General features: G+C 39.1%; 1 protein-coding gene and 1 pseudogene across 3 annotated transcripts in view; one reads left to right on the plus strand and one right to left on the minus strand.

Annotated features, from left to right (window-relative positions):
* ATP23 (ATP23 metallopeptidase and ATP synthase assembly factor homolog) overlaps window positions 1-13,034 on the plus strand; it is a 15,795-nt gene extending 2,761 nt beyond the window's left edge. The window contains exons 2-6 of one of the 2 annotated variants that reach the window (XM_082742006.1): window positions 1,121-1,166; window positions 1,839-1,920; window positions 5,509-5,646; window positions 8,470-8,553; window positions 12,592-13,034. In XM_082742006.1, the coding sequence (XP_082598132.1) occupies window positions 1,121-1,166; window positions 1,839-1,920; window positions 5,509-5,646; window positions 8,470-8,553; window positions 12,592-12,795 (554 nt within the window). In that variant the 3' untranslated portion in view covers window positions 12,796-13,034. The remainder of the gene's footprint in view (window positions 1-1,120; window positions 1,167-1,838; window positions 1,921-5,508; window positions 5,647-8,469; window positions 8,554-12,591) is intronic. The other variant, XM_082742005.1, reaches the window with a different exon arrangement.
* Window positions 13,035-35,675: 22,641 nt separating this feature from the next.
* On the minus strand, window positions 35,676-36,422 carry LOC309869492 (large ribosomal subunit protein bL17m pseudogene; annotated as a pseudogene). The gene has a single exon. The product of its transcript is annotated as a large ribosomal subunit protein bL17m pseudogene (transcript).
* Window positions 36,423-62,376: the final 25,954 nt, after the last annotated feature.

Below are 62,376 nucleotides of genomic sequence, written 5' to 3' on the forward strand. Positions count from 1 at the left end.
AGTACTAGTAGTACTCTTAAGAGGGGGGCAGGTTACTAAAGTAGTAACCTATGCCTTTTTCATCTCTCATTACTTTTTTTACTCACTTGTTTTTGCTTTCAACCCTTAAAAAAAAGCCAACCTTGATTTCTTTTCTTTTTTAATTTTTTCGCTTACTTCATATAATACTCTGCCCATTTGTACACTCAGTCGAGACCCCTATATGAGAAGTTAATATTAGAGGCATTTGGGTTTGTTGTACTTTCCTGCAATTATTACAGGCTTATGGCTGCGTAGAAGGGCCCTCGGGAGTCATCTAGGCCTTTCCACCCCATATAGGAAAACCTCTGAGCCATCACTGACCAGAGAGCTTATAGACCTCTGCTGGAACAGGTTACCAATTCTTTGAGGCTCGTTGAGGCCACTTGTATTTTTATTAACAGCTTTAATTGTTGGAAAAATCCTTTCTCATACTGTAACTTCTGCTCTTTGGTCCTTGTTCTGCCCTCTGGAGAACTATTGATGGGATCTATTTCCACGTGGCACTCATTCAAAACCTGAAGCCACTGTGGTCCTAGTTCAGTTTTGTATTCTTTCCAAATCCAAAACTACTTTCTTGCTTCTTACTGAACAAAGTCCTGTACTGTTCTGGCTGCCTTCTCTCGTGGAGAGCTTCAGTTGGCAGGTCCTGATTAGAGTGTGGTACTCAGAATGGGATTGTTAGCCTGTGGTCTGACCAGGAAAGATGCCAGTGGGGCTCTGTAACTACCTTCTAATCTGGATACTGTGCTACTGTTCCTTTCTATGGATGTGGTCCCCAAACTCCCTCATTCTTTTGGTATGTGCTGTATGTAGTATGCTGTTTTTGATCATGTAACTAAAAAAGAGCTTTCAAATCATTTTTGGTATTATTGAAGATGTTCAGTAGTACCCATCTTGCTATTTGTATCAGTGTTTTAGCTCATTGAAGATTTGTTTTTATGTTAATTTAAGCTTGTATTTTCATATCCATTTTTACCACTTTTAAGATAGTATTACTTCATTAAGATTTGTGAGTTATTTTTTGATAATTGACTGCTTTTTGGATAATTGGTGCTATTTTTTCCAATTAGCATGCTTAATTGAATCAATATCTTTTTAGATCCATATGTCAAACTTCTTCTTGATGCCATGAAGCACTCAGGTTGGTAAGTAAATCTTTTTAAAGTGCTGGTCTCTATTCAGGCTGCTAAAAACATAAAAACCCCATACTAGAACTACTTATAGGTTTTTACTTCAGGCCACAAAACCTTTTCCATGTGGTAGGTGGTGGGGATGGGCTGTATTCTTTCCAGGTAGGTCTTGATCTCTGCATATACCTTCTGTCCTAACTGTACATCTCTGGCTTTACCATTCATCTCCGTTGTTTAGTAAAGACCACACATAAAGTCGTGTAAGTAATTGCCAAACCTGGCTTTTCCTCTCTTCCAGCCCCAGCATTGTCCTTCGTGGAGAAGAAATCTCAGCTTGTTATGCAGGAGCCTTCCAGGGGTTGTTTAACTTGGAGGAGATTAGGGAGGTGACTTTCTGGCCCGAGGGGAGCAACTCCAGGGTATTCCCAATATGGTCTTAATCAGTGGACCAAATGCTTTATGGAACCATGTCATGGAATTTGAACTAGGGTAGATTTTGCAGGGATGATTTCCTTATATCATAGGTGAGACAGTTTAGTCCTGAAGGCTTCCCAGGGTTTCCTGTGTGTTAGTGGTAGAGGAGATTTATGACAAGGGGCTCCTGACTCCTTGCCCAGGGCTCTTTACCCTGCACTGAGTGCACACTGCTTTTGGACATTTTATCTTTAATGCTTTCTTGCCTTTTAGTGCTGTTAACAGAGAAAGACACTTTTCTTGTGAAGATTGTAATGGCAATGTCAGCGGAGGCTTTGATGCGTCAACATCTCAGGTAGGCATTATTGCCAAGTTGTTCTCTTTCCTGATATTTGCTAAGGACCTTGGCATGCTGGCCATTCTGTAGGCTTTATGTAAGATTGAAAAAGTGAATAGTTATGGTTCTTACTCTTCAGGAGCTTATGCTCTCATAGGGGAGATAAGACAATGATAAAGTTAGGCAGGTTAAACTATTTTAGGGGGGTGTTATTACCACCATGGGATGGTAAGGTGATTGCAAGACACCTACAGATTCAGCTAGTGTGTATACAGCTGCTTCTGTGGCAAAGAAGATGAAGACTCTTACCCAAAGAAGGGGTAGCATGAGCAAAGGTGGTGTGTTGGGAAAGGACAAGGTGTATTTGGAGAGTGGCATGTTGTCTAACATAGCTGGGGGACAGGAATGTGTGGAGAATACGGGGAAATAGGATTGGCAGAAAAGGAAAGCCATATGGTGGGAGGCTTTGAATGCTGAGCTGATACATCTTAGAACATTTGCGACTAGGGGAGTAAGTTTTCTCATCTGGAAAATATGGGTAGTGATTGTATCTATCTTATAGTATAGTTATGAGAATTAAATGAGATACCTTGTGTAAGGTGCTTATCATAGTAGGCATAGAGAGCATTCAATAAAAGTTTTAAGTAATCAGAGGGTTTTGACAGCATCTTGGAGATGGTAGAAGAATTAGGGCATGTGATGAGGGTAGATCAAGTTTTTATAAGTAACACCTTCCATCTTGAAGATACAACCCTGTTTGATAACACTTAGTTGTTTCCCCCTGGGGAATTTTATATGTATTTTGGTTATTTATAGGTATTTTGTAGTAATCATGAGAAAAAGAAACATAACATAAGTGTGAAAGGTCTGGGTTTTGGAGTCTGGTAGAGTTGAGTTCAAATCTACTTCCCCTGCTTATTAGCTGTGGGGCTTGGGCAAGTTATTTGCCTTATTCTCAGTTTCCTCATGTGTAAAATGATAATAACAATACTTGCAGCTCTCAAAATGGGTCTTGGTGAATTCATTTCTCCCTTGGGGCTAAATAGAGTGGACATTTCGAACTTTTAGCTTCTCAGCAGTGTTGAGCATAATTGGGTACTTTCTCCTTTTATTTTTTTTTAAATTCTAATTTGTATCATGAACTGTCTCATTCATACAGAAGAGTAAGAAACCTGTGTGCATGCTTTTGGTCGTAGTAATAAAATGAGTACCTTTGTATCTGCCACCCAGACTTGAGAAATAGGACATTGCCAGGACTTCAGAAGAATGTGCCCCACTCTTGGATCACATTTCCTCTCCCTTTCTTATTCTGACTCTTGTGATAGTCATTTCCTGCTTTTCTCAATGGTTTTATCATAGACATGTACAGTCAAACAATATGTTATTTAGTTGCCTGGCTTTTAAGTTTTATGCATGGAATACTTTGTATGAAATCATACAACACAGAGTCTTCTGTAACCATTATTTTGTTGAGATTCTTTCATGTTGTACACAGCTCTCTTTTCCTTAGTTGGACTGTTACATAGTCCTCCACTGTATCTGTATACAGCAGTTAGCCATACTTAATATTGTTTCTGAATTTGTTATTATGAACAATGCTGCTGTGAATATTTCTTACCTTTTCTCCTGGGGCACATGTGCAGAAGTGACTCCTAGGTATTTGTCTAGAAGCAGAATTGCTGGGTCATATAGCATGCGTACCCTTGGCTTTAGCGGGTAATGCCAGACGCTTTCGTGGGTAATGCCAGACACTCTCTTCCCCTGGTTCCTGGTATGTGACACTCTTCTGGTTGCTCTTTTGCTAGCTCACCTTCCTCTATCAGCTGCTAAATGTTGAAGTCTCTTAATCCTTGATGTTAGACTCCCTTCTTTTCTTCCTCTACAGTTTGCCAAGGGGATCTCATTTATTTCCCTAGATCAGAGCTCTCTTTTGAACTTAACATCTAAATGGCACTTCACTCCTACACTTGGATGTCTTAAAAGCACCTGAGACCTCACAGATTTGCCCAAGTCCAAATTGATGGTTTTTACCATCCTCTGTCCCCATCCAACTTTGTGTTGTAATTTTGCATATCTCAGTGTTGTAATTTTGCATATCTCAGTGAATTTTACCACCTTCCAACCTCTTACCCAAGCCAGAAATATAGAGATCATCTTTGTATCTCTAATTCCTTTTCCATATTTTACATCCATCACCAACTTTTTGTCCTATTTATCTCCTAAGTATTTTTTGGGGAGGCATCTCACTATCCCTGCTCAAATACCATTACCTGTTGCCTAGAATACCTCTTTAACCTTCAGAAAGTCTCTCTGCATCCAGTTTTGATCATCTTCTGCTTATTTTCCCCACTGTAGTCAAAAGGATAAACAAAAGCACCACCCTGTTTCACTCCTCCCTTTCTGTGACTTCCACTGTTCTCAGGATAAAGAGTGATTTGGCTCTAGCCAACCTCACCAGGCTTATCCTGTGCCTATCCCCTATAGCTCTGTGCTACAGCAGTATAGGCCTGCTTTTCAGCTTCTCAGACCTTCTAGAACTTCAGCGCTCCTTGCCTTTGCACAGGTTGCTCTGTCTGGAATGCTCCCCTCCCCACCTCTCAAATTTAACTCCTGTTCATCCATGAGATCCCAGTTTAAAAATTCCTTCTGCAGAGATCCCTTTCCCAATCCTCTAGACCAGGTCAGGCATTCTTATTGTATGTCCTCATGACATCCTGGATTCTTCTTCATGACAGCTGTCATGTCATATATTTAAAGATTTTGGTAAATAGTTGATTAATTTCTAGCACCATTTATAGATTATACATTAGAAATTATAATTATAGATTATAAATTCTAAGTAGATTATAAATCTAGTAGGTCTCAAGAAATATTAGTTGAAAGATGAGTGTTGGATGAATGTATATAAAATAGTGGGCACGTATCCTTGTGTCTGGCTCATAGGAAGTACATAATAAATGGTAACTGTCGTTATTAGGATCCCTCTCATGTCTTTATTACTCTTATAGGGTCCTGCTCTGTGTGCTGTTGGCTTTTTGCACTTCTTTCTGAAGGTCTTTCTGAGGATTTTCCCTGGCAATTCTAGTAGAATGAGACAGTGGTGGTCATTCATTGTTGATTCATTGCTCATTCAGAAACTTCGTAAGAAGCAGTTTACATGTATTCTCATTTAATTCTCACAATTCTATGAGGTAGGTGCTCTAATTATCTCCTTTTTTATAGTTGAGGAAACTGAGGTGCATAGAGGTTAAAAAACTTGCCCAAGGTCACCAAGTTAGTAAGGAGTGGGGCTGGTGTTTGAATTTGCTTCATTCCAAAGCCCACTCCTAGTATGATGCTGTGGAGTCCAGTAGCCCACCAAGGATGGCATTTAAGTGCTACTGTAGTTCAGAGAGAACAGGGAGAAGTTGGTTACTGGGAGCGCTAAGTGGAGCATGTACGTTAGGACCAGATCTTGATGGATGGGTAGGTGTGGGGTTGAGGGAGGATACTGGGTGGAGGCTCTCTAAGCTGCCGAGCCATCTCATACCAGAGAGAAGATGGGAGTTACAGAAGGTGAGTAGGTGTTAGACATAATGGAACTTCTCTTATTTTGGTCCCTCCTAGATTGTTTTGTGCCAGAACAACATCCGTAATCAGGCCCATATGAACAGAGTGGTCACCCATGAGCTCATTCATGCCTTTGATCACTGTCGCGCTCATGTCAACTGGTTCACTGACGTCAGACATTTGGCCTGCTCTGAAGTGAGTTTTATTATAAAAAGATACTTTCTCCCCCTGAAACATCTGGGTTTGAACATTTAATTGAAGTATAATGTTTAAGACTCTGTCTTCTTCTGCTCCTCACTCCCCCCTCAAATAAATAAATCTTAAAACAAATAAACAAACTAGTTGAAGTATAATTTACTTAAACATACTCCTTTTTCTCCCGTCATGGTTCCATGTCACTCTTAGATGTCCAGTTTTAATTCCCGAACACAGCTTTGAGACACAACAAGATATATTTTAAGTATCTTCTTTGAATTATCTTTTTTTTCTTTTTTTTTAAGATTTTATTTATTTGACAGACAGAGATCACAAGGAGGCAGAGAGGCAGGCAGAGAGAGAGGAGGAAGCAGGCTCCCTGCCGAGCAGAGAGCCCGATGCGGGGCTCCATCCCAGGACCCTGGGATCATGACCCAAGCCAAAGGCAGAGGCTTTAACCCACTGAGCCACCCAGGCGCCCCTTCTTTGAATTATCTTAATGATAACTTTTAAGTCCTAGTGATAGTAATGACTCTATATAATAACCATTTTTAGTATATAATACATATATTTCATATACATTAGTATATAATATATGTAAATTTTTATAGGCGAGATAAACATGACGCCAGGTGAAGTGGGTGCAAGGCAAGGTTTATTTTTTTTTAATTAATTAATTTTATTTTTATTTTTTTTCTTTCTTTTAAAATTTTTTATTTATTTTTAAAATTTCTTCTTTTAAAATTTCTTTTTTATTTTCAGCATAACAGTATTCATTATCTTTTCACCACACCCAGTGCTCCATGCAGTCCATGCCCTCTATAATACCCACCACCTGGTACCCCGACCCCCACCCCCTTCAAAACCCTCAGATTGTTTTTCAGAGTCCATGGTCACTCATGGTTCACCTTCCCTTCCAATTTCCCCCAACTCCCTTCTCCTCTCTATCTCCCCATGTCTTCCATGCTATTTGTTTTGCTCCACAAATAAGTGAAACCATATGATCAAGGCAAGGTTTATTAAAGGCACTCTTCGGTGAAGTTTCAGGGCTCAGGAGACAGGGAGCCAAGAAAGTTGCACCGGGAGGAGGTGGGCACTCCCGGGGGAGGTTCCACGACTCTGGAAAGCAGTGGTGGAAGTTGCGCTGGGAGGGAGTTGGTGGGGGTCTTTTATCTGTCTCCTGCATAGGTATAGGGTTACCTATGGAGACGTGATCTGGGCATATATCCTTTTGGCGGGAGGGTCAAGGGTTAAGGAGGCAGGGGTAGGCTAGAAGACAGCGGTGAGACCCCGCGGGGGTCTGGTGGCGACACCGTGGCGGTCATTTCCATTGCTCTTCCTGCACGGAGCCTCCGGAGCCGACGGTCATTTCTATTGTTCCTCCTGCACTCCCGGAGCCCACATATATATATGGGCTTACATATATATATATATTACATATATAATAATATATGACATATATTATTATATGTGGTATATAATAATAATTTTTAACCACTTAACCAAATAACCATTTTCCCCTGTGGAATCAACTCTATAATATAAAAACTAATGCTAGTTAACTCTGGCTGAAGACTGTGTGCCAAACACTGTTCCTTTTGTGCATTCTCCCTGAGTCTACTGAACAGTCCATCCAGGTAGATGCTATGATCAGCATGTCACACGTGTCGAAAGGGAGGCATTGATTGAGATTCGTGGTTAGTACATGGCAGAGACAGGATTACAACCAGGGTTCTTAACTGGCCTATTGTGCTGCCTTCCATAGGCGGAGTGCCTTCCTTGCACTCGAGTAAAACATTTAGTCTCAAAAATACGACATTAAAAAGTTTTTTTACTGCTAAACACTTTGGGTTGCTCTCAGAAGTGCAATATATTTATGCTCTTAGAGAGACATATGTATTTAATACTTGCATTTCAGTAATTGAAGAGTGCAATGTGCTGAGAAGTAAAAAAAAAAAAAAAATATATATATATATATATATATATATATATATATATATATATATAAATGTAAGTGTACACTTTGTAACTTAGATTATTTTATTTTTCCTTTGAAATTAGTAAGCAGCCCCACTGCACCTAATTACACCTCCTACTCTTTGGAGAGTAGAGGTGAAACCCGAGTTTTTAAATAAGGTCTCTCCCTTGGGTGCTAGGGGAATGAAGGCCTGTCAGCTAGCTCCAGTGTGTTCTTGTGCTTGGAATGTTTTTGCTTCAGTTTCAACAACTTAAGTTTTCAAAGGACAGTTGAGGCCCTGGAGGAAGGCATGAGTTTATACAGGTTTAAGGGAGGTTCCAAGAGAGTTTCATTGTTTTGGGCCAAGGGCAGGAGGTTCCTATTCTCAAAGTATCTTAGATGCTGATGCATTTAAGTTTAAGCTTACATTGAAATTCAGTTTGTAGATCTTTGAAAGAATGCAATTTTGCAGTCCTTTTGGTAATTTCTAGAAATGTTGTTTTTTGTGGAGAGCATGGACTTTAACTCTGAGGTCCAACTTTCTGGCTTCTGGTTTCCGAAGAAATTAGTTCTTTCAATAAGGTTATGGTGTGAAGTTTTGAAAATTTCCTTTGATAAATGATTGGCCTTCCCCCAACCCCCAGTTTATTTTGCATTGTCTAGCCCAGCTCATGGATATCTGCTCTTTTTCTTAATGTAAGAATAACTTAAAATAGTCTTATGTCAGAGTTCAAGACATTCTTGAAAAAGGTCCAATGGATACTCTAGTCTCAGAAAGACATGCTAATTTTAAATTCTTTTATAAAACTTTTTATAGAGCAGGAGAACTTACTTTCTTTCTGTTTGCCTTTCTGTCTCTTTGTTAGGTTCGAGCTGCTAACCTTAGTGGAGACTGCTCACTTATAAATGAAATATTCAGGTTGCATTTTGGATTGAAACAACACCATCAGGTAAAACTAACATATGAATCACTTAACCCTCCAGAGTGCTAGGAGTGGAAATAACGCACAAAGAAATGAGAAGTACATTTTGCATTTGAAATGTGAAAGAACTACTTCTGTGGGGAGAATACAGAATGTGTCCCGTGGAAGCCAAATGGATGGAATTGAGTTCCACTTTTTATTTTATTTTATTTTATTTTATTTTATTTTATTTATTTATTTTAGAGAGAGAGAGACAGTGAGAGAGAGCATGAGAGGGGAGAAGGTCAGAGGGAGAAACAGACTCTCCGTGGAGCTGGGAACCCAATGCACTACTCGATTCCAGGACTCTGGGATCAAAACCTGAGCCAGAGGCAGTTGCTTAACCAACTGAGCCACCCAGGCACCCGAATTCTACTTTTTAATGATGGGAAGCTGTGTGACTCAGTGAGAGATTTTAATAGTGAAAAGAACCATACAGTCTTGTTCTTGGGATCCTTTTGGAAGCAGGTAGATGAAGAATGGATGCAAAATCACAGTCTATTGGACTGTGCTCTCCACAGTCTGGGACTTGTATTCTGGAGATAAAACAGTCATACCTTTCGGAACAGAGGCTGCCCCACAACACAGGTTAGGGCTGAGTAGTAGGGCATCTTTACAGGCTGTGGGCCATGATAGCAAAGCTTTGAATCAGCACAGCCCTGACAATGCTCTCTCTCCTCTTTTTCCCTTGGGTAGTGGTCGCTGAAAATGAATAAACTAGCAACAGGAGGGAAAGTTCAGGGAGGTAGTGGGAGCCTGGTTGAGGGAGAGCAATCTTAGAGAGTGGAGTCCCTGTGTTTGTACAGCATGTACCCAAGAGACACTGACATTGATGACAGTAACCGATGGCAAAATATGGTAGTATCAGCCAGTTTTAACAGGAATGCATTAATTTGGAAAGATAAACCTGAACTGTGGTCTATACATGTGCCTCCCAAACCTTTAACTCTAGGAGACAAATTTTTGCTATCTTTTTTTCCCCTGGAAGGGAGAAATGTCTTCTTCTGGCAGTTGCTGTCATAGCTCCATATGGTTCATCCTTTCTTTCTTCTTCCTTTATGCCTGGGGTTTATTTTTAAATCAGTGTTTAGTGTAACTTAGGTCGAGAAGCACTGGTTTATATTCTGATGCTAGTGAGCATCTCCAGCTCAGGCATACTGACCAGGGTGAAGTAAAACAGGGAATAAACACAGAAGATGAATGATTGACAGATTGCACAGCTGTAAGGACCAGTATTTTTTTTTTTTTTAAAGATTTTATTTATTTGAGAGAGAGAAAGAAAGAGAAAAAAAGAGAGTGAGTAAAAGCAGGGGAAGTGGCAGGCAGAGGGAGAGGGAAAAGCAAGCCCCCAACAAATAGGGAGTCCAATATGGGACTCCATTCCAGGACCCTGGGATCATGACCTGAGCTGAAGGCAGATGCTTAACCGACTGAGCCACCCAGGCGTCCCTGGTTATTTTTCATGAAGTGTGCCATTCTTTTGAACTTTAGTTTGTGCTTGTGGAGAAATAAATGGATTTAAAGTGCTCCAAGAATTGGAATGGCAGGACCTTCTGTTTCTTTTTTCTTTTAAGATTTTATTTATTTATTTGACGGAGAGATAGAAAGCACAAGTAGGCAGAGCGGCAGGCAGAGGGAGAGGGAGAAGCAGACTCTCCGCTGAACAGGGAGTCCAACGAGGGGCTCGATCCCAGGACCTTGGGATCATGACCTGAGCCAAAGCAGACACTTAAGCGACTGAGCCACCCAGGCGCCCCAGGACTGTCTGTTTTGTAACATATTTAGAATACTGAGAGAATCTAGCCTATTACTATGTATTAGATAATTTGTTGTCTTAAGTAGAGAATTTAAAACTCATGCAAAGAACGCTCAGGAAAAAAAAAGTTGTTTGATTTTTTTCTCCTGAAAAATTGAGACACCTTCAAATTTTGTGTATATATATATGTGTGTAGCTTCCTATTGCCTCCATGGGAGATGCCCCTCTTGAAGGAAAGATTATCTAGTATTAGTCAACTGGAAAGTAGAGAAAGAGAAAGACATAGAAGTAAAGTATATCTTAAATCTATTGAAATTTTACCAAAAATCCAGCCAGAACCTTATTTATAGATTTTTTTTGTTTGTTTGTTAGTTTTTTTGATTTTTGCAAATTGGGAGTTACTGTTTGTTGGACTGCAGAGAATGACATCTGGTTGTATTATTGGAAAAGATGAAAAAATAGAGGAGGTCTTATTTATACCTAAATAATTTTAGATCAAGCTAAACATATTCCATAATTTAAGAGTTATGTTTCTACTTTAGAATGATAGAAATGAATAAAATAATATGAAAGGGGATTAATTCTTCTTTTTCCATGAATTTTTAAAACTTAAATTCAAGTAATTAACACATAATGTATTATTAGTTTCAGAGGGAGAGGTCAGTGATTCATCAGTCTTATATAATACCCAGTGCTCATTACATCATGTGCCCTCCTTAATGTCCTTCACCCAGTAACCACATCCCCCCACTGACATCCCCTCCAGCAACCCTCAGTTTGTTTCCTGTGATTACGAGTCTCTTATGGTGGGGCGCCTGAGAGGCTCAGTTGGTTAAGCCTCTCCCTTCCGCTGAGGTCATGATCCCAGGGTCATGAGACTGAGTCCCGCCTTGGGCTCCCTGCTCAGCAGGGGGTCCGCTGTTCCTTTTTCCTCTGCCCCTCCTCCCTGCTTGTGTTCTTTCTCCCTTTCTGAAATCAATCAATCAATCGTTAAAAAAACAACAAAAAAGAAGTCTCTTATGATTTGTTTCCCTCTCTGATTTTGTCTTTTATTTTTCCCTCCCTTCCCCTATGATCCCGTTTTTTTCTTAAATTCCACATATGAGTAATTATCTTTGTCTGATTGACCTATTTTACTTAGCATAAGTGTCCGGCCAGCGCGACAAGAGGGAGCAGGGTTGAAGGAGAGGAGAATGAAGAAAGGGAGTGTGGGGAACAGGAGGGACACAGGCGAACGTGTCAAGCAAGTGCCAAAGTTTATTTTGCAGAGTTCTGATTTATACCACACAGTAAGAGAATTGCCTTCTGTACATCTACTTTCTCTTTTGGCCTGAGAGTAGCTGGCCATGCAGAGATACCAGACAGCCTTGACCTTCGTGGTTTGGACACTTAGGCCATAATTCAATATTCTCAAAACACAGGAGCCTTATTAGCTTGGTCTTGAGACAGCAGGTGCAATGGCAACAAGCCAAACCTTACAATGTTCTCATAACAATCACCAGGGAGACACAGTGGCACTCTAGCTCGCTACCTGTGGAAGTCCTTGGTTGAAGAGGTTCCCAAGAACTGTTGCTCTATTGGGTTAACCCCTTCTAGGCACGAGGCTCCCAACACATAAGATCCTTTAGTTCCATCCATGTCCTTGCAAATGGCAAGATTTCTTTTTTTTTTTTTTTAATGGCTGAGCAGTATTCCATTGTATATGAATACCACATCTTCTTTGTCCATTCATCTATTAATGGACATTTGGGCTCTTTCCATAGTTTGGCTATTGTAGACATTGTTGCTATAAACATTGGGGTGCAGGTGGCCCTTCAGATCACATTTGTATCAATGTGGTAAATACCTATTAGTGCAATTGCTGGGTTGTAGGATAGCTCTATTTTCAACTTTTTTTTTTTTTTTCTAAAGATTTTATTTATTTATTTGGCAGAGAGAGAGAGATCATAAGTAGGCATCGAGGCAGGCAGAGAGAGAGGGGGAAGTAGGCTCCCTGCCCAGCAGAGAGCCCAATGTGGGGCTTGATCCCAGGACCCTGAGATCATGACCTGAGCCAAAGGCAGAGGCTTAACTCACTGAGCCACCAAGGCTCAGCTTTTTGAGGAACCTCAATAGTGTTCTCCAGAGTGGCTGTACCAGCTGGCCCAACAGGGTAAGAGGGTTTGAAAGGGAATTAAGTCTGACTGTGGTCAGACATTATATAAAATGTTATTATTTCATGATTTAAATTGTCATTTAAATTAAAGCCATATACTTTTCTTTCTCCTTAGACTTGTGTGCGAGACAGAGCCATTCTTTCTATCCTGGCTGTTAGGAATATCAGCAAAGAGGTAGCCCAAAAGGCTGTTGATGAAGTTTTTGAATCTTGTTTCAATGACCATGAACCTTTTGGAAGGATCCCACATAACAAGACCTACGCAAGATATGCTCATAGAGACTTTCAAAACCGTGATCGGTATTACTCAAATATATGAAGACATTTTATAAATGGAACTTCTGTGATCTGAAGAAAATATAGTTCTTAAGTGGATAAATGTAAAATGTATGTGATCAATTAAATACAGATAAAAGAGAGAAGGTACTGATTCTAGCATATGATCAGAAAAAGTAACTGTGGTAAAAGTGAAACTGCCTTAAACTCCAAGGCAAAAATTGTAACTTTATAGTTAACCATTTGGTAGGTAAGGTAAATAAATTACATTTTTGTATTTTTTATGTTGTACTTGTGTTTTTTATTATTTATGTTATTTTTAGATTGTGATTTGTTTTTGTTACATGTGAATATTTTAAAATCTGATTATGAAACCCATGAAGTGTGTCCTTGTATGAAGTTGATATGTGACCACTTGGTATTTACATTAAATGTAAAGAAAATGTACTGATTTTATTAAAAGGCATTTATTGAGATGTTATCATGGTCAAAATATGCAAAGAATTAAAGTTGGGAATGGTTCATTCAATGGTCAATGCCTTCCTTTTCCCTCTTCTTCTTTCAACTGTATGTGGGGACTATGTGGCTTAACTTTCCAGGGATAAGTTTTGATTAGATTTTTCTTTTGTAAAGGCAGTGCATTAAGTTTATAATGTAACTAAATTTAATTTTTTTTTCTGAACTTAATTTTTATGTACTTATAAGATTTTTCATATAGTTATTCTCAAATCTTTTGTCAGGCCCTGTGTCTTGAGTTTTAGATTCAGAAAACAGGTCATCTTGTCTATTCCCCTTAACTGGTAGCTGCATTTTCTACCTATCTCTGGCAAATGTTTCTTGACCTATGTCCAGACTTAAAGACAGTGATACCTGTATGTAGATGTGGCTAATTAAGAATTTAAAGACAATGAAGTTAGGATTATTTCTTGTGAATTAACATTTGATTTAATTATAAAGTGATACCCAAGATTGATAACTTATTAAACATTAAAGCGAGGTTTGAGGATTCTGGGAAGACGGTAGAGTAGGAAATAACAGAAATCAGTGTCACCACCTAGACAAAATTGCACTGGCAGAATCTTATATAAATATTTTGAAACTCGAGTCTGAAGGCTCCTAACTTCCAAGGAAAGGCTCGGATGGTAAATTGCAGTTAATTTTGATCAATTTCAGCTCTTAGCGTTGTAGTAGCTACCCATCTCCCACCACTCTGCCCTGTGGCAGACAGTTATATATGTGTTCCTGGAGTAGCTTGTACACAGATTGTGGAGCCACAGTGGGCAAAAGGTACCCTGTCTTCCATATATTTGGGACCTGCTCTGATTGCTGCTTCTGAACACAGAGGTTTGGAGATAGAGATGGTGGCATTGTTGCACCATTTTTGCAAAGTGCTTCCCAAACGGCTGAAGGGTCTTCAAAGGGCTGATGCCTTTTGTTGTCCTTCATTTTCCCCTTTTGGTATCTAGACCTTGAAGACTAGGCCATTCAAAAACAATGGCAGGGGTACCTAGGTAGCTCAGTTGGTAAAGCATCTGCCTTCAGATCAAGTCTGAAGGTACTGGGATTGAGCCCCGCATTGGGCTCCCTGCTCAGTGGGCAGCCTCCTTCTCTCACTCCCTCTGCCACTGTCCCTGCTTGTGCCCTTTCATGCTCTCTCTCAAATAAATAAAATCTTAAAAAAACAAATAAAAAACCCAAAAATAATGGCTTATGCAGGGGGGAATTAGAAAGTCATCAGGCATGCTCAGGGAAAGGCATAGCCTCAGAAAAACCCAAGAAGACCAAGTTTACACCTCAGGATGATCCTTGGCACAGAGACAGCCTGCAACAATTAAAAGCAGAAACAAAAACTAACACTAACTAACCTGAGGAAGCAGAAGAATCTGATTGATTTTCAGAGCTATCAAATTATTAGATTCAAGTGTCCTGTTTTCAACCCCAAAAATCACAAGGCATACAAAGGATACACAAGACATACACAAGAAAGTGTGGCCCATTCAAAGGAGAAAATAAACTAACAGAAATTTTCCCTGAAAAGACCTGATGGTGGGTTTAGCAGACAAAGAATTTAAAACAACTGCCTTAAAGACGCTCAAAGAACTAAAGGCAAATGTGGAGAAAGTCAACAACTTATGTACAAACAAAATGGAAATATCAATAAAGAGATAAAAAACTTAAAACCAAAAAGCTTGGAAAGTACAATGACAAATGACAAAAATCCACTTGAGGGATTCAAATGCAGATTTGGTCAGAAAGAAGAAAGAATCGGTAATCTTGAAGAAAAGGAAAATTTTTGAATCTAAAGGACAGAAAAAAAAAAGATAAAAGAAAATGGAACAGAGGCTAAGGGATGTGAGGGGTACAATCAAGTTGGCCAGTGTATGCATTATGGAAGTCCCAGGAGAAGAGAGAGAAAGGGACACACAATATTTGAAGAAATAATGGTTTGCAACTACACATTTTATTTTCTACATGATTTTAGAGACTTAATACATTAAAGAAGTTATTAGTTTATGTTTGGGGTCACACATATATAAATATGTAATTCTGTGGCACCAATAACTGAAAAGAAAGAAGACAGCAGAATTTTTTTTTAAGGAGCAGAATTTTTGTATGTTATTAAAGTTACACTGGTCTAAATTCAAAACAGAGTGTTAAAACTTTCTGATATTAAATGTAATCTCCATGGTAACCACAGGAAAATAGTTATAGAATATACACAAAAGGACATGACGAATTTAAATTCACTACAAAAAATCAAGTAAACACAAAAGAAGAGAACGGCTCTGTACATGGGAGACAAAAAAGCTGTAAGGTATATAGAAAAATATGTAGCAAGATGCCTGAGGTAAATGTCCTCCTATCAGTAATTATTTTATTATTTTAACGTATTAATTTTTTTATTCTAAAAAGAGAAAGAGAGCATGAACAGGGAGGGGGCAAAGGGAGAGGGAGCAAGAATTCTCAAGCAGACTCCATGCTGAGCACAGAGCCTAAGGCAAGGCCTGATCCCATGACCTGAGCTGAAATCAAGAGTCATGTGCTCAATCAACGGAGCCATCCAGGTGCCCCTCAGTTATTATTTTAAATGTAAATGGATTAAACTCTCCAAACAAAAGATTGGGAAAAGATTGGCAGAATGGATTAAAAAAAAATGACCCAACTATAAGATGCCTACAAAAGACTCAGCTAAGATGTAAACACAAATAGATTAAAAGTGAAACAATGGAAAAGGATATTCCCTGCAAATACTAACCAAAAGAGAGCAGGATAGACTATACTGACACTGGACGAGATAGACTTTAAATCAAAAGAGTTTATAAGAGAAAAAGGGATGTTGTATATTAAAAAAAAGCTTCAATAGAGCAAGAAGACATAACATTTACACTCATAATAACAGACCACCGAAATAGGTGAAGCAAAGGGGAGAGAATCGAAGGGAGAAATAGACAGTTCTACAACAATAGTTGGAAACTTCACTACCCCACTCTCCATAATGGATAGAACAACAAGACAGATGATAACCAAGTGAACAGAGGACTTGAACCACAAAATGAACCAACCGGATCTAACAGACATACACAGGACACTCTAACCAATAACAACAGTATACACATTTTTCTCAAGTGACATGGGATATTTTCTAATATAGATTATATGTTAGGCTACAAACTAATATATCAATATATTTAAAAAGATATCATATAAAGTATCTTCTCTGACTACAAAGGGATGAAAGTAGAGATTGATAACAGAAGGACAATTAAAAAATTACAAATTTGTAGAAATTAAAAAACATACACAACAAATGATCAAAAAAGAAATCACAGGGAAGTTAGAAAATACTTAAGACAAATGAAAACAACCACAAAGTACCAAAAATTATAGGGCACAGCAAAAGTGGTGCTAAAGGAAAAATTTATAGCTGTAAATACTTACATTAAAAAACAAGAAAAATCTCAAATCAGCAACCTAACGTTACAATGTAAGGAGCTAGACAAAGAAGAAAAAACTAAACCCAAAACCAGCAGAAGGAAGGAAACCATAAACATTAGAGCAGAGACCAGTGAAATAGAGAATAGAAAAATAATAGAGAAAATTATAAAACCAAAAGGTCAAAAGAATTGACAAAATTTCAGCTAGATGGACTAAGAAAAAGAGACTTCAAATTACTAAAATCAGAAAGTGGGAGCATTATTACCAAACTATAGGAATAAAAAAAAATTATGAGAGTACTGTGGACAAAGGTACACACACATATTAGATCACCTAGATGAAATGGACAAATTCCTAGAAATGCAGCACCAAACCATAAAGAATAGAAAATCTATAAGAACTAAAACTAATAGGGAGATTGAATCCCTAATAAAAAATCTTCTGGGGGAGATAGTTCAAGTTGGCAGAGGAGTAGGAGATCTTAGTTTCATCCATCCCAGGAATTCTGCTAGATAGCTATCGAGTCATTCTGAACACCTACCTGCAAACTCAACCAGAGAGCTAAGAAAAAAATAACTGCAACTCTACAAACAGAAAAGTGACCACTTTCTGCAAGGTAGGAGGTGTGGAGAAGAGAATCTGAGGTGATATATGGGAAGATGGACCATGGGGTGGCGGAGCCTCTGTAGGCTGGCTACTGGAAAGTGATAAAGCAGAAGAGCCCAAAATCAGAACTTTTAGAAGTTTGCTTCCATGAGGGGTGCTCAGGTGGTGAAGTCAGGCAGAATCCTAGGTGGGACAATGTGGTGTCAGGATCTCCAGGGTCACAGAAAGACGGGGGCTGCCTGAGTACAGCAGAGTTCTAGGCATTGGAATGGGGCAGCTGGATGCAACTAGCAAGCCCAAGAGTGGGCTTTCATCTGGGGGTTGCCCTATACCTCAAACTGCAGCATGGTCATATGACTGTTTTCCAGGCAGAAGCCCAGCAAGTGGCAGAGCTGCAGCAAGACTCCCCTTCTTCCCCCAAGAGGACAGCATGGGAGTACACCACAGGAGTCTGCAGGGTTTGGAGACTTAAAATGGGGTTATATGCCTGAGATAGAAACACGTGGTCAAAGGCTGGGTGAGCATGGAGTGTGGACAGAGACCAGGGAGAGAGGAGTGATTGAACACTTTTCCCTGGGGGCTCACTGAGAAGTGGGGCCCTGAGATTTTGGCTCTGGGGCTGGAGATTGGGAGGCCACCATTTTCATTCTAATCCTATAATGCAGCTCACAAAGCCTTCAGGGAACAAAAGCCACAGAGATCAATCCAGAGCAGATTACTTAACCTGGCCCCCTAGCCAGGGCAGTGCACATCTGCCTGGGGCAAAGACACCTGAAAATCAGTGCAACATGCCCCTCCCTCCCAGCAAGAACATCCAACTAAGACCAAGTTTACCAATCACACAACTGCAAAACTCCAGCACTAGGAAAAAATATAAATAGAATTCATGTTTTTCCCCCCATAATTCTTTAGTATTTCAAATTTATTTTTTTCTCTTCCCTTTTTCTTTTCTTTCTTTCTTTCTTTTTTTTTTTTTTAAGATTTAAAAAATTTATTTGACAAACAGAGATCACGAGTAGGCAGAGAGGCAGGCAGAGAGAGTGGGGGAAGCAGGCTCTCCACTGAACAGAGAGCCCGAATTGGGGCTTGATCCCATGACCCTGGGATCATGACCTGAGCTGAAGGCAGAGGCTTTAACCCATTGAGCCACCCAGGTGCCCCGCTCTTTCCTTTTTCATTGAATTTCTTATTTTATCAACTCCTTTAAAAAATCTTTAAATTTTCATTTTTACAGTTACAGTCTACCCTTTCATTGTATTTAATTTATTTTTGTACATATGTATATGTTTTTCTTTCTTTACAATTTTGAGATCTAGTTTTCTTTTCTTTTCTTTTTTTTTTTTTTTAAAGATTTTATTTATTTATTTGACAGAGAGATCACAAGTCGGCGGAGAGTGTCAGGCAGAGAGAGAGAGAGAGAAGCAGGCTCCCGCTGAGCAAAGAGCCTGATGCGGGGCTCGATCCCAGGACACTAAGATCATGACCTGAGCCAAAGGCAGCGGCTTAATCCACTGAGCCACCCAGGCACCCCGAGATCTAGTTTTCTAACAAACAGACCAAAATACACACAGATTCCAATGTATTGCTCTGTTCTGTTCACCTGTCTGATTACAGTATCTCTCTCTTTTTTAATGTAAATAAATTTTTTTTTCTTCAGTTTTGGGTCTCTTCTGATTTGTTTAATGTATATTTCTCTGGGATCATTGTTATCATTTTAGCATTTTGTTCTCTCATTCACTGTTTTTTTTTTTTTTTTTTTTGGACAGAATGACAAGACAGAAAAACTCATCTCAAATAAGAAAACAAGAGGCAGTGCTGACTGCCAGAGATCTAGTAAGTATGGATATAAGTAAGATGTTGGAACTAGAGTTCAGAATAATGATCATAAAGATAATATATGGGTGGGGCACCTGGGTGGCTCAGTGGCTTAAGCCTCTTCCTTCAGCTCAGGTCATGATCTCAGGGTCCTGGGATTGAGCACCACATCAGGCTCTCTGCTCAGCAAGGATCCCGCCCCCCAACAACCTACTTGTGATCTCTGTTAAATAAATAAATAAAATATTAAAAAAAAAAAGATCATATCTCAGCTTGAAAAAAGCACAGAAGACAATGGGGAATCCCTTTTTGGAGAAATAAAAGAACTAGAATTTAATCAAGTATAAACAAAAAAAGGCTATTAATGAGATACAATAAAGAATGGAGGCTCTGTTAGGATGAGGCTGAAGAGAGAATTAGTGATATATAGGACCAAATGATGGAGAATAAAGAAGCTAAGAAGAGGAGAGAAACAACTACTGGAATCATGAGGGGAGAATTCAGGAGATAAGTAATACCAAAAGCAAAACAACATTAGAGTAATTGGGATCCCAGAAGAAGAAGAAAGAGAGAGATAGTGGCAGAAGGTATACTGGAACATATTATAGTGGAGAACTTTCCTAATCTGGGGAAGGAAACAGACATTCAAGTGAGGAGGCACAGAGAAACCCCCTCAAAATCAATAAAAGTAGACAATTACATCCATATATAATAGTGAAACTTGCAAGTCTCAGAGACAAAGCAATAAACTTTAAAGCATCTCAGGACAAGAGGTCTATAACCTAAAAGGGTAGGAACAATTAGACTGGCAGAAGACATATCCACAGAGATCTGCAGGCCAGAGAGGACTGGCATGATATATTCAGGGTGCTAAGTGAGAAAAATATGCAGCCAAGAATACTTTATCCAGCTAGGATGTCATTCAGAATAGAAGGAGAGATAAAAAGTTTCCAGGAAAAACAAAAACTAAAAGAATTTTGGATCACTAAACCTTCCCTGCAAGAAATGTTAAAAGAGATCCTTTAAGTGAAGAGAGAGCCCCAAAATAACATAGACCAGAAAAGAACAGAGACAATATACAGAAACAGTGACTTTACAGGTAATACAATGACACTAAATTAATATCTTTCAATAGTTACTCTGAATGTAAATGGGCTAAATGCTCCAATCAAAAGATCCAAGGTATCAGATTGGATAAAAAAAGCAAGACCCATTGATATGCTGTCTGGAAGACACATCCAGATTTAAACTGAGGGGGTGGAAAACCATTTATCATGCTAATGAATATCAAAAGAAAGCTAGGGTGGTAATCCTTATAACAGACAAATTAGATTTTAAACCAAAGTCTGTAGTAAGAGATGAGAAAAGACAATATATCATAATGAAAGGGTCTAGCCAAAAAGAAGATCTAATAATTGTAAATATTTATGCCCTGAACATGGGGGAAGCCAATTCTATAAATCAAGTCATAACAAAATTAAAGAAACACATCAATAATATGATAATAATAGAGGACCTTAACACCCACTCATTGCAATGGACAGATCATCTAAGCAGATCATTCAAAAGGGAACAAGCGGTTTGAATGACACACTGGACCAGATGGACTTCACAAATATATTCAGAGCACTCCATCCTAAAGCAACAGAATACACATTCTTTTTAAGAGCACATGGAACATTGTCCAGAATAGATCACATACTGGGTCACAAATTGGGTCTCAAAGGGTACCAAAAGATTGGGATCATTCCCAGCATATTTTTGGACCACAATGCTTTGAAACTGGAACTCAATCACAAGAGGAAAGGTGGAAAGAACTCGAGTACATGAAGGCTAAAGAGCATTCTCCTAAAGAGTGAATGGATCAACCAGGAAATTAAAAAAGAATTAAAAAAATTCATGGAGACAAATGAAAATGAAAACACAACTATTAAAAACTTTTGGGATATAGCAAAGGCGGTCCTAAGAGGGAAGTATATTGCAATGTAGGAGGTCCTCAAAAAATAAGGTGGGGTGCCTGGGTGGCTCAGTGGGTTAAGCTTCTGCCTTTGGCTTAGGTCACAATCTCAGGGTCCTGGGGTTGAGCCCTGCATTGGGCTCTCTGCTCAGCAGGCAGCCTGCTTCCCCTCCCCCTCTCTATACCTACTTGTGATCTCTGTCTGTCAAATAAATTAATAAAATCTTAAAAAAAAAAAAAAGAAAAAGTCTCAAATATACAACCTAAACTTACACTTAAAGGATCTGGAGAAAGAGCAGCAAATAAAGCCTAAACCCAGCAGGAGAAGAGAATAAAGATTAGAGCAGAAATCAATGAAATAGAAGGGAAAAGAACAGTAGAAGAGATCAATGAAACTAAGACCTGGTTCTTTGAAAGAATTAATAAAATTGGGCGCCTGGGTGGCTCAGTGGGTTGAACCGCTGCCTTCGGCTCAGGTCATGATCTCAGCGTCCTGGGATCGAGTCCCGCATCGGGCTCTCTGCTCGGCAGGGAGCCTGCTTCCCTCTCTCTCTCTCTGCCTGCCTCTCCATCTACTTGTGATTTCTCTCTGTCAAATAAATAAATAAAATCTAAAAAATAAAAAAAAAAAAAATAAGAATTAATAAAATTGATAACCCCCTGGCCAGACTTATCAAAAAGGAGAGAGAAAGGACCCAAATAAATAAAATCCTGCATGAAAGAGGAGAGATCACAACCAATACCAAAGAAATACAAACAATTTTAAGAACATATTACAAACAACTGTATGCCAACAAATTAGGTAATTTGGAAGAAATGGATGCATTCCCAGAGATGTATAAACTACCAAAATGGAAACAGGAGGAAATAGAAAACCTGAACTGACCCATAACCATCAAGGAAATTGGAGCAATAATCAAAAATCTCCCAACATGGGGTGCCTGGGTGGCTCAGTGTGTTAAAGCCTCTGCCTTCAGCTCAGGTCATGATCCCAGAGTCCTGGGATTGAGCCCTGCATAGGGCTCTCTGCTCAGCAGGGACCCTGCTTCCTCCTCTCTCTCTGCCTGCCTCTCTGCCTACTTGTGATCTGTGTCTGTCAAATAAAAAAATAAAATCTTAAAAAAAAAAAAAACAAAAACAAAACTCCCAACAAACTAGAGTCCAGGGCCTGATGGCTTCCCATGAGAATTCTACCAAACATTTAAAGAAGAATTAATACTTACTCTTCTGAAGGTTTTTCCAAAAATAGAAATGATGGAAAACTTCCAAATTCTTTGAGAGGCCAGCATTGCCTTGATTCCCAAAACCAGACAAAGATTGTACTGAAAAGTAGAATGACAGACCAATATTCCTGATGAAACAGATGCCAAAATTCTCACCAATATACTAGCCAATAGATATAATAGTACATTAAAAGAATTACTCACCATGACCAAGTGGGATTTATTCTGGGCTGCAAGTGCAGTTCAACATCTGCAAATCAATTCACGTGATACAATACATTAATAAAAGAAAGGACAAGAACCATATGATCCTCTCAATAGATGCAGAAAAAGTATTTGAGAAAGTACAGCATCTTTTCTTGATTAAAACTCTTCACAGTGTAGGGATAAAAGCCATATATGAAAAGTTCACAGTATCATTCTCAATGGGCAAAAACTGAAAACATTTCCCTTAAGGTCAAGAACATAGCAGGGATATCTACTATCACCACTGTTGTTCAACCTGGTCATAGAACTCTTAGCTTCAGCAATCAAACAAAAAGATATAAAAGGCATCCAAATAGGCAAAGAAGAAGTCAAACTCTCACTCTTCACAGGTGACATAATACTTTATGTGAAAAACCCAGAAGATTCCACCCCAAAATCACTAGAACATATACAGGAATTCAGCAAAGGGACAGGATACAAAATCGATGCACAGAAATAAGTTGCATTTCTATACACTAACAATGAGACAGAAGAAAGAGAAATTTAGGTGTTGATCCCATTTACAATTGTGCCAAAAACCATAAGATACTTAGGAATAAACCTGACCAAAAAGGCTAAAGATGTGTACTCAGAAAACTATAGAACTTGCATGAAAGAAATTGAGAAATACACAAAGAAATGGGAAAACATTCTGTGCTTAGGATTGGAGGGACAAATATTGTTAAAATGTCTGTGCTACCTGGGGCAATCTATACATTCAATGTAATCTCTATCAAAATATATCAACTTTTTTTACAGAGCTGGAACAAATAATCCTGAAATCTATATGGAACAAGAAAAGACCCCAAATAGCCAAAGACATGTTGAAAAAGAAAACCAGACCTGGTGGTATCATAATTCTGGACTTCAAGCTCTATTACGAAGCTGTCATCATCAAGACAGTATGGTACTGGCATAAAAACAGACACATAGATCAGTGGAACAGAATAGAGAACCCAGAAATGGACCCTTAACTCTATGGTCAACTAATCTTCAACAAAGCAGGAAAGACTATCCAATGGAAAAAATACAGTCTCTCCAACAAATGGTGTTGGGTAAATTGGACATGCAGATTTATCTGCATTCATCCGTCACATGCAGATGAATGAAACTGGACCATTTCCTTATACCATACACAAAAAGAGACTCAAAATGGATGAAAGATCTAAATGTGAGCTAGGAGTCCATGAAAATTCTAGAGGAGAACACAGGCAACAGCCTTTGTGACCTTGGCTGCTTCAACTTTTTGTTAGACATGTCTCCAAGGGAAGGGAAACAAAGGCAAAAATGAACTATTGGGACTTTATCAAGATAAAAAAGTTTTTGCACAGCAAAGGAAACAGTCTTCAAAAACCGAAAGACAACTGGCAGAATGGGAAAAGATATTTGCAAATCTCTTATCAGATAAAAGGCTAGTCTCCAAAATCTATAAAGAACTTATCAGCTTAACACCCAGAGAACAGAGAGTCTGATCAAGAAATGGGCAGAAGACATGAACAGACATTTCTCCAGAGAAGACATCCAGGTGGCCAACAGACACATGAAAAAATGTTTAACATCACTTGATATCAAGGAAATACAAATCAAAACCACAATGAGATACCACCTCACACCAGAATGGCTAAAATTAACAAATCAGGAAAAAACAGATGTTGGTGAGGATGTGAAGAAAGGGGAAAGAACCATCTTACACTGTTGGTGGGAATGTGAACTGGTGCAGCCACTCTGGAAAGCAGCATGGAAGTTGCTCAAGAAGTCGAAAATAGAGCTACCCTACAACCCAGCAATTGCACTACTGGGTATTTACCCCAAAGCTACAAATGTAGTGATCTGAAGGGGCACGTGCACCCGAATGTTTATAGCAGGATGTTCACAATAGCCAAACAATAGAAAGAAGAAATCAGAGAGGGAGTGAAACCATAAGAGACCCCCTCCCCCTGTATTTATTTATTTATTTGACAGAGAGAGAAACAGTGAGAGAGGGAATACAAGAAGGCTTCCTGTTGAGCAGGGAGCTGAAAGTGGGGCTTGATTCCAGGACCCTGGGATCATGACCTGAGCTGAAGGAAGACAATGACTGAGCCACCCAGGCGCCTCACCATAAGGGACTCTTAATCATAGGAAACAAACTGAGGGTTGCTGGAGCGGAGAGGGGTGGGGGGATGGGGTAACTAGGTGATGCACATTAAGGAGGGCACATGATGTAATGAGCACTGGGTATTCTATAAGACTGATGAATCACTGACTTCTACCTCTGAAACTAGTAATACATTATATGTTAATTAATTGAATTTAAATACAAAAATACAAGTGAAAAAAATTTAAAAATGGCATGTTTTAGTAAACATCCAATATATTTATACAAATACATAAATTATACATATGTAGCACTATGCAGACATATTATGTAGGTTACAAAATATGCACAGAACTATGAAGTTTGTGGTAATAATGACATAGCCTTTGGCAATTTCAAATTTTTTTTGCAGATTATACATCAGGTCTGATTAGACCCCTGTTTTATGTCATAATGGAGCTGATGTAAGTGGAATGGAAGACATTCGAATCTTGATGTTCTCTTGATCACTTCAAAAAATTTGCACATCACAGTGAACTTCCACTCTTTCTTCAAGCCTGGCATACTGCACATTTCACACATAAACAGTATGATTGTTCTCCCAGGTAAATATCAGAGGTTCAGAGGTATAACTTCTTCCTTATTTCTTAATACAAGACAAGTGAGAATTGGAGACTTACTGTTTTATTTGTCCCACGGACACCACTCTGTCAGCCTGGGATACATGTGTACTCAAACTACCCCAGGTTGGGTGGTCCTGACTGCCGCACAGAAAGAGTGCAGAGTATAAGTGGGAGACCAACACGGACACCAAACATGAGCTGCTTGTCTGTTGATAATTAGAGCAGAGATCAGTTGGAGCCAAGATAAATAATTACAGTCCAATTTAAATACTACATATTTCATTTTCACCTCTTATAAATTAACAAAGAAAAATATTAAAAATAATAATTATATTCCCCAAAGTTCTGGTATTACAAGTGAACATGAATTAGAATTATCTTGGAAAGAAAACTTTGTGACTGATCCTCTGGCCAATATGCTAGAGAGCACAATACCCCTTAACTGTGAAGACACAGTGAGAAGTCAGCAGGTCACCACCTAGAAGAAAGTGTTCAGCAAAACCTGGCCATGCTGACACCCTGGTCTGCAACTTCTGGCATCCAGAACTGTGAGAAGTAAATGTCTGTTAGTTGAAAGTGGTGTTTTGTTACAGGAGCTCAAATGGACTAGGACCAAGAACAAAGATAAACAGGAATATTTGAGCCACATCGTCTACCACAGTATTGCAGAAGATGCCCAAGAAGACTTGAATTGGCATCCATCTCTCCATATCTCTGTCCAACCATTAGTTTTTCAAATGAATATGGCTGTTTCAATGAAGATGCTGAACTTCCCACATGTAGCAAAGAGCACTACACCCCTGCCTCGCTTTTGCAGATACCTTTATCGTACTATCTTATAAAGTACTGTTTATAAATTGCATCAAGTCCATGAAAGATATTATATTACATAAATTCAGAGAAGATTTGTTTCTTAATATTGTGTGAAGTACTAAAATAGCTGTCTTGAAAGAAATGGTTATAAATAAGCTAAAACAATGATAGTTTTGGAGTGAAAAAAAAAAAAAAAACAAAAACCAAAAACTTCAGGCAAAGGAAAGCTCTGAACCTGATGATTTCACCAGTGAATTCTACCAAACATTCAAAGAAGAACTAATACCTGTTCTTATTAAATTTCCAAAAAAATTTAAGAAGAGAGTATGGTCCCCAACTTATTCTGAGACTAGAATTATCCTGATACTAAAACCAGATAAAGACATGACAAGAAAAGAAAAATACATACCAAGATTCCTTATGAACATTGCTGAAAAGATCCTCAGAAAAATGCAAATTGGATTCAGCAGTATATTAAAAGGAATACATATCTGACCAGATGGGATTTATTTCTGGAGTGCCAGGATAGTTTAACGTGTGAAATTTGATCAATGTAATACACTAGGTCAACAAAATAAAGGGGAAAATCCCACATGGCCATCTCAGTGGACGCAGAAAGAGCATTTGATGAAATTCAACACCCTTTCAGGATAAAACAACTAGAATAGAAGGAAACTACCTCAACATAATAAACGCTACTATCTGTAAAGCCTACAGTGACCATCATACTCAATAGCAAAAGACTGACCACTCTTTCCTTACTGTTAGGATCAAGGCAAGGATGCTTACTTTTCCCACTTCTATTCACATATAAGTGGAAGTCCTTGCCAGAGCAATAGGCAAGAAAAAGAAGTAAAAGGCATCCAAATCAGAAAGGAAGTAATAAAATTAACTTTGTTTGCAGATGATAAGATCTTGAATGTACAAACTCTCAAGATTACACACACACACACTTAAAAGTAATAAACAAATTCATCAAAGTAGTAGGATATGAGGTTGACACTAATCAGGTGCATTTCTGTACACTAAGAATGAACAATCTGAAAAGTATAGCCCCCCAAATTAAAAACAATAATTCCATTTATAATAGTATCATAAAGAATAAAATACTCAGGAATTGACTTACCTAAGCAGGTAAAAGACTTGTACAATGAAAACAACAAATCATGGCTGAAAGATACTAAAGAAGACATAACTAAATGGAAACACATCCCAGGCTCACGGACTGGAAGAATTTAATATTTCGAAGATGTCAATATTACCCAAAGCGATGTACAGCTTCATTGCAATGTCTAAAAAATTCCAATGACTTGTATTTTGCAAGAAGTTAGAAAAACCTTTCTTAAAATTCTTATGGAATCTCAAGGCAACCTGAATAGCCAAAACAATCTTGGAAAAAATGAACAAACAAAACTGAGGTCTTACAGACTAATGGGATAGAATAAGGACCCCAGAAATTAACTCATATATATGCTCAAATGATTTTTTACATGAGTGCCAAGACCATGTAATGGGGGAAAAGATGACCTTTTGGTGCTGAGAAAACTAGATATCCACATGCAAACTAACGATTGGACCTTTACCTAATATTATATGGAAAAACTAACTCAAATTGAATCAAACTGGGTTAAAGACAAAGGATGTAAAAATCATAAAATGTTTTTAATTGCTAAATTAGACTTCATTCAAAATTAAAGACTTCTCACTGAAAAATATTAAAACAATGAATAGACAAATATCAGACTGGAAGAAAATACTCATTTGTCTGACAAGGGACTCTCATGTGAAAATACAAAGACTTTCTCTAACTCAATAATAAAAAGACAAACAACCAAATAAAAAAAGTAGACAAAAAATTTGAACAGACACTTTACAAAGGAAGATACATAACTGGCCAAAAAATATGTAAAAATGCCCAATATCATTAATCATAAAAAAAAAAAAGGAAATTAAAACCACAATGAGAAACCACTATACACCTTCCAGAAAAGAAAAAAATTTAACAGGCTGCTGACAATATTTGTTAAGACATGAAGCAAACAGTATTCCTGTAGGAATGTATTCCTGGTAGGAATGTAAAATACTATAATCACTTTGGAAAAAGGTTTGGCAGTTTTACATAAAGTTAAACATCCACTTATCCTTTGACTCTCCTATTCCAGGCTAAGCATTTTATTTAAAAGAAATGAAGAAAGAATCCTCAAAAAGACTTGCATAAGAACGTTAGCAGCCTTATTTATAATGCCTAAAAAAGGGAAACCACTATCTCTCAACAAGAGAATGAAAAAACAAATTGTGATATATTCACACCATCGTACTTCTCAGCAATAGAAAGGAATGCATTACTGATATCTGTAATGAGGTGAATGGAGCTCAGACATTTTGCTAATTAAAAGAAACATAAGATACAAAATAGTATATATTTAATGATTCTGTGTGCCTGAAATTATAGAATGAGCAAAAACGAATATGTTTTTGAAAAAAAAATCAGAATAGTGGTTGCCTGGAGGATTGGGGAAAGGACAAAGAATTGATGGGAGGACTGAAGTAGTTTTCTGGGGTGGAGGAAATCTTCTATATTTTCATTTTGATATGGGCTATATAGATATAGCCATTGTCAATGTTGTACTGTGAATATTTGGGCAGGTGGAGAGTTGGTAGAGGGATAGATTAAGCAGCATGGCCGAGCGATGGGTTCAAAGATATTCATTATACTGTTCTGTGTATTTAGTAACTGTTTAAAATTTTCTACCATAAAGTCTTTTTTTTTTTTTAAGGAGGAAATAAGTTAAAGATTAGTATGCACTGAATTCTAAATATAATAACATTTCTTAAAGAAAAATATGTGAGAACTGGTATAACCACATAGCTTTTAGCTAAGCAGAAAAACTGAATGCTAAACAATTAGGAAGCCATTGTTTTGTACATTTCTGCCCTTGGAAGAGAGAAGGAAGGGCAGACTGAAGAATGAAACAGGATAATCTTAGTCTGCAGCAGTCAGACCTGCTATATCAACTATTCAACCTCTCCTTCTCAAGGGGATAGAGATATCCAGCCAACATATTACCAATCCTAGTTATTTGCTAATTAAACTCACTTCAGAGCAATACCCTGAGTGTATAATTAATTAAATGTTAATTTATGTTGATGATACTGTTGCACTTGAATTTTTAAACTTTTTTTCTGAATTTAAAATATTTGAGAAGCAAGAGCCAAGCATTTTGCTAATAACCTATATTTTTCTCTTTCTTCTTTCACTTCCCTGCTGATTTCTGCTTCTAAGTTTTATAATGTGAGTGTTAGAATCTCCCAAAGCAGAATCTGGTTCTATAGAAATCACCAAGTAGAATATTTGGGATCTTATAAGGACAACAGTGTTCATTCAGCAAGTACCAATGTTAAGTTTAAAGGAAGAAAAAAAATCACATAACCTCCCAAGTGGCCAATGACAGCTTCTCTGAGTGCTAACTGCATTCATATTGCCTCACATTCAATGTGGTAAAATAAGAGGAAAAAGATCAAACTGAGTCAAGAAAACTCTCCTGCTATATGTTTCTTTTTCTGGAAATTAGTAAGTCACAGACCCCTAGTGCAAAAGCCAAAGCTGTATGCACCCTCCATACATGGATCTGTAAGGTCAAAGTCAGACATGTGTGGAGGGGTCAGGCAGACTGCTGGAGTGGCCTCTTCTCAGTAGGAGGTGTTGAGGAGCCTCAGAAGAGTCCAGAGGCTGGCCTCAGGGCCCCTGGAGGCAACCACAGCTGCTCCTCATTCTGTAACCACTGCATGAAGAAGAGAATCAATCTGAGCAGAAAAATAAACATCGCATTGATTCGGTAAACAATTATCGAACACTCACTGTTTATGATGCACTCATGTAAGCAGTGGAGACACTGAGGTGATCAACACGGATTAGACTTTTATCATGGCAGGGCACAGCTGCACCACAAAAGAAAAAAATGTGGGGTTATTTGGGGGTATTTAACATGGCATCCAGGTCAGAGAAAGACATATAACTGAGGCCTGAAGTGTGAAGAGGGGTATCAAGTCAAGGAGGTGGGGAAGGAGATTTCCAGGCAAGAGGAGACCCTTTGTGTTAGGGCTTTAGAATGGAGCAGGGAAGATGGGAGAAGGTCTACAGGAAGGGATAATGCTGAACAATGTATCTGGTCCCCAAGGAAACTTGCACCCAGTTCCCAGGGAGAGGAGAAGCTATGTGACCCGAGTGCCAAATCAAAAAGGTAAACAGTGCAAAAGAATGAAATATTCTATAAATGGTCTGGGGAAAACTGGAGACATCTGAAAACAATTGAATTAAATCCCCCTATCATTCCTATACCAAAACAAATCCCAGAGATATCAAAGATGTTAATAGAAAAGAAAGCCATAAAAATACCAGGACATGGGAGAATTTTTTATCATCTTAGAATGGGAAAGCCTAAAGCAACACAAAAATCATGACACCATAAAAAATGATATTGATATCCTTAATGGCATTTTTATAATCTTCAAAAATAAAGTTAAATAAAAGATAATGTTTTCAACAATATATCATGAAAGATTTGATGTCATTCATAATAAAATGATGATTATAATTTTTTATATTTACATAAAACCCAACTCAGAAAAATGAATAAATGACATGAATAGAAAGTACAAATGGGTACCTCTTAAAACACAAGCCTTATGTGATCTTAGTCAGAATAAGAGATGTGTAAACCATGAAACTATGTTTTCACTGGTGAGATTTACAAGAGTCAAAAACATAATGTACATTAAACTAAAAAGAAACTATCAACAAAATAAAAAGGCAACCTGAGTGAGAGAAAAAAATATATATGGGGTTAACTTTCAATTCAAAATATATAAAGAACTCATACAATCGACAGCAAAAACCCACAAATAATCAGATTAAAAATTTAAAAATGGGCAGAAGATTTAGATAGACATTTTTCCAAAGAAGACATATAGATGACCAACAGGTACTTGAAAAGATGCTTGATATCACTAATTATCAGGGAAAAGAAAATCAAAACTAAATGAGATGTCCACTTCATACTATTATCATCAAAAAGGCAAGAAATAAGAAGTGTTAGGACATGGAGAACAGGGCAGCCTTGTTCACTGTTGGTGGGAACATAATTAGGGTAATTGGTGTATATTGGGAATAACACACACACACACACACACACACACACACACACACACACCCCACACACACGAATATTATTTAGTCATAAAAAAGGAATGACATCTTGCTATTTGAGACAACATGTATCCATCTTGACGGTATTATGCTAAGTGAAATAAATCAGACCAAAACCACAAATACTGTCTGATCTCACTTGGATGTGGACTCAAAAAACAAACAAAAAACTCCATACACTTATTGTTCTTCTTCATAGTTTTTTAAAAAATGTTGCATTAAATAACCAATGAGTCTTTGTTCTAAGTTTGAACAAATAGTTACAGTGTTAACCTGGATGTTGTTAAATATAATACGATAAATTTATTTCCATCAGATTAGTTTCGCTTTTCAAGCCATAGTTCAGGACACATCTTTTTTTTTTTTTTTTTTTTTTTTAAGATTTTATTTATTTATTTGAGAGAGAGCACATGCAGGGGAGAGTGCAACAAGCCAGAGGAGAGGCAGACCGAGATGGAGAAGCAGACTCCCTGCTGAGTGGGGAGTCCACTGGGGCTCAGGATTTGCTTAATCCCAGGACCCCTGGATCGTGACCTGACAAACGAAGGCAGATGCTTAATAGACTGAGCCACCCAGCACCCCCCTTCCTTTAACTATCTACCCTAAATTTCCATTTTAGTTGGATTCTCTTTCAAAAGGCTCAGTGCTGGCATAAGCTGGGATAGTGAGGAGTCTCAAATATCTCTTTTCCTGCAGTGCACACTGTATCTGTCCTGTTTATTTGTTCTTTTAAAAAATTTTTAGAAGATTTTATTTATTTGACAAAGAGGGAGAGACAGCAAGAGAAGGAACACAAGCTGGGGAAGTGGGAGAGGGAGAACAGTTTTCCCACCGAGCAGGGAGCCCGATGTGGGGTTTGATCCCAGGACTCTGGGGACCATGACCTGAGCTGAAGGCAGATGCTTAATGACTGAGCCACCCAGGTGCTTCCTGCTTGTTTGTTATTGTGCCACCATACACACAAAATTCCCCATCTTGACCATTTTAGGTGTACGGTGGTATTCGGTATATTTGTGGTGTTGTGCCAACGCCATCACCCTCCATCTCTGGAACTATTTTTGTCCTGCAGAATGGAAACTATATACTCATTAAATAGTAACTCCCCAATTTTCACCCCCGACCACTCCCAGCAACCTACAATCTATCTCCTATCTCTATAATGTTGACGACTGTGAGTACCTCAGGATTCCATGTGAGGATTAAATTAGTTTACCTGTGAAAGACCTGCCAGAGAACCTGGTACATGTATGACTAGAGGTTGAAATCTAACTGTACAGTAGAACTCTGAGATGATGGATATGTGCTTTCTCTGAACCACCCGATGTAGTGTACACTAGTCATATGTGGTGGAGTATTGAAATGTGGTTAGTGTGACTGAGGACATTCAAATTTAATTTAATTTTTAAATTAAAAATGTTCCAAGATTCATTGTTTATGCACCACACCCAGTTCTCCATGCAATATGTGCACTTCTTAATATCCACCACCAAGCTTACCCAACCCCCCAGTCCCCTCACCTCCAAAACCCTGTTCATTTCTCAGAGTCCACAGTCTCTCATGCTTTATCTCCCCCTCTGGTTTCCTCCCCCAATTCACTCTTCTTCCCTTCTCTTAATGTCCTCCATATTATTCCTTATACTCCACAAGTAAGTGAAACCATATGATAATTGACTCTCTCTGCTTGACTGATTTCAGCATAATCTCCTCCAGACCCATCCATGTTGATACAAAAGTTGGGTATCCATCTTTTCTGATGGAGGAGGCATAATACTCCATTGTATATATGGACTATATGTTCTTTATCCATTCGTCTGTTGAAGGGAATCTTGGTCCTTTCCACAGTTTGGTGATTGTAGCCATTGCTCCTCTGAACATTGGGGTACATATGGCCCTTCTTTTCACTACATCTGTATCTTTGGGATACATACCCAGTAATGCAATGGCAGGGTCATAGGGTAGCTCTACTTTTAATTTCTTTAGGAATCTCCACACTGTTTTCCAAAGTGGCTGCACCAACTTACACTCCCACCAGCAGTATAAGAGGGTTCCCTTTCTCCACATCTTCTCCCACACTTGTTGTGTACTGTTTTGTTGATTTTGGCCATTCTGACTGGTGTAAGGTGGTATCTCAATGTGGTTTTGGTTTGGATCTCCCTGATGGCTAATGATGATGAACTTTTTTTCATGTGTCTGTTAGCCATTTGTATGTCTTCTTTGGAGAAGTGTCTGTTTATGTCTTCTGCCCATTTTTTGACACAATTATCTACATTTCTTAGCCACCTGTAACTAGTAGTTCCTCTATTGAACAGCATGGAACTAGACCTTGGAGGAGAGGCCAGGCCTGAAGTTACAGATGGAGTTATCCCTTATGGGTGATAGTTGAAGCCATAAAGAGAGGAGCATAAGTAAAGGGGAAGGGAAGAGGGCAGAGGATTAGAAATTGGGGAATACCAGCATTTAAGGTTTGGTCAGAGAAAGAGAGATGGAGAAAATATTGTCAGAGAGTCCAGAAGGGGCGGTGTCCTGTAAGAAAAGCAGAAGAGAGTTCCAAGAGGGGAGTGGTCCACCTGTGTTATGTACCATTGGCTGAGTCAATACACTGAGAGCTGAAAATACCATTGATCATACCATGTGTTCCAAGGAGGCCTTGCATCTTTGGCAGTGGTGGAGCTTGACCACCTGGTGGAACTGAGGCCCCACTTGTAGCTCCTTTGCCTTCTCTGGCGAACACATGCAAAAGGCCTTAGGTAGGCACTAGCTTTGGTTGCTTTATGGGTACTGGAGGAATAAATATTTTAATACTGATTCTCATGACTAATTTGGCAGAGATTTTAAAGATGACACTCTACGCACTGTTTTCTACAACATATCCCTATAGAACATTATTAGAAGACATTGGAAGATTATGATGGCTGTTTCCACATTGAAATATTAATGTATGAGTCAAATGGATGGTTTTTGAACCTGAAGGACCAAATAGTTTCACTTAATTGTATTAACCAAATTGATTTTAAACCAGCAGAATTATTTGCAGAGCTCAAGAAGTCATTATGCTTCAACCAAGCGAGATAAATGGGTCACCTTGGGATTTGCAGCTGGAGTTTGCCTTTATGACAATACATTGGGAACAAAGTCATTAGTCCTAAAGAGATTCTCTCAGCAAAGGTTCACCCAACCTGTCCTGATTAATTTTTCAAAAGCACATGAGGAGGTTTACCAATTACACTTCCAAGGCTTGATTGGATCAGCTTCACATGGTTGCACAGTCCTCATATTGCTGCCTTTAGCTCCGACTGACTACAGTGGTTAAAAAAGGTCTGATGGAAATGAACTATGAACTAAATTCTAATACGATCTAAGTGTGTCTGCTTTAAATTATGGCATATTTGAGATGCTGCATTTAAAATGATCTAATGCAAATCTCAGGCTGTTTTTTGAAAAAGTAGCCGGGTAGCAAATATTAATTCCTTTTGGCCTCTGAAAGACATTGTGGCAGAAAACAGTAAGATAATGGGAGATGAGAGAGTAACCCATTGCAGACAAGTTCTTAACCCATTAAGACAAGTTCTTCCTTCACTGTCCCTCTCCTCCTTTGTTTCTACAGCAGTTTTCATTATAGCAATGTGGTTGTAAGTGAGCTGCATTTCACCCATATTGAAACAAATTGCTTTTTCTTTTTTTTTTTTTTTTTTAATTTATTTGACAGACAGAGATCACAAGTAGGCGGAGAGGCAGGCAGAGAGAGAGGGAAGCAGGCTCCCCGCTGAGCAGAGAGCCCGATGCGGGGCTCAATCCTAGAACCCTGGGATCATGACCTGAGCTGAAGGCAGAGGCTTAACCCACTGAGCCACCCAGGCACCCCCAAATTGCCTTTTCTTTTCTGGCTTCTCATAAAATCTTGCTCCTCAAAGCAAAGGACTGGTGGTCCTTTGCCCACCAGTAACTGTATCAACTGAGAGCTAGTTAGAAAAGCCCAGATTTTCACTAAATTAATCTATATTGATTCACCGGCACATCAAAAGCAAGAAGCATTCCCTGAAGGGACTGGATGGCCTCAGGACAGTGGTTGGCCACCCCAGCTGCATATTTAAATTGCCTGGGCTGCTTTTAAGCCCTTAGGTTCCTTGGGATTCCAACCTCAGGGATTCTGATTTAATTGGCCTGCAGGTGGAGCCTGGGGATCCTTGAGTTTCAAAACTTCTGCTGGGGACTCAACTCTGCAGGCTTGAGATTCACTGCCTTAAAAGCTGAATGTGTCTAGGTGCCCTTATTTTCAAATTTATCATCCTAAAAACAAAACAAAACAAAACAAAACAAAACAGAACAGTTTTAATGTATTTCATATAATATCTTTGTTGCTGCATAAAGGAAGCCTAGAAACTCAGGATTTCTTTCATTCAATCCATTCATTAATTAAATAACTTTTTTTTTTATTCATATAAGGAATTTTATCTACTGCAAAGAGATGAGTATCTGGCTCCTCAGAAGCTTCTTGTCTCCATTAAGACCGTCCATTAACAACTCTAGCTCCAGTTCTTCTTAGAGATTAAAAGCTCCAAAGGCCTGTGATCACGGGCATTGATGAGTGTGCACACAACCTCTGGTCCCAGTTAAATCCCTGGCGTTTGAGCTGTGTGGGAGCCGTGGATGCTTGCTTTCTGGTCTTGCTGCAACCCTTGAAGCAGCTGGTTTAGAAGTGTAAGGTTGCTGTCTCTGCGAGGCACTGGTAGGGGTGGGAGGCAGTTCCCCTTATACTCGATCACTGCCATCTTGGCCCGATCCTGCTCACTGCTATTTGGGATCTGCAGCATTCTCGTGTAGCCCCCATTTTGACCTTGGTAACGAGGGGCCAGTACTTGAAACAGCTTTGGGATCAAGTCTTTCTCCGTAAGCCAGAAGTCGGCCATGCGCATGGCTTGTTCGTTAGAGTCTCCCAGCTTCCCATAGTTGATGAGCTTCTCGGCGTAGCCCCTCATTTCGTCCACGCGCGCCCATGACGCCTCGATGCGTTCGTGTCGCACCAAGCCTGTAAGCAAGTTCCTCAACAGGTGGATGCGGGACTCCGGACCAAGGCCCAGACGGCGGAATACGCGGCCATGGGAGATGGCGGCTGCAACTGACAGCCGCACATTTTCTAGCTTCTCTCCGCCCCTACGAGGCCGGAACTCAATAACTTTTTTTTTTTTTTTTTTTTAAAAAGAAGATGTTTTTTAATCTCATGCCTAGCTGTCCCAGCTATTTCAATCTTGCTTTAAGCTTTGATATAGTAAGACCTATTCAGTGTCTCCCAAAATGTGAGGGAAGACATAGAAAACAGAGAAAGAGGAGTTTTTGCTTTATTTATTATTTTGGTAAACACTGACTATCACAAGAGAAAAGAACTTTGATTATAAAATTCAGTGTACAAGTGAAAATAGGTAAGTTTGCCAGATAAAACACAGGAAACCTGGTTAAATTTGAATTTCAGATTAGCAGTGGATGCTTTTTTATTCAATAGTTTAGTAATATTTTTGTATAAGTATTTAGTATGAGTATATCCCACGCAAATACTTGAGACATACTTTTATTTGCTAAATCTGGCAACTCTAACAATAGACCATGTAAAATGAGGAGTAAATTATATCTGTAATTAGTAAAAATTGGCACCTATATTTTCTGCTTGCAGGATGTTTAGGTAGAACGCCGTTTGTGGAATATTTTACAATTTAAAGAGTGATAACACGCTCCCTATTACAGCTCAATAGAAAAATTGCATTTTTTTACCCAGAACACCTCTTCAAGGTGAGGATTGAAACACAATTCTGTGCATTCTGATGACCATTCTACTGATAATTATTACTAATTTATGTGTAAAAAATGGAACCAAAGCATAACACTGCCTCTTAAGACAAAAACAAAACAAAGGGAAGAAGGAAAGGCAGAATTGAACAATCGGAGCTGCTGGAAAATCTGGCCAGCAGAGGGTGCCAATGTATCACTGATGAATTTTGAGTCACAAACGCCTCCTTTTTGCAATGCTTTGTGCAACTTAGATTTTATTGAAATATTTATTAAGTCGACCTCACCATGCAGTGTCGTTAAAGCAGATCAGAAACTAAACACAGTTCCAGAGTGCTGTTGAGCACTCCCATTGCCACAAACACTGGATTTCTTTTACAAACCAAGATCCTAGCCCCTTTTGGCCATTGGAAGCGCTGTGCTTCTGGGTTGGTCTGGGATGCTTGGATCTCTGCAAGTAGGTGCAACTGTGGGAGGGATCAGAGGTCCAATGAGCAAAGGCGTTGGCCAGTGGAGTCTTACCACGTGAAGGAAGTAAAAATCCCGTTTGGGTGGGAGACGACTGTGGCTGGCCTGACTTGACTCCTAAACCAAAGAACAGAGGGTCACGCGCCATGGTTCTGTCCTCAAAGATATGTATAGGTCTAGTTCAATGCAGGACAATTTTATTTTCTCCACAGTACGCCTGTATGGACAGAGAAGGAGCATTTGTCGTGGCCTGCTTTGTGCAAGGCTCGGTAGCTTCTATGTTTGATTTCACTCTGGGCTCATGACAACCCCTGTGAGGTAGGTGTTATTTTCATCTGTTTACAGATAAAGACAAAACAAAACAAAAACCCTGAAGCTGTGGGAAAGGACATGTTTCCATGGACACTGTTCTTGCAAACAGTGTATTGCTTTAACACTTGTCTAATACAATGTTTCCCAAACTTTCTTCTGAAAGACACTAATGCCCTTCAAGGTTTCTTAAGTTTTCCTTATGAAATAATTTTTGCAAAATGTTGCAAACCTTAATCATCTTTTAGAATTTCACAACACACAAAAATGTGCTAAAGTTTCTTAAGAAATTCTGTGGCAGTGAAACATTGAACTTTGTACAACTCAGGTTTCTTAATCTTGATTGGCTAATGAGCCTTCTCTCCATTTTTTTTAAATAAAGATTTTATTTATTTATTTGGCAGACAGAGATCACAAGTAGGCAGAGAGGCAGGCAGAAAGAGAGAGGAAGGGAAGCAGGCTCCCTGCTGAGCACAGAGCCCGATGCAGGACTCGATCCCAGGACCCTGAGACCATGACCTGAGCCGAAGGCAGAGGCTTAACCCACTGAGCCACCCAGGCGCCCCTCTCTCCATCTTTAATAGAACACCCTCAGTATTGTGAGACATGCTGTACATTTTGTGGAACATGGTTTGAGAAACATGGGTCTGATGACTACATATAAGAAATACATTTCATGTAGGAATTAAGGAAATTGTTTCATTATTAATATCCTCATCATCCCAAAACGTATTCAGCTTCTTCTGTTTGTCGGGAATTGGGTTAGGACCCACAGGTATGACCCGGGTCTTACTGTAGAAGTTTTACGGTTCCAATGAAGAGGTAAAAATGCTGTTTGGATGGGAATGTAACTTTAATTCCTGGAATCTCATTCCTCTAATTTTTAGGGTTGGGTGATGTTAGCAGGTAATACAGTTTCCAATGATTTCTTAATGTGGCATTCTGTTTTGTTCCCCCTAGTGAACAATTACCTTTTTCTTCCATTAATTTAGTATGGCTCAGATACTTGGAGGATGAGAAATTTCAACATTTGATTATGAGTAAATCCTAGATAGAAATCATTAAGAATCATACATCTTTGACACACCCTGGGAAAACAGATGTTTTCCTTTTCACACACAACTGCACGTGCGTGCACACACACACACACACACACACACACTCAATTTCATCTCATCAGTGCATCATATCTTCATGTCATTTGTTAGATGAACAAAAGCAAATGAAGGATGTGGATATCTATGTCAGGGATTGGTCAAAGGATTTGGAGTTTGAAGAATGAAGAATTGGAGGTGTTTTTCAGTAATTCTGATGGCTGGGAAGTTCTCACTAAGCCAGAGTAATCTGCAGCCTTTCTTCTCTAGAGATGTGGTATTTCACCTGATCCTGGCACCTCTTCTCTGAGAACCTTTTAAAGCCTTATCAAGCAATGTAGCAGGCTACCAACAGGGAAAATGAAATTAATTCATAGTTACACCACTAATAGAGGAGTTGGAAATGAAATATTCAGTTGTGATTAGATATGCAAAAGGAAATGTGAAAATGATGAAATATAATCCAGATAATTCTATCTTGAAATATACTTTTCTGAGGCATTCAGATGCCTATAACAAAAAATAGATTTTTCTTCCTGAGTCACCTTATGTAAGCCAGTCCCCTGACTTCACCCTATGTGTCCTTTTGAAGTAGGACTCTGCAAGGAAAGGCCCTGGCCACACAGCCCTGCTTTGGGTCATAACCTATGACCTCTGACTATTATGACCTCCATCTGCCAAATTCATCTTCTTGGAGAGAATAGACAAGAGGCTTTATCTTTTCTTCTACATATCTTAGCAGCCTTCTCATCCTATTAAACCAACAGGCCTTATTTATTCAGGTCACAAATAACCGAGCAGTGTAGAAATAATAGGATACTGGTGGCAAATTGTGTTTTTCCACATCATGACTGTAAATAACTTACCTGAGACAACTTTTCAGAAGCCAATTTCAGTACAACGTTTTAAACCAAAATCCAACGAAAGAAGTCTTTTTTTTTCCCACATAATGCAGTTGTGATTAAGAATGATTATTTTCTCTTTATATTGATAATGCCTAATCTTATCCTCTTTATGAGTTTCACTTTCATATCGAATAACAGTGGATTTCAGGAAACGTGCTTGCAATGGAACTATGAACTCACTTGGAATTGCAGAGAATGTCCACATGGGTGTTTTTCACGTGAAACTGGAAGTGGCTCATGATATTACTCTGGATAGTTTCCTAGGTGAACAAGACACATATCTGACAATACAAATAGGATGATTCGTGTCTTGATCTAAATTGTCATCATTTTCAGGCTTTCTGCCTTGATATCTCTCTGTTTCTTATAAGAACACTGTGCCAGAAAGAAAGAAACAGATCAGTTCATCATTTAAACATTAAAATTCCCTACATTAAGAAATTGAGGATGCAAAACAAAAGGAATTGCATCTGGGAGTTATTGGCTGCAATCTCTTCTAGCACCACTGGTAAGTCACAGATCTGATATAAACTTGTTAGGGCAACGTAAGCAACTGAGGACTCTGTAATCACTTGTCTGTGTCAAGTTTTCAACACCCATAACTCTAGTTGTGGGATAAAATCATTCTTAGATTCAGTTAACCAAAAACCAATACTTGGATTTGTTTCTTCAACAAGTATTTATTGAGTACCTGTTTTGTGCTAGGCATCATTCTGGGCACTGGGATATGGTGAACATGATGGACAAAGTCCCAGTTATTTTAGAGCTTACTTTTCAGTGGGGATAATGACAATAAGTAAGTTTACATAGAGTCTGTAAAAAAGATAAAATAGGTAATGTGGTTGAAAGTGAGGGGGGCACCTGGGTGGCTCAGTGGGTTAAAGCCTCTGCCTTCGGCTCGGGTCCTGATCCCAGGGTCCTGGGATCGAGCCCCATGCTGGGCTCTCTGCTCAGCAGGGAGCCTGTTTTCTCCTCTCTCTCTCTGCCTGCCTCTCTGCCTGCTTGTGATCTCTATCTGTCAAATAAATAAATGAAATCTTAAAAAAAAAAAAGTGAGGGGTATGGGTAAGAAAAGTCCTCTGTGAGGGAGTGTTCAATAAGATGGAGTCAGTTATAAGAAGGTAAAGGAGAAGAGCATCTTAAACACTGGGAACAGCAAGTGCAAATGCCCTGAGGCAGTGGCAAATTTGGAATGTTCAAGGCAATGGAAGGAACTCTTAAAGCTGGAGTGTAGTATGTAAAGGTGTGAGAATGAAAGATAAGGAAGGAGAGGCAGTTAGGGATAGGCTCTGTGAGATATTGTAGAGACCTGGTGAGGAGTCAGGATTTTATTCTATGTGTAGTCAAGAAACTGTTGAAGAGTCAAAAGAATGGTTTTAGCCACTGTGAGGAGAATGACTAGGAGCAAGAGTGGGAACAGGAAGACAATTTGGCGTATTTCAGGTAAGCCCAGGATCTTTGGACTAAAGTGGAAATAGTGGAAGTGTAAGAAAAGTGGTTGATTCTAAAATATACTCTGGAGGGAGAAATAATAGAATATATTGGTGGATTAGATGTGGGGATTGGAGGGAAAGAGGTACTTGTTCTAAGCAATCTACTGAGGTGGGAAAGAATGATTTTAGGGGGTGAAAATTTAGAATTGGATTCAAAAGTGGTTAGTTTCACATGTTTATTGGATGTCAAAATCAGATCTGTCAGAGCTGAAGATATAATTGTGGGCATTATATGCATATGGATGCTATGTGAAAACCAGGGGCTGGACTAACTGACCTTAGGAGACAGTGTGGATCCAAGAGAAGATGGTCCAGAACAGCATCCCAATTGTCACAGCAATTCAGAGGTTGGGAAGAGAAGGAGGAGCCAGCAGAAGAGATGGAGAAAGCATAGCTAGCATGGTAGGTGGAAAGCTGCAGAAATCTGGTGTTATAGAAACCAAAAGATAAATTGTTTCAGGAAGGAAGTGTGTACTAATGCTGAGAGATACATTAAGAGGACAACAGGGAAGAGAAATGATCATTACATTTGTCTCTTAAAGGTTATGCATGACCTTCCTTGATCAGAATGAGAGAGAGAGTGAGACTTGATCTTTTTCTTTAAAGAACTGATGATGTCGTCACAGACAACAAAACCAGTCCTAAGCAGCACTCCATTCTGTGGTGACATGTAACGTCTGAGTACCTGTGTTACTGTGGAAACCCAGGTTGTTTGTGGACTATTACTCTCTCTAGCTTTAAGGGCCTCTAGAGGTCAGGTAGGCTAAACTTTCACCTTAGGCCTTCTTCAATGTGCAGACAATTGTCAACATTTGCACGAACATTTCTGGGGATGGAATTTCATCTTATAAGAGAGTCCAGTCTCTGGTTGGATGGCTTTGGTTTCTGAGGGCATGGAGGTTTATCATGCCAGGATTTTTTAATGTATGTCTTTACATGCTATTTCTTCCTTTTATCCTTCTACTGTGTGTGTGTGGGGGGGGGGCGGTGGGGAGGTGGTGGGGAGTAGAAAGAGCATGGGTTTCTGAGTTAGATAGACAGAGGTTCATATCTTGACTCTGGCACCTGTAGCTGTTCAGTTTTAGGCAAACTAGTTTACTTTTTGGGTATTGGCCTCTTGATTAGTAATGGGGGACAACACCACATATTTCATAGTGTTATTATGGGGGCAGAATGAGATGGTCTGTGTAAAACACTCACCAAATGCCTGGTAAACAGCAGGTGCACAGTAGATGTTCAAGACCCTTCCCTCCCCTAGTTCCATGGTGAGACCAGCTCTTGGCTTGGCTGGGGGCTTCTTCTGGGGGAACTTTCTTGACATTCTCCTTTCCTCCTGATCACACAAGTTTTATTCCTCTATTTTCCTTAGTGTGTACCTACATCCTACCATGTAGCACATGGCATTGTGACTGGTCACTTAATTTCTCTCTAAGAAATAAAAAGATTGTAAACCTTTGGAGACTGGGAAGTATTTTCATTTTCAGGAAGATAAAATAGCATAGTGATTAGGGGTGTAGCTTGAAGCCAGATTGCTTGGGTTTGACTTTCAGCTCCATCTCAGCTGACAGGTCTTGGGCAATTTATTTAATCTCTCTGTGCCTTGTTTCTTCATTTGAAAAATGGGTGTAATCCTGATACTGAAAAATTTGAGTGAGGATTAAATTAATAGTTCTGATAAAACTCTGGAGCAGTGCCTGGCTTGTAATCAGCACTCCATAGATGTCTGTCATTGGAAGAATGGTCTCTGAAGCCTCTGCAGTGCCTGATTTGGGTGTAGGCTCTCTAAGGGAGCTAGTCTGGAAGGACTCTACAAAGTGACCAAACAGAGAACATGGCTTACTGCCTAGATGGGTAAATAAAGCACAGATAATAATATTATTGTAGATGATCTTTAAAAAAATAAAATTTCTAGGGGCTAGGTGGCTCAGGTTGTGATTCCAGGTTCTTGGGATTGAACCACGTGTAGTCTGCTTCTCCCTCTGCCCCACACTCCCTCATGCTCTCTTGCTCTCTCTCAAACACACAAATAAAATACTAAAACAAATGAAATTTCAGAAGTTACACATAAAAATATTCTTTTTGTAAAAGATCTAAAAAATAGGGGTGTCTGGCTGGCTCAGTTAGTAGAGCATGATCTTGATCTTGCTCTTGATCTTGGGGTTGTAAGTTTGAGCCCCACATTGGGTGTATTGGGTGTGGAGAATAGTTAAAAAATAAAATCTGGAAAAAAAAAAAGAGATCCAAACAATAGAGAATTTTATCAAGTAAGAAGAAAAAAAAGTCCCCACTCTTTCCCTAATTCATCACTTCCCCACATATACTACAAGTAAATTTAGTACGCAGCTTTCCAACCTTTTTTTTCTGCATCTACAGTTTACTCTTAGCGGCTCAGGTGTGTGTCCTCATGTTCATGGATTGAAAAATAAAATTTAGGGGTACCTGGGTGGCTCAGTGGGTTAAGCCTCTGCCTTCGGCTCGGGTCATGATCTCAGGGTCCTGGGATTGAGCCCCGCATCAGGCTCTCTGCTTGGTGGGGAGCCTGCTTCCTCCTCTCTCTCTGCCTGCCTCTCTGCCTACTTGTGATCTCTCTCTGTGTGTCAAATAAATAAATAAAATAAAATAATAAGAAAAATAAAATTTATTGTCCCTTCACCAAAAATGTCAGAGATTACTTAAGAAATTAAAAATTAGTTAAAATTAATTAAAATTGATTCTAAGTTCGAAATTTGCTACTAACCACTCATTTAAACAATTGCTTTACGCCTGAGTTAAACCTTTTGTTTTCTTTTCAAGATGATTTGTGTGTAAAGAGACTGCCTTTCAAGGAGTGTTTAGACAAGGAGAAACGGTGCCTTCTTCAAAAATTCTCTCCTACTATATTCCAAGCTATTGTCTGAATAGAGCTGAAGTTTGTAACTGAAGCTATTATTGCCAGAAAGCCCCTGCAAAGTTTCAAGTAAGCACAGTTCCTGGGCAAGGCAGTTTATGGGGAAGGAGAGCCCTGAGACTCTCGGGAAGCCCTTTGGTGCCAGAGTGTAGTCGTTGACTAATCTGGCTCAGGGCATCAGAGACCCAGCTCTGACTTGAAAGTGTTAACTCTGTTGGTTCTTACTCCTTGATTTGTCATGCTCTGGTTCTTCAGTGAAAGCTCCTCTCTGAATTCAGACTCCTTTTATATTTTGAAAAAAAAAAAAAAAAAAAAAAAAAAAAAAAACCAAAACAAAACAGTAGGAGGAGCTCTTTGGATGAGGTGAGGCTATAGCCATCTTTTGATAATAATTTTTTTTTTTTTAATTTCTAAGGCATTGTGCATAGACCTGGAGGCATTTTATGTGGTAGGTTTTTATCTCTTTTTAAAAATAAATAGAAAGGGACACATGAATTTTTATTAAATCATCGATCTAAAAACAAAGCCCATGGTAGCAGAATCTTGCCCCATATTTTCTAATAATGCTTTATTACTAACATTTTTTTTTTATTATCCTAAAAATTAGTTTCTTCTCTTCTGATTATATGATAATATAAAATGATTGGTTGACACGTTATTATAGCTGTTTTAGATTTGAAGATTTATTTTGGGACTGGGTCATATCATTTGGGAAAACATGATTGTATGGTCATAGCTGTTGCTGTATTCCTAACTAAATCTTTTAATTTTGATAATATTTTAAGAATTTTATCTACTTAAATGTTCATATCATTAATTAGGCCAAGGCTTAGAGCTTAAGGCTCATTGTGTTTGGGACAATACGTTTCATATCTGTAATTCAGGGATCCTTACCTGGTTGATCAAAATAAACTGTGAAACCTCACTGGTTGAAATCTGGGTAGATCCTGCTGTTATATTTCTCTGTCTCCTCTGTGGCTAGTATTTTATGTAGAGGTTAGCAGCTATTAAACTCTACCCCTAACATTTCAAATGATTATAGTGTTTTAATGAAATACAAAGCAGTTTTCACAAAGAAAACTTTCTTTTTGAAAGAAAGAAAAGAAAACTTTTCTTTCACAAAGAAAAAAAAATTTCAAAAATTGGAAAAGAAGTCCATTCATTTAGTTTTGCATCAGTGAACAAATATTTGTTGAGAACTGGACATCACACTAAGTGGTGTGCTAAGATATGAAAGTCACAGCTATTTTAGTTCATGTTCCCTCCAAAAGCAGAGACTGAGAAGGGCTTGCTGGTAGGAAGTTTTAGTTTGGAAATAAACAAAAGTGGGAACTAGAAATAATGAAATAGGGAAAGAATCTACGTGTTATTGACCTGGGTTATCATTGTGGGTATCTAGGGTTCAGTCCCTCTGGGACCCCCTGAGAACTGTCTGGGAGGACCCTCAATATTACCTCCTTGAAATACGGAAGTGAGTAATATTCAATCCCTTGAATAGGGATCATCTTTGAGGGTGTTAATTCCCTTTGCTTCTAAGTTTGTGTAAGAATCAGAGTGATTGGCTGACTCCTGAAGTTGTCTAGCAGAGGCAAAGAAACCCCCATAGAAAGAGAAGAGAATGCACTGTCAGTTTTCATCTGCTGGTTGGCATGGCCAAAGATGGATTCAAAAGTGGGCCAAGAGGGGGCACCTGGGTGGCTCAGTGGGTTAAGCCGCTGCCTTCGGCTCAGGTCATGATCTCAGGGTCCTGGGATCGAGTCCCGCGTCGGGCTCTCTGCTCAGCAGGGAGCCTGCTTCCCTCTCTCTCTCTCTCTGCCTGCCTCTCCATCTGCTTGTGATTTTTCTCTCTGTCAAATAAATAAATAAAATCTTAAAAAAAAAAAAAGTGGGCCAAGAGGATGTGAGATAAGGCAGAAGAGGAGTCTGATGAAAAAAAGCCATGTGTTCATGAATCTTATTATCTGCTGATAGACTCAGACAATAGGTAATTGCAAACAATTAAATGTGATCAGTGAAAAGAAAAAGGGAGAGTTTATCAGCCAGAACTGTGTTGGACTACAGACAACAGAAACCCAACTCAACCCAATGGAGGTATATTTTTCTCTTACAACAAGCCCTGCAGTCCAGGGCTCGTCCAAATGTTCAAGGAAGTCGTGGAATACTAGGCTCTTTCCAACTCCTGTTCTTCCATCCTCTGTGTGTGACTTTCATCCTCACAGATAGAAATGATTGTTCTAGTTCTGGTTGCTCTGACCATGTTTTGGGCAGGAAGACAGAGAAAGGGTAAATGATAGGGCTGAGCCAGCTAAGTCCATCTGTTTTTATTAGGAAAATCATAGTTTTCCAGAAACCCACCCAACAGAATTCTACTGACATATCATTGACCAAAGTAAGTCACATGCTCTCCCTTGGCTCAAAGGAGCCTGGGAAAATGAGTATTTTTTAACCGGACACATTGTACACTAAACAGAACTGGAGTACTGTTAGTAAGAAAGAAGGGGGGAATGATAATTGAGTAAAAAACTTACAGATTCTGCCTCTGAACTCCAGAGAGCCCTGGGGAGCATGAAGGAGGGACCCCAAATGTGGACTGGGTTGGTGAGGGGGTGGTCAGAGAAAGTCCTTGAAGATGACTCTTGAACTAGGTCTTTAAAGATGACTTAGAATTAACTAAGTAGAAAATATGTAAGCTTACATTTGTGTATGGTGGCAGGGGGCAAGGAAACGGTTGAGTAGAAGGACAATTTAGACATTATGTAGTTGAAGTGGAAATATAGTAGACTATAAGCACTTAAGAATAATTTCAGGGAAATACAATGTGGCTAAAGAATTGAGTGCAAATGAGTTGTGGTGAGGTGCAAATCTGACAGATATTTTAGGACCAGACTAGATTAGGAAGGGTCTTGTAGACCATCATAAGGAATTTGGAATTTATCTGGAAGGTTATGGGAAATTATTGAAGCATTTTAAACAAGAAGGTAATGTGATAAAATCTGTATTAAGAATCCAATCTGAAACATTTTTGGAGAATGAATCGGAGGACACAAGGTGGGTAATAATTAAATATTTGCCATATGTCAAGGAAAAATGGTATGGACTGGAACTAACAAGGACAGAGAGAAGGGAGGAGATTCACAGAAGATTTCAGGGACAGAATATATAGGATTTGGTGGACAGTTGTGTGACAGCAACAACAACAGGAGAAGTAGATTTCAAGGGAAATAGGATGAATGGACATGCTGAGGTGGGAGCTCCTGTGGTACAGTCAAGAGGTAATGCCCAGTAGGCAGCGAGAATGTTGGGACTGGAAAGTTTGTCAGAGATATGAGTCAGAATCACAGATCAGAGATCATTAGCATTAAATAACAACTGAAGCATCAGGCACAAGTGAGGTCCTTCAGATGGAGTGAGTATAAGAGAGAAGAGCATCGAGGGCAACACCATAGAGCACATTTACACAAGAAGATAGATACAGGAGAAAAAGGAAGGTGAGAAGAAGAGTAGCTCTAGGAGGTAGTGGTGTACTGAAAGCCAGAGAGGAGAGAGATCTGGTATATGGTGGTAATAGTAAATAATATGAGCTTCAGATCAGGCAGACCTTGTTTCCAGTCCAAGTTCTACCCATTACCAATTGTGTGATCCAGGTCAAATTTACTTACTCTTTCTATGCCTCATTTTCTTCCTTTGAAATAAAGAAGTTTTGACAGTCTGTTTCCTCATTTTGAAAATGGGGATCATAATAGTACCCATCTTAATATTGTTTTAAAGATTAAATGGAATAATGTATAGAAAGTGTTCAGGATTGTACCTAGCATAGGGAAAGTTCTCAAAGAATTAAAGAAAGTTGGAAGACATCCCTTAGACTGTGATTCAAAGGAGGTCAATGGCAACTTGATGAGCTTCAGTGGCATGGTGGACACAGAAGCCAGAATTGTGTGTGTGTGTGTGTGTGTGTGTGTGTGTGTGTGTGTATGTGTGGACTAAAGGGGGTAAATGGACTGTGAAGAGATAGATGATGATGGGTATATGGGAGTTCACTGTATTATTCCCTTCTTTTCTGCATGTTTGAAAATTTCATAATAAAATTTTTAGAAGAAAGACTTAAGTAAAGATCATTAAGTATAAAAAACATTTTACTCTTCCTTCAAAATATTGAACACATGATAGAAATAGCAGAAACCCTTAGTGGGTTGGAAGACTCAAGACTTTGCCTGATGGAGAGAGGCTGACCAAAGCCCAAGGAGGAGGATTTCCAGAGTTTTGATGTTACCAAAGGGAAACTCAATTGTTCAAACTCAGAGTATGTATATATCAATCTCCACACCAGCATAACCTTTGGAGTTGGGCTTCTGTATTTAAACCCTGGCTCTACCACTTGCTGCGAGATCTTCTTTAACCACTCTTTGTCTCAGTTTTATAAATTTATAAAATAAATGTAATTCTTCCTACCTCACATGGTTGTTATGAGGAATTCATTTAAGATACTTTCAGTAGTGTTAGGAATATACTAGAATGCTAAAAAGTATTTTATTTTTTCTATTCATAATTCTATATTTCTATCTAATCTAATACTTTTCTACTTAAAAAAAAACTTACCTTGAGTAATTGTTTTCCCTAAGGGAATTCAGAAGTTATGTTACCTTTCTTGCTATTGTCCTTCTCTGGACAGTGGCAACTATAAATGATGTTTCTCAAGACATGTATGTTCACACCCACCCACCATGTACACACACATAATACAAACATAAAAATTGCAAAGACACATTAACTCCTCCCTTAACACTCCCTCTTTCTCCAGTAACTACAATGGAAGCTAGTTCCACTTTCAAAAGTGTCAGAAATTTTCGTGGTGGGGGCACAGGGGGCAGGCCAATCCAAGTTGGAAACAGATCTTGGTTGAGCTCAAGTCCCTTTGGGAACTATGCATTCACACAAATACTCAAGAAGCTGGCTTGACATAGTCACGCCAATGCCCATGTGTGGGAAGGGAGAACTCATTCTTTTTATTTTAAATACTTTTTAAAAAGTAGGCTCCACACCCAGCATGGGGCCCAGCATGGGGCCCAGCATGGGGCTTGACCTCATGACCCTGAGATTGAGACCTGAGCTGAAATCAAGAGTTAAATCCTTAACTATCTGAACCATCTAGGCACCCAGGAGGAATTCTTTTAAATTTACAAATCTATAGAGAGACTGGGCCTGCCCTTTGTGATTGTTCATGCCCCCACCCACTAGGGGAGGGCTGAATTGGAACTGAGCATCTTTCATGTTTGTCTACTATTTTCACCAAAGAAATGTGTTTATTAAGTCATATTATTTTCTGTAATGGTTGGAATAACAACCAATTTCTCTGGTGTGGGATGCTCTCTACCCTTTCTTCATTTTACCAAATCCTATTTACCCTTTGAAGTCAATCTCAACTCCTGAATGGGAGGGAATAAATGAAAGTGATTTTTCCATGAGAATCAAGCAACAGTGACATAGGAGTCATGCAAAAGGAATTTCTCTGAGATATACATCACTTAATTGAGACAACTGCTACCATGTTAGTCGGGATAAGCTGTACTATGTTGTAGGAAAATATTGTCCTGGAATCTCCAGGGCCCACACCCTAAAGCTTCCTTTCTTGCTTAGGCTGCAGATCAAATTTGAGTGGGCAGGTGGTGAGGCACAGAGTGTAAGGTATGGTGGTGGTGGCTTTCTGTCCACATAGTCACTGAGGGACCAGCCTGACAGCAGCTCCACCATCTGGAATGCCTCTGTCCCTGCTGGGCAAGAGATAAACTAGGGAAAGGCTGAAGAATTGTATAGTGTCTTTTTACCTCCTCAACCTCCAAGTGATGCAAATCACTTCTCAAATTTTATTGGCTAGAACCAGTCATATGGCCCCTTCTAACTGCAAGAGTGCTGGGTGATGTAATTTTATGAATATCTAGTAAGAAAGGTAAATCTATATATGGATGAGGTTGGATGATGTCTATCAAAGTAACATAAATATTTAGGCTGCTGGGGTTCTGCGTATAGGTGGAGGCTGTGATGTGAGAGATGATGGTTTTTACTCCCAGAAACCACAGAAACATTGCTGGGACTTCTGGGTACTGGCTAAATGTATTCAGGTATATTTGGTTTTTGGATAATGAGATAAACTAGAGTCAAGACCCAACCTCACAATCTATGAAAGCCCAAGGCCTCAGATAGATGGTGGAGAATGGACTGTGCATACCAAATAGACATATAAAAGCATGCAGCAGAAGAAAATCAGGACCTCCCAGTCCTCAGTCATGGGCCACAGGAAGAGTTCTGAACTAAAAAAACCAGGGCACCAACACATCATTTTTTGGTTAGTAACTTGTCCTTTACCTTAACATTTGGCTTCTTTTGGCAGACAATAACTCTGAGCAATAATAAATCAATTGGAGTCAGCTGTCCAATAGTTTAGGTTATAAGATTTAAATGTAGGAAATGGTAATTTATTCATTTATGCCTGTCTTACTGTTAAGACATGGAAATATACCCTTTCTTGTAAATAGAAAATAGCAATCAAAGTGCCCTTGGCAAAGAAGCAGGTCCTCCTCTCCCCAAGAGGTAACTTTAAAATAGGACTTGAATTGGCTTTGAATACTTACATAAGAAGATTTTTAAAACCAGGAAATTTTTGAAAGTTAAAAACATTATTAAAATAATGAACCCAGGATGAAGGAAATCTGGGCAGAGTGGATTGTATTAGTAGAAAAGCATTTGGGTAATTTCATTACATAATCGAGCCAAGAATTCTACTGGTGTGGCTTCAGAGGCAAGATCTTTGCTAAGTCGGAGTCCCTGTGCTTCTTTGATGACATGAATCCTTTCTTTATGCAGTTAGAGAATGATAGTGAGAAGCATATCCTGCCCAGTAGGAAACCCACAGAGTGATGTTTTTTGGGCCTGCTCCTGGAAGATATTTTACTTAGTGCAAATCCTCAGTGGGCCAATAAATGAGGACCCATTCACCCATTTTTTTTTCTTCCAAATTACTTAGTAGCTGAGAGATTCAGTGTCTCAAGATAGTGTCAATGTGGCCCATAGACGTTTTACTGCTAAAATGACCACAAACTCAATTTCTCACTTTTCTCACTTTTAAACATATGAATTTAGAAACAACCTAGTCTAGATAAAAATCTGAAGCTGATCCCACGCAAAAAATGAGCTGTAACCCCAGATGACTGCATTTTATATTTGCACTGGAACTTTTCTTTTCCATGTGGCTGGCAGAAAGAATAAATTTTACTGAGGCTTAATATTTGTGAATCATCCATTTCAGTATTATTTAGACCAAAAATGGAACCTCAACGACTGTTTGGGCTGCAGATATCTGGGCTAGCTGGGTGGACTTTGGGTCTAATCAGGCAGATATACTGTTTCATTTGAAAGGGAAGATTAAGGTTCTGATCAGATGGGCAGGCATGCCCCCAGTGGCTATGGAAGTTTGAAATGGGAACTAATTTTTTAGGTGACCTGTTTGTTAGTGGATTGTTTCTAATTCTAATGAGTTTTGCTTCCCTTGTAACTGAAGTCTAGAATGAATCTTCTGGAAATGAGGACTCCAGTAGATCATAATGTGTCTGTTCATATTCCATTCCAAAGCAAGTTATTTGGTCATTCCCAAAGATACTCCATCCATGGAGATGGTGGAGAAGGAAAGGAGTGTTTCTGAGCAATATTCTAAACCAACTTTGAAAGCGATGGGTTAGGCACACAGAAGATGCCTGTCAGCCTTATCTCCTGATCTCCTGAGCAGGAGGAGCTCGGAGGCAAGTCCTGAGGAGTTAGGGAGGGATGGAGAAAGTCTTTTAGTGGTGCAGTGTGGCCCTATGGGTCTCTCCATATATGATATTATAGTTGTGAATGGCACTTAGGGACCAAATATTTTTAGTCCATGTAATATATATGAATATGCTAAGGCTGTACTTATATAAGTGAATATCATTTATTGAGCCCCTGCCACATGTTTGGCATTGTGCTAAATGATTTTCATGCTTATTTCAGAGGTCAGCAAATTTCTTCTACTAAGGGCCAGACAGTAAACAGTTAAGGTGCTGAAGGTCATATGCAGGCTCTGCTTGAGTTACTCAATGCTGCTGTAGTTGTGTGAAATCAGCCATACAAATACAAAAGCAAACAATACCGAAATGAATGAGTGTAGCTGTATTCCAGTATCACTGCATTTATGGACTCAGAAATTTGAATTTTACATAATTTCACATGTCATGAAGTATCTTCATTCTTTTGCTTTCTAAAAACCATTCAAAAATGTGAAAACTCTTCTTATGTGGTGGGATGTAAAAAACAAAAGCAAAGATGAAAACAGGTGGTTGACCAGATTTGACTCATGTTCCATAGTTTGCTGATCCCTGCTTTATCACATTAAGTCTTCACAGTTTACCTCGTGAGGTAGTTACATCATCCCATGTTATAGGTGAATACTGAAGAAGTTTAGTACAGAAGTCCCCCCTTGCCCGTGGTTTTGCCTTCTGTGGTCTCAGTTACCTGTGGTCAACCACGGTCTGGAAGCAGATGATCCTCCTTTCGACATATTGTCAGAGGCGAACAGTAGCCTAACGCTATGACGCATGCCTACCCCATCCACCTTACTGCATCTCATCACATAGGCATTTTACTACCTCACATCATCATCAGAAGAAGTGTTAGTATAGTACAAGAAGCTATTTGAGAGAGAGAGAAACCCAATTCATATAGCTTTTTAAATTTTTTAAAATTTAAACTCAATTGACCAACATCATTAGTTTCAGATGTAGTGTTCAATAATTTATCAGCCAGTGCCCATCACACCACGTACCCTCCTTAATCCCTTAATTACCCCATCCCCCCATCCACCTCCCCTCCAGCAACCCTCAGTTTGTTTCATAGAGTTAAGAGTCTCTCATGGTGACAGACAATTATCATATGACCTCTCTGATATGAGGAATTTGAAAGGCAGGGCGGGGGGTCGTGGGGGCTAGGTAGGGAAAAAAATGAAACAAGATGGGATCAGGAAGGAGACAAACCATAAGAGACTCTTAATCTTATGAAACAAACTGAGGGTTGCTGGAGGGTGCGGGGGTAGGGATAGGGTCGCTGGGTGATGGATATTGGGGAGGGTGTGTACTATGGGGAATGTTGTGAAATGTGTAAGCCTGATGATTCACAGACCTGTACCCCTGGTGCAAATAATACATTATATGTTAATTAAAAAAAATTCCTTCTCATGGGCCCTCTGGGAAAAATAAAAAAGAGTCTCTCATGGTTTTTCTCCTCTCTGATGACTTTTATTACAGTATATTGTTATAATTGTTGCATTTTATTATTAGTTATTATTATCTATATGCCTAATTTAGAAATTAAACTTTATCATAGATATGTACGTATAGGAAAAAAAGTACATAGAGGGTTCAGTACTATCTGTGGTTTTGGGCATCCACTGGGGGTCTTAGAACTTATTTCCCACAGATAAGGGGGGAACCACCATATTTCTGCTAATCTTTGGCAATTGGATAATATCACATCAAGAAGTTAGTGTGATTTTTTTTGCTTTTGACTAATGACAGTTCATAATCTATAACAAAACAATACAGTTTCCAATGTTTCCTGAGTGTATTTTATTTATTTTTATTTTTTAAAAGATTATTTATTTATTTATATGAGAGAGAGAGAGAGAGAGAGAAGGAGAGGCAGAGGGAGAAGCAGACTCCCTGCTGAGTAGGGAGCCCAACGTGGGGCTCAATTCCAGGATTCTGGGACCATAACCCGAGATAGAGGCAGACACTTAGCTGACTGAGCCACCCAGGTGCCCCTCCTGAGTATATTTTAAATATCATTTATATCACAGAAGGAAAATATGTTTATCTTATTTTTCATGATTTTAAACATATTCTAATTTATTTGATTATGACATACAACAAATAGCTCCTTTACACTTCACTTCCATTTAAGTATGTTTTGTTTGTGCTAATGTTAAAACATACTGCTTTCTCCTGAATACACTTTGAGGAAAGAGAAGATGGTTTGAAGTGATGCCGGGGGATATCAGAAAGTAGAAAAACGTGGCCATTTTTAATGCGGGTAATTGGGAGGTGGTGGAATGTAGACAAATATGAATGCACGTGAATGCACACACACACACACACACACACACACACACACACACACACACCACACACACACACACCCTCCAGACAAAGAATTCCCTTTCTGAATTTGGCAAAACGTGGAAAGGTTACAAAAGGAAGATTTTTCTCTTTCCCATACTCAGTGTGGTGCATTACTGATGCCTCAGTGAGTTTAAATAAAACAACTGGACTCATAAGAATTCATACATATTTCCAGCATATTACATTTTATACTGTAATAAATTCCTTTATAATATGGATTTTTTGGTTAAATGCCTTAAGATAGAATATGAGCCAAATAATGTTCCTTGAAACACAGTCTCTCCATACAATAAAGATCTGATCCATCACAGGTATTAGTTTTAGCTGCCAGGGCCTTTCTAAATTTTAAAATTTGAAACTTCTAATTTAAATAATAGGCAATTAAAAAATTTCAGAATGCATTCGTTGCATGTGACCAGGACATTTAGGCCAAGAAGCCCATGTATTAGGATTGAAGACTGTCGTGTGCCGACAAACAACACATCCATTATCTGTTATGTTTAAAAAAATCTAAGTTGCCTGGCATGGCTGTGTCTAATTACATATCACAGTATCAGTGGGTAATTGTGCTTTCTATGAGAAAAATTTGTTCCAAAGTCAAAATGTCATCTTGCTGTCAAATAATCCCGCCGATTACTATAAACAGAGCTGGAGAATTGTGCTGTGACCGAGAAGATGTGATGTGAATTGTGTTCATTACCCAAGACACGACTTCCATTGTAATTACACAGCTACCACTATAGCTTCCTTCTGCTATCTCCTGCTTGCCTGCTGCCACACATACAACTGATTAACATTCGGTCAATACAGCACCTTTCATACCATTAACCTCGGAGCCAAGTGAGGTCATTCCTTCATAATGATGGATTCTGTATTAACACAGCAACCTACATCAAGGATTAATATTTCCCTTTTCTTCATTATGGTTAAATTAGTAATTAGTCTAACACCTGGTTTCCATTATATTCTTGTTTGTCTGATCCTGTGTTGAAAATTCAACTGGCTTACAGGAAACTTCAGAACCCTCTTGCCAAGGAAGAGTTACTTTCCTCTCTGGCTACATCTGCTTTACAAAGTAGAAAAAAAAATATTTGGCATCAGGTATAATTTGAATATGAAAAACATTAGTGATATGAAATGAACCAAAGGAACATATGGTCTAGAAAGTACATATCAGTTTTTAGAAATTGGGATTAGACTACATGAAAGTTCTAGAAATTTGTTTATTGTGATGGGAACCTTGAGTCTGAGGTCATTCTGATATTTTGGAGTTTTATTTTTACAATCCTTTAGTGTAGTTTCTTATTCTGTTTGGTGAACTGTCATCAACAGCCACATTTTATGTAAGCCTGTGCTTTGTTTTCTTATAGGTAGCTATCTGAACTTTTGAAGTTCAGATAGAACTTCAATTATTATAGAATTATTATAGCAAGAGACTTCTAAGAGGAAAGAAAATTATACTTTTAAAAAATGGCTTCTCAATATGAAGAACGACAAAATTCAGGAAGAGGCAGCGATGGGGACAGTTAATGTCTCTGAGAATCTCTATTAACCTTTGGGGTCTGTGTCAATTAATGTTTTTATACCCAACAACACTGGAATATTATTTAGAAGTTCTATGGTAATTAGTGGAACATTTTACAAAATTTTATTTTATGCTTCTCTGGCTGTCTTTGGAATGGAAGTTTGAATTAATTTGGCGTGCTTACAGTTTTCACCATGGACGACTGAATAAAATTCCTAGCAGATAAAAGAGCAATGAGATTCACAAATCCAGGCCATCTTTTAAAATAGGTACTTCTCAAAAAAAAAAAAAAATTAGGTACTTCTCTGGGGCAAGTAGTCTACCAGGTGCTCCAGACAGTCTTTTCAAACTCTTTCAAACACTTCGAATAGCCAAGTGGTTGCTGTTGTCCCAATTAGAGATGAGGAAGCTGTACTTCATAGAGATTAAGTGGTATGCTGAAGGTCACATACCCAGAAAGTGGTGGAGTCAGAATTTAAGACCACATTTGCCTGACAGAGAGCCCATGCTATTTCCATCATGATCTACTGGGCCATTCATTCATAATACTTCCAAGTAGAAGAAGACAACAATTGTGTGCTTCTTCTGGGAAAAACAAAGGCAAATACTAGGAGGCAAGTATTTAAAGTGGAATAAAATCAATTAAATTTTTCATTACATAAAACAGCATGCACCCAGGCCTACCCTGGGCGTTATTTAACAAGGGGACTCTCTAGTGCCCTAAACAGATATTCAGGCATTTTCTAAGTGTAGAATTTAGGGAATGAATAGACTATATTTTATTTTTCAGAACATGGATCTTCACACTTGGGCATGGTTTCAGTTATTCTGGGGAGAGGGTACGAGTGCATCTTGCCTTAGAAAGTAGCAACACTAAGAAGAGTATAATCTTGCAGTTCATCAACAGTTTATGCTGTGAATATTGCATCTAAACAGGAAACGTTGCCATGCCAGTGATCGATTTATTGCCTCTCCACTTCAAGTCCATCCATTATCTCCTGCTCTATGAAAATAAGAATTGGGCCCATGAAACATTTCTCCTTTGCCAGCTGGCATGATGTCAGCTTTGTCTAGAGGGATACTGGAGCAGAAAGTTTGGTTTGGTTTGGTTTTGGTCCTGGTTACAGGGTGTTCTCTTGGCAAACTCCCATTCTGAGTGTGACTTCAGCCTCAGTGTACTGCCGGCAGTGCAAGGCACAGCTTTCTTTACCACTTGGCTTCTGCGGTGTGTGGTATCTCCAGCATCTGGCTTCTTTAGTGAATGCTTGGCTCCTGCAGTGCGTGGCAACCAATAGCATCCAGCCTCTCTCTAGAGAGCTTTCCTCTGGTAACCCCTTGTGCAGCTAACAGCCAGTTCCAAGGCATGGTACCTCTCCGTCAATGGCTTTCTCTTACATCTGGAGGGTGGATTTCCAGCAAGTTCCATCACTGAGCTATGATGGTGCTCTTTCCAATAAGGTATGGATCTCAGCACTAGGAAGAGGGAAGCTCTGCCTTGGGGTCTTAATCTCAGCCCCAGGGATAGTAGCTGCTAATTATATTCTTTATAGTTTTCTTTACTTCTTACTGGATTATGCCCCATTATTGAATCTTCTGTTAAACTTTGTTAAAATCGCTGTGTGAAAAGTACTCATGAAAGAAATTGAGGAAGACACAAAGAAATGGAAAAATGTTCCATGCTCCTGGATTGGAAGAATAAATGTTGTGAAAATGTCTATGTTACCTAAAGCAATCTACACATTTAATGCAATTCCTATCAAAGTACCATCCATCTTTTTCAAAGAAATGGGACAAATAATTCTAAAATTTACATGGAACCAGAAAAGACCTCGAATAGCCAAAGGAATATTGAAAAAGAAAGCGAACGTTGGTGGCATCACAATTCCAGACTTCAAGCTCTATTACAAAGCTGTCATCATCAAGACAGCATGGTACTGGCACAAAAACAGACACATAGATCAATGGAACAGAATGGAAAACCCAGAAATAGACCCTCAACTCTATGGTCAACTAATCTTAGACAAAGCAGGAAAGAATGTCCAATGGAAAAAAGACAGCCTCTTCAATAAATGGTGTTGGGAAAATTGGACAGCCACATGCAGAAAAATGAAATTGGACCATTTCCTTATACCACACACAAAAATAGACTCAAAATGGATGAAGGACCTCAATGTGAGAAAGGAATCCATCAAAATCCTTGAGGAGAACAGAGGCAGCAACCTCTTCCACCTCAACCACAGCAACATCTTCCTAGGAACATCCCCAAAGGCAAGGGAAGCAAGGGCAAAAATGAACTATTGGGATTTTATCAAGATCATAAGATTTTGTGCAGCAAAGGAAACAGTTAACAAAACCAAAAGACAACTGACAGAATGGGAGAATATATTTGCAAACGACATATCAGATAAAGGGCTAGTGTCCAAAATCTATAAAGAACTTAGCAAACTCAACACCCAAAGAACAAATAATCCAATCAAGAAATGGGCAGAGGACATGAACAGACATTTCTGCAAAGAAGACATCCAAGACGGCCAATGGACACATGAAAAAGTGCTCCACATCACTCGGCATCAGGGAAATACAAATCAAAACCACAATGAGATATCACCTCACACCAGTCAGAATGGCTAAAATTAACAAGTCAGGAAATGACAGATGCTGGCGAGGATGCGGAGAAAGGCGAACCCTCCTACACTGTTGGTGGGAATGCAAGCTGGTGCAACCTCTCTGGAAAACAACATGGAAGTTCCTCAAAATGCTGAAAATAGAACTACCCTATGACCCAGCAATAGCACTACTGGGTATTTACCCTAAAGATACAAACATAGTGATCCGAAGGGGCATGTGCCCCCGAATGTTTATAGCAGCAATGTCCACAATAGCCAAACTATGGAAAGAACCTAGATGTCCATCAACAGATGAATGGATCAAGAAGATGTGGTATATATACACAATGGAATACTATGCAGCCATCAAAAGAAATGAGATCTTGCCATTTGTGACAACGTGGATGGAACTAGAGTGTATCATGCTTAGCGAAATAAGTCAAGCGGAGAAAGGCAACTATCATATGATCTCCCTGATATGAGGAAGTGGTGATGCAACATGGGGGCTTAAGGGGGTAGGAGAAGAATAAATGAAACAAGATGGGATTGGGAGGGAGACAAACCATAAGAGACTCTTAATCTCACAAAACAAACTGAGGGTTGCTGGGGGGAGAGGGGTTGGAGAAGGGGGGTGGGATTATGGACATTGGGGAGGGTATGTGCTTTGGTGAGTGCTGTGAAGTGTGTAAACCTGGCGATTCACAGACCTGTACCCCTGGGGATAAAAATACATTATATGTTTATAAAAAAAAAATGTAAAAAAAGAAATCGCTGTGTGATTTCTTTCTTTCCTTCTTTTGTTCTTTCTTTCTTTCTTTTTATTTTATTTATTTGACAGATAGAGATCACAAGCAGGCAGGGAGGCAGGCAGAGAGAGAGGAGGAAGCAGGTTCCCCGCCAAGCAGAGAGCCTGACATGGGGCTCAATCCCAGGACCCTGGGATCATGACCTGAGCCGAAGGGGCAGAGGCTTTAACCCACGGAGCCACCCAGGCGCCCCCTTGCTGTGTGATTTCTATCTCCTGGTTGGACACTGACTGATACAGCTAAGCAGTAATGTCCTGGGAGTTAGACAATGCCTAGGAGTGGCCGACATCTTTAGTCATCTAAGAAATATACAGATAGACCTGGAGAGACAGGGGGAAAAGAATGTGTTGATATTTAATGGATTTTGGGATAGAAAGATGATTCAAGAGAAGGATGAATTCTTAGGTGGGGCATTAGTTCTCTGTGGTGTGCAGTCAGAATGGCTAAAATTAACAAGTCAGGAAAACAACATGACTTTGGTGAGGATGTGGAGAAAGGGGAACCCTCTTACTCTGTTGATGGGAATGCAAACTGCTGCAGCAACTCTGGAAGACAGCATGGAGGTTCCTCAAAAAGTTAAAAATAGAGCTACCCTATGACCCAGCAATTGCACTATTAGGTATTTATCCAAAGGATACAAACATAGTGATCTGTAGGGACACATGCATTCCCAAATGTTTATAGCAGCAATGTCCACAATAGCCAAACTATGGGAAGAACCCAGATGTCCACCGACAAATGAATGGATTAAAAAAAGATGTGGAATATATATACAATGGAACATTACTCAGCCAACAAAAAGAATGAAATCCTGTTATGTGCAATGAGATGGATGGAACTAGAGTGTATCATGCTAAGCGAAATAAGTCAGTCAGAGAAAGACAGTTATCATATGATTTCACTGATATGTGGAATTTAAGAAACAGAACAGATGAACATAAGGAAGAGGAAGGAAAAATAAGATGAAACAGAGAGGGAGACAAACCATAAAAGACTCTTAACCATAGGAAACAAAGTGAGGGTTGCTGGAGGGGAGATGGGTGGGGGGCGGGGCAACTGGGTGATAGGCATTAAGGAGGACATGTGATGGAGTGAGCACCTGGTCTTTTGTGCAACTGATGAAGAACTAAATTCTTCCTCTGAAACTAATAATGCACTATATGTTAATTAATTGAATTTAAATTAAAAAAATTTCTCTGTAATGTGGTTTTCCCATCACACTTAGGGAAAAAGTTAGAGACTTCACAGTAGCCTATAAGGCCTGTCATGACCTGACCAGCCTCTGACCTCTGACCTCTAACCTCACTTCCAATCCCTCTCCCATTGCTCACTTCAGGGGCTCCAGCCACGCTGGCCTCTTTATGGTCCTTGACCACCCCAGGTATATGCCTGCCTCAATGCCTTGCACCTACTGCTCCTTCTTCCTGGAAGGTTTTCTTCCATACACCTGCCTGACTGATGTACTCTCTACCTACAGGTCTTTGTCACCTCAGTGAGGCCTCCTGTAATCACTCTCTTTAAATTTGTGCTTGACCTTGTACTCCCTATCCCTTATCAGTCTTCTCTTGTTTATTCTTCTCCATAGCACCTTCTAAGATGCTACATAATTTGTTCATTTATTTTGTCTCTTGTTTGTTACTCTCTTACTAAAATACGTTTCATGAGTCAGGAATTGAAAACATTTTTTTCAGTGCTATCTCCTTTGTATCTAGACTAATGCTTAAATACTTATGGATGAAAGAATGAATGAACCCCTTATATAACTAGGGCTGAATATAAATCAAGCTTATGTACCTTATCAAAATTTTAATTTATATTTTTGGGTGTGTGTGTGTCTAGTTACATGACCAGAATTAAAGAGATATTTGCCTTTGTGTCTTGAATGAGGAATTCCTATAATTAACATGTTTTAAGTGGTTTTTTGCCCATGTTTTAAAATTAGTTTCAGGGAGCGCCTGGGTGGCTCAGTGGGTTAAAGCCTCTGCCTTTGGCTCAGGTCATGATCCCAGGGTCCTGGGATTGAGCCCCTCGTTGGGCTCTCTGCTCTGCAGGGAGGCTGCTTCCCTTCCTCTTTCTCTGCCTACTTGTGATCTCTGTCGAATGGATAAATAAAATCTTTTAAAAAAATAAAATTAATTTCAGTGGAAATGTATCATTTTTACCTCCCATCGGCTATCCTTTATTTCCTTCTCCTCTTCTCCTTCTTCCTAAGATTTTTAAAAGTTTATTTGACAGTGAGAGAAAGCACAAGCAGGGGGAATAGCCAAGGGTGTGGGAAAACTAGACTCCCCGTTGAGCAGGGAGTCCTATGCTGGACTCCATCTTAGGACCCTGGGATCACAACCTGAGCCTAAGGCAGATGCTTAAAGGACTGAACCACCCAGGTGCCCAGCTGTCCTCCTTCTTAACAGCACCCCAGTTTTGCCTTGATGGGATTACCAGTCAGGGACATGATGGCTCTTGACCTAAGCCAGGTGGCTGGAAGGCATTATATTCATGGGAAGAGTGATATAGAGACCTCACATGGCTAGCACTCTTTATCTCTGCAAGCACTCCCTCAACTGACCATTCATCAGGTAGGTCCTGCTTCTCTTTTTCTCTGGGGTTGCTCTAGTCTCTGCCCTTCCTGAGTCTGGTCCACATTTTGTTCCGTCGTGTGAGTTACTCTATCTTCTTCCCACATTCTTTTTTTTTCTACTTAAGTTAGGCAGTTTCTATTTCTTGTAACCAGAGCATCTTAACTAATAAAATAATTTATTTTATCATGAGGGTAGGATCTGTATCTTGTACGGTCGGATACAATATGCCTGGATCAGTTGTTCTGTAGGAAATAGGCTTTTTAAGATACTGACTTTATAACATGAAAATGACAACTTCTGGCAATATATTTCAATTCTTATAGGCTAAAGGTATTTAGGCAAATCAAATCAAGAAATAGAAAGGATGTAACCTCTGCTCACATTATATTAGATACAACATATTTTATTTTAGATGCTTCCTCTAGATTCTTTGTCCCCATCAATAGCTTCAGAAATTGTAATTGATATATTTAGATGCTGGCAAA

This window comes from Mustela nivalis (assembly GCF_964662115.1).
Source record: "Mustela nivalis genome assembly, chromosome: 7".
Lineage (NCBI taxonomy): Eukaryota > Metazoa > Chordata > Mammalia > Carnivora > Mustelidae > Mustela > Mustela nivalis.